This window comes from Carettochelys insculpta, chromosome 20 (assembly GCF_033958435.1).
Source record: "Carettochelys insculpta isolate YL-2023 chromosome 20, ASM3395843v1, whole genome shotgun sequence".
NCBI lineage: Eukaryota > Metazoa > Chordata > Testudines > Carettochelyidae > Carettochelys > Carettochelys insculpta.
The window spans coordinates 14,899,002-14,971,090 of NC_134156.1; the positions used below are offsets into that span (position 1 = coordinate 14,899,002).

Below are 72,089 nucleotides of genomic sequence, written 5' to 3' on the forward strand. Positions count from 1 at the left end.
AGTAGGATTCCTGGGTGAAGAGGAGAAAGTGGGCCAATCAGCCACACCTCTAAGGTGCTTATACACAAATGCAAGAAGCCTGGGAAAGAAAGAGGAAGAATTAGAGGCCCTGGCACAATCAAAGGTGGTTGGAATAACAGAGACCTGGTGGGATGATTCGTGTAAATGGAGCACACTCATAGAAGGTTATAAACTGTTTAGGAAGAACAGACAGTGGAGAAAAGGAGGAGGAGTTGCGCTCTATGTGAGTGAGCAGTATGATTGCTCAGAGCTCCAGTATAAGGAGGGGAAAAAGCCAGCTGAGTGTTTCTGGGTTAAGCTTAGAGGCGGAAGCAACAGAGATGTTGTTGCAGTTGGTGTCTGCTATAGACCGCCAGATCAGGGAGAGGAGGTAGGTGAGGATTTCATAAGACAAATAAGAGAAGCTTCCAGATCATATGCCCTGGTTCTCATGGGAGACTTTAATCAGCCAGACATTTGTTGGGAGACCAATACAGCAGCACGCAGATGATCCAAGAAATTTTTGGAGAATGTTGGGGATAACTTATTGGTACAAGTGCTGATGTCCCCGACCAGGGGCTGTGCACAACTTCACCTCCTGTTCACAAACAGGGAAGAACTAGTAGGAGAAATAAAAGTGGGTGGCAACCTGGGCTGCAGTGACCATGAGATTGTAGATTTCAGGATCCTGACAATAGGAAGAAAGGTGAACAGTAAAATACAGACCCTTGATTTCAAAAGAGCAGACTTCAACTTCCTGAGAGAACTGATGGGCAGGATCCCCCCTGGGTCTGGATTTAATGCACCCAAGGGTACTGAGGGAATTGGCAGACATCATTGCTGAGCCTTTGGCATTTATCTTTGAAGACTCTTGGAGACCAGGAGAGATCCCAGATGATTGGAAAAAGGCAAATGTCGTGCCCATCTTTGAAAAAAGGAAAGAAGGACAATCCAGGGAACTATAGACTGGTCTGCCTTACTTCAGTACAGGAAAAATAATGGAGGGAATCCTCAACGAAGCCATTTTCTAGCTCTTGGAAGAGGGGAAAGCGATCAAGAGTAGTCAACATGGATTCACCAAGGGCAAGTTGTGCCTGACCAATCTGATTAGCTTCTATGATGAGGTGACAGGTTTTGTGGACATGGTAAAGTCAGTGGATGTGATATATCTTGACTTTAGCAAAGCTTTTGATACAGTCTCCCACAACATTCTTACCCATAAGGTAAGAAAGTATGGATTGATATATGGACTGTAAGATGGATAGAAAGCTGGCTCGACAGTTAGTCCCGATAGGTAGAGGTCAATGGCTCAATATCTGGATGGCAGTTGATTTCGAGCTGAGTGCCCCAAGGCTTGGTTCTGGGGCTGGTGTTATTCAACATCTTTATAAATGACCTGGATGAGGGACTGGATTGCACCCTCAGGAAGTTTGAGGATAACACCAAGCTAGGGGGAGAGGTAGATAGGATCCAGAGTGACCGGGATAAAATGGATGATTGGGCCAAAAGAAATCTGATGCAGTTCCACAAGGAGAAGTGAGTCCTGCACTTGGGATGGAAGAATCGCACGCATTGTTATAAGCTGGGGACTGACTTGGTAAACAGCAGTACAGCGGAAAGGGACCTAGGGGTTATGGTGGTTGAAAGGCTGGATATGAGTAAACAGTGTGCCCTTGTAGCCAAGAAGGCCAATGGCATATTGGGGTGCATTAGGAGGAACATTTTGACCAGCTCTAGAGAGGTTGTTGTTCCCCTCTATTTGACACTGGTGAGGCCTCCCCCAGTACAGAAATAATGTGCTGGAGCAGGTTCAGCAGAGGTCAAAAAAATTGATTAAGAGGCTGGAGCACATGACCCATGAGGAGAGGCTGAGGATTTGGGTTTATTTGGTTTGCAGAAGAGAAGAGTGAGGGGTGATTTAATAGCAGCCTTCAACTTCCTGAAGGGGAGTTCTAAAGAGGATGGAGAGAAACTGTTTTCAGTGGTGACAGGAGCAATGGTCTGAAATTACAGAAGGAGAGGAGTAGGTTGGATATTAGGAAAAACTACCTCACCAGGAGAGTGGTGAAGCTCTGGAATGCGTTATTGAGGCTACGTCTACACGTGCACGCTACATCGAAATAGCTTATTTCGACGTAGCGACATTGAAATAGTCTATTTCGATGAATAACATCTACACATCCTCCAGGGCTGGCAACGTCGACGTTCAACTTCGACGTTGGGCAGCACCACATCGAAATAGGCTCTGCGAGGGAACGTCTACAGGCCAAAGTAGCACACATCGAAATAAGGGTGCCAGGAACAGCTGCAGACAGGGTCACAGGGCAGACTCAACAGCAAGCTGCTCCCTTAAAGGGCCCTTCCCAGACACAATTGCACTAAACAACACAAGATCCACAGAGCTGACAACTGGTTGCAGACCCTGTGCATGCAGCATGGATCCCCAGCTGCCGCAGCAGCAGCCAGAAGCCCTGGGCTAAGGGCTGCTGCACACAGTGACCATAGAGCCCCGCAGGGGCTTGAGAGAGAGTGTCTCTCAACCCCTCAGCTGATGGCTGCCATGGCGGACCCCACTATTTCGATGTTGCGGGACGCAGATCGTCTACATGTGCCCTACTTCGACGTTGAACGTCGAAGTAGGGCGCTATTCCCATCCCCTCATGGGGTTAGCGGCTTCGACGTCTCGCAGCCTAACGTCGATTTCAACTTCGAAATAGCGCTCGCCACGTGTAGCCATGATGGGCGCTATTTTGAAGTTAGTGCCGGTACTTCGAAGTAGCATGCACATGTAGACACGGCTTGAGAGAGGTGGTGGCTTCTTCATCCCTAGAGGTTTTTAAGTCCAGCTTGACAAAGTCCTGGCTGGAATGACTTAGTTGGGGTTGATCCTGCTTGAAGCACGGGGCTGGACTCGATGACCTCCTGAGGTCCCTTCCAGCCCTATGATTCTATGATGCACTACAAGATAAATTCAAATTTAAGGCAGTTAGCTCAATATTACCACGTGACTCTCTTCACTGTAAAGACCATTAGCTCAACTTACAGTGCACTAATTTCAAGATTACAAAATCACAGTTACCTCAAGCTCAGGTTCAGAATCATAGAACAATAGAGCTGGAAGAGACCTAAAGAAGCCATCGAGTCCAGCCCCCTGCTCTAAGCAGGACCAAACCCAGCAGATCAGCCCAGCCAGGGCTTTGTCGAGGCGAGACTTAAACACCTCCAGGGATGGAGACTCCACTACTTCCCTGGGTAGATCATTCCAATGCTTCACCACCCTCCTAGTGAAAAAGTTTTTCCCAATGTTCAACCTGGACCTTTCCAACCGCAACTTGAGACCATTGTTCCGTGTTCTGCCGTCCGTGACCACTGTGAACAGCCTCTCTCCAGCCTCTTTGCAGCCTCCCTTCAGTAATTTGAAGGCTGTTATCAAGTCCCCCCTCAGTCTTTCTTGGCTACAATGGCACACTGTTGACTCATGTCCAGCTTCTCGTACACTACAACTCCCAGGTCCTTTTCTGCAGAACTACTACCGAGCCAGTTGGACCCCAGCCTGTAACAATGCTTGGGATTCTTCTGGCCCAAGTGCGGGATTCTGCACTTGTCCTTATTGAACCTCATCAGATTTCTTGCAGCCCAGTCTTCCAATTTTCCAAGTCAGTCTGGACCTTGTCCCTACCCTCCAGCGTATCTACCTCTCCCGCTAGCCTAGTGTCATCTGTGAACCTGCTGAGGGTGCAATCCAACCCCTCATCCAGGTCATTGATAAATATGTTGAACAGAACAGGACCCAGAACTGAACCTTGGGGCACTCCACTAGAAACCGACCGCCATCCTGACATCGAGGCTTTGATCACTACCCACTGGGCCCAACCTTCTAGCCAGCTTTCTATCCATTGTACTGTCCATTTATCCAATCCACATTCCTTTAACTTGCTGACAAGAATATTGTGGGAGACCATATCAAAAGCTTTGCTAAAGTCAAGATAAATCACATCCATTGATTTTCCCCTATCCACAGAGCCAGTTATCTCATCGTAGAAACTAATCAGATTGGTCAGGCATGACTTGCCCTTCATGAATCCATTCTGACTATTCCTGATCAGTCTCCCCTCGTCCAAGTGCCTCAAAATGACTTCCTTGAGGAGGCACGCTATGATTTTTCCAGGGACCTATGTAAGACCTAAGGTCTATAGTTCCCTGGATCATCCTTCTTCCCTTTTTTAAAGATGGGCACTACATTTGCCTTTTTCCAATCATCCGCGATCTCTCCTGATCTCCACGACTTTTCAAAGATAACGGCCAAGAGCTTGTCAACGACATATGCCAACTCCCTCAGAACCCTAGGATGAATTAGGTCCGGGCCCAGAAGTTCGATAGAAGGCCAATGTGGAAGTGCCATGTCTTAAAATCGAATTTATTAGTCTCCAGAGGTGTCCCATATGTAAGCCACAATGCCCCTCACTGCTCTGCTCTGGTCGCTGCTCTCCAGGAACAGGACGAGCGTAAATTTCAAAGCGGGAGCAGCAAGCCTTTGTCTGTGGGCTCATGTTTGTATGACAGCCTGAAAAAGATCTGTCTGTCTTTGCTATTAGCGCTGTGAGCGCATCTACCCAGTCAAATAGCCCCTGCAGGGAGTTTGTGGGTATGTCTCTACATTTGTTGGTTTTTTTCTGCACTGCCCGGCACCAGATGCTGCCTCACTGCACCACTTAGCAATATGGCTGTGGTTGGGGTCGTGCTTGCATAACACACCGAGAAACTTCTTCTCAGCAGTTTGTATTTGTGTGCAAACCCCCTTCCCTCCCCGACAGGTGCCACACTAGGTCTTCCCTGCACTCTGCCACATCGCGTGGGTAGCTCCCAACCCAATAAAAGGATGCACCTGCTGTTCAGTGCTTACCATGCCTCCCGGCAGCACCTTGATTGTGTGTGTTTAGGGATCCAAGGGCAGGAAAGCTACTGGTGGGCTTGTCGGCACCCTGGGGAAATCTCCCCCGGCAGCTAAGATACTGGGGTTTTCCTGCTGCTGTGGGGAGGTTCCCCCGACAGCTAAGATACTCATGGAGGACCACCTCAGCTGGATCCCCACTGAACCACCCTATGCCCCTAGTGTGGCTTGCTGTTGCCAAGGGGAAGTCTTCCCTGGCTCGGGGAGGACCACTTCAGCTGGCCCACCACTGAACCCCCTCATGCCCATAGTGGGGTTTGCTGCCGGAAGCGGGAAGTCTCCCCCAGCAGCTAAGATATGTGGGGGAAATACTTCAGTTACTTTCAGCAGGTGCAAACCACTTCACCCCCGCACCTCCCCCAACACCTGCTGACAACAATATTTTCGGGAGCTTGCTGTCCATTGCAGACACCTGCTGGTTTTATATTTTGGTTATCAAATCTTTTGGTAATATCTATCTGTCTTCATGCCTAGAGCCCCTCAAAAACACAGGGTGGTGGGTGCAGGTGTGTGTCTAGTTCAGATTCCTATTTGTGTTATAAGTTCAGTGTATGATACGTCATTGACATCAACTGTGTTGGCATTATCTGTGTGGTGAAGGGGAAAGTCAAAAATTCTTTCCCTACACTTTTCTATTCTATTTCGTCTCACTTTAGAATTCAGTCCGGCCCCCTGTGTTATTTTCAGGGATCACGTGCAATGATGGGAGGTGGGACACTCAGTGGATGGCCAGTTGAGAGCACAGTTGTTACCACTCGTGTTGGCAATATCTGTACAGTATTGCCACCAGTGTCGGCAATATCTGTACAGTGAGTCAGGAAACCAAAAATTCTTTTTTCCTACACTATTCTATCATCTTTCATCTAACTTTGAGGGTCCCTGCATTATTTCCAGGGATCAGCACATTTTCAGGGATTGGGATGGGAATGTGGAAAATGAAATGTGGGAAGATGATGTCAAGACCAGTGAGTATACCCAAAATGCTATGGGGATGAAGGAACTGTAGGATAGCTTTCCACAATGCACTACTGCAACAGTTGATGTTAGCCACTTTGAGCATGGCAGCAATGAGTCGACTTTGTGAGGAGCACATGGGAAGTGAGGATGGTCAAATTCGAACTTATAAATTCCAGAATTACAAAATCGATATTAATGAATTTGAATTTGTTATAGTGTAGACGCAGCCACAAGAGAATCCAAGACTCAAATTGACCCAGTTAAAGTTGACTAGGTTTCTTAAGTCAACTGAAGAGCCAAACCCTGACCCCAAATGGATCATAGCGAAAAATTGATCTAATTTTTAAATATCTTTGTTTTGACACACCTCACTATTAGCGCCAGGAATTTAATGTTGATGTTTGTGACTTTAAGCAGAACTACCTCTAAAATTCCCAGAGCAAGAAATTTCAGCTTTCATTATGCCCATGTATAAAATATTAAAAAAAAAAAGTTGTGTATGATCATGAGAATAAGGACCACACTCCACTTCCTCGCTTTTGTGGGTTCGACTAGTGTTATTTTAGCAGTGTTGAATAAGCACAAAAAATAAACCTCTTTCTCCATCCAAGCTTCCTGTCTGATAGGAGGCTGGGCTGTCAGTTGGCATTGGTAACCCAGCTCACGTCAGAGAAGCTGCACAAAGGTCAGTGTTGTAACATTCTGGCAGATCAAGAGCTTTATGCTCTGCTTCCCAAACCTGCATGTCATTGTTCTTAAAACTGAACAGGATGCATAAGAACGCAAGGACTTTTTTCCCAGGAACAAAAGCTTTAGTAATTGAGAGCACTAGTGTTGGTGGCTATTTGTTTTTATAAAAAAAACTAAGAGGGAGATTTGCAAATCTCTCCCACGTGACTGAAGAGCATAAATCCTATTAACCTGTGCTTGTAATTCATTGAGGCGCATGTGAAAATATTCCCATAGGTGTGTATCGCTCCAGAACAAAGACAACTGGTTAATCTTCTGTCACTTCAGTGGGGCCAGGATTTTACCCCTGAACTTTTGCAAGATGTATCTGGTTTCCTCTGCTTTCTTCTTAGTCACAGTAACAAGTATCCGTATTTCAAGAAATATGCAGCAATAATCTCTTGTATTTGAAATAACTGATGACAGAGATATATAGCTCAGAGAGAACACTGGCTTCTAAGCTAATGGTACATTCAGGTCACTAATGGGAACATCAGTTTTGTGTCTGCCTACTTGAGAAAAGTATCTCAATACAAACTCAGAGAACTCTTTTAAAGAAACCACTACAGCTTCTACCTCTCTAATTGGGTACTGTCTTGTCTGGTAACATTTGCAATCCAGAATGATTGTAGTTGACTGGATAACCAATTATCATGGGTGTGGCCAAGTTTCTTTTGGTCCCATAAAGTTTGTTTACAGACACCAGTCCCAGCTCTTAGTGTTCTGGACTGTTAATTAGCTCTAATTTATCCCTAAATGTCTTCTAAGAACCCAGTAAGGAGCTGAAGTGTTGGTAATGCGGCTAAACAATATTGACCTCTTGCGGTCTGACAAATTGTCTCATTCGGCTAAAGCTTCAGTCTTGTGAGATGTGCCATAAAGTGCAATAGAATTGAGTCCTCAACACCTTACAGCTCTGGGGCGTATATGATCACTTAACTTTCCTCCTATTCAAAAGGAGCGGTTGATTACAACTGTGGGAAAGACAAATACATTGGGGAGTGTTTGGGAGTGGGGGAAGGGTGGCCCCATAGGCTTGAATGTACACTCATCCCTTGCTATACAAGCACAATTGGTTCCTAACTTTTTGCTCATAGACTTGTAAGAGGGACACTAAATTCCTATTAAAATATGTGTAACAGTCTCTGATTGGTTCCAAGTGCTCAGAGTGGCAGCAGATGGCGCTGCTTTTGAAAGGTAAGTGAACTTGGGGTTGTGGGTGGCTAAAGGCTGGGGGCAGTTTGGGGACATGAGTGAGAGGTAGGGTTAAAAGATGGTGGTGGGTGGGGTGGGGGGATGGGGTTCAGGCTGCTGCAGGTTGAGTCTGTGAGGCCAGCGGGGGGATAGGCGAGTTAAGTCTGTGACAGTTTTGGTCTGAGGGGCCAGCGGGGTTAGGTTGCAGCGGTTCGGGTGTGCAGGGGCTGGCAGGGGATTTAAGCTGTGTCAGTTTGGGTGCTCAGGGGCCAGTGGGGGGGTTTAAGTTGTGGCATTTTGGGTGTGCAGGGGCCAGAGGGGGAGTATAAGTTGTGGTGGTTTGGGTCTGTGGGGCCAGCGAAGGGAGGTCAGGCTGTGGTGGGTTGGAGCCGCGGGAATGGTGTAGGTCTCATATTAGCGGAGGAAGGTCACTCATCCAGTGAACAAAAGGTCAGTAAATGTGTCCCTCGTTTAAGTGAGTACTTGTAAATAAATTGATTACTTTGGTCAAAACTTCTAAAACAAATGTGTGTTATAATTCCTGTTCCAAGTTTCTGCATTCTAATTATTGACTACATAAACTAATTTGATTAATGAATCAAAATTCAGTAGAAAGAACACACCACAAATTTTCCAAATTCACAAAATATTTACTTTTTGTAGTTTAGTACATTCAAATTCATACAGACTATAATACAGTAATCTGAAATATATTTAGGGGAATTCAAATTTTTAAAAACCATTTTTGTTAAACACGCCAAACAACTGGCCATAAAATAACTTAAAATATAATGGAAGAAATGCAAGCTAAAATTTCGTTTTTGAGTAAAAACAAACCCTTACATTGATTTTAGTGGTTTTAACAGTGCTACATTTGCACAAAACAGATAAATCCACAGAAGCGAAAAACATTAAAACAGACACACTAAAAATACCAGGCATCCACATGTAAAAGACAGTCATACTAAGGATTGTCTGCCCAGATGTTCCATTTACATGCTTTTTAGATAATTAACTACTGTACTGTAGTGGTGCCATTTTTCAATCACTGGCTAATACTGTGTGGCAACTCATTTCCATGTCTTGATTTTTTTTTTTTTAAAAAGTGTCCCTCCTTGAGAATCTTATGGAAATGTACAGATTCTACAATATGCAAACAAGCCACTGGAAAGTTCAGATGAAGCAGGAAATAGTAACTTGAAAAACATCCCTATTTTTACTAGTCTATTGTTTGAAAACAGGCAATTCCCAGAACAAAATCTGAAAAAGGCAGCATGTTTTGTTTTCTTTAGTTTTTAAAACATGGACATGAAAAACTGAGTAAATTAGAAAAAAGGATCAAGTCAATCTTAATATAAGATATTGATAACATTGTGGGACAGATACAATAACTGGACAAACAGCATTACAGTGAAGCTTTTACATCTAGATAGTTAATGCACATTTTCTACAATCATGCCTTGCTACCACATTTTGTTTTCCTGAACAGAAAGTAGCAATTTCCTCAGCCCAGTTTTGTCCTTCGTAAGGTCCCAAATTGCTGCCCGATATGGTATCAAGTTCTGCATGCTTTCTTCACTAGAAGGCCATGTGTGAAGAACCAGTAACCATAAAATACTCTAAGTTATCAGCAACCCCAGTGTCAGCTGGGATTTTGAAGAGGCCTAAGAGAGTTATACCTTCAAAGCCAGTGGCTGCTGGTACCCAGCTCTGCTGAGGTCCTTTTGAACAATCTAGCTTTCATTTTTCAGCACCAAAACATGTTAACTCCTCTGGACAATTTCTGAAACTTCCTCATTGATATTTGGATACTGAGATACTTAATAGCAGGCCACTTGTATTGATACCGCCAAGTTTTAAAAAGTTTGCAGTCATCAAGTCAACTATCTTTATACATGTCATACAGGGAGGTGTCTTAAATGTTTGACTGGTACAAACTACCTGTTTCTTTCACTGATAAACCAAACTAAGGGCTTGTCTACATGGTGTGGTAATGTGGACTATGGGGGTATGCTGCATGTTAACTGGTTGATACTGATCCTACTGGTACACACTAAAGGCTCCCTAGTGCACTTTAATGGAGTGCTATTGGAACCATTACTGTGTTCAAGGGCATTAAGGAGACCTATGCTCAGCAGCTGGGTCTACCTGGACCAAATAAAGTGCAGCATTTTGGTGCACTTTACAAATCATATCCTGTAATCTGTGTTACTCCACCATGTTGACAAGCCTTAGGCAACTAAGGCCGTGTCTACACAGAACGCTGCTGCCAGCAGGGTCATGCATATGAGGGCACTCAACAATACAAATGGCCACTTATTTGCATAGTTACGTTCCTCATTTGCATAGTCACATGAGATCACTGTCCTGGCAGAGGTTTCTGTCATCACAAAACAAGTCGCGTAGATGGTGTTCTGTCAACCAAAACCCCCTTTGTCAGCAGGCCCTTATTCCTGAAAAAAATAAGGAAGAAGGGGCTGTCGATAAGGGGGGGTTTTGTCAACAGAAGCCCGCCTGCAAAGACTGTTTTATGATGAAAGAAGCCTCTGCCAGGACACCAATCTCATGCAACTATGCAAATAAGATGCACCATTATGCAGATGGACAGCCATTTGCATTGTTGTTTGCCCCATTTGCATGGCCTGCCAGCAGCAGTGCACCATGTAGACATGGCCTAAACGTATTATAGTGAGCTGCATGTCCGGCAGAACCACATTTTGAAATTTGCAATTTTTAAAAACTTGTAGTTACAACCACACTTCTAATAAAATTTTTGGAAGAGGTATGAAGTTTGCTTGTCAGTACAGTATGTGGAATGTAACAGTTTCTTGCAAGAATTTGCAATATGGATAACTGCATAGATGACAATTACATGTTTTCATTTCAATAAATGTACATTTAAAAGTTACAAAACCGCAATTTAAAATTTCTATAAAAGTCATATCATGCCAAGGGAAAGGGTGGTAAAACTAGATCTACCTATCCATGATTTATGTTTATTAAATGACTAGTGGAAAAGTGGTAGAAACCAATTTTAAAGCAAAAGAAGTTATGTCTTTGCTATTGCACTGACTTTCACACTTTGAATCACTAATTTAGAAAAGTTCATATAGCAAAAATTGTAAAATTAAGCTAGAATACAAAAATTCTGATTAGTAAACATCAGGAACCCAGGTCTACTAATGCGGAATGGACTATCGGTACTTTACAATAGTGCCTTGGTTATTGACAGTACTTGCTGTATGAATGGCAATTCCAGGACCCATTAGGTAACATCTGTTCACAGTAAATGTACTCAGATAATTAGCTACGTCAGTGCAGTTTTTCCTGTGCAATTTTTCAATTCTTCAGAATTCCTTACATCAAACAATACTGTCAGGGAGGCCAAGTGAAGTTTTTTTTTAAATTATAAGTGACGGATAATGTCTGTGGGGCTTCTATAAAGGTACTTCCAAATGGCATAGTAATGAACTGCCGCTGCTGTAGCAACAAACATGTGCCAGATGGCATGGGCAAACGGAATGATTCCATCACTCTTGAAGAACACCACTCCCATGCAATAAATTAAGCCTCCCCAGGCAAGTTCTTGAAGCCCATCGGTGTTGTTCTGTTAATTAACAAGGAGAAGAAAAATGTTAGCTTCCAAAATGGAAACTGGAACAGAGAGATAAGCCAGCTCTACACTGGGGGATAAGTTTGTAGTAAGATACACAACCACAGTTATGTTAATTGAGTAGCTGGTGTTGACATACCTCGAGTTGAACTATGGTGCTCTCTCCACAGCAGGAGGTTGTGGGGAAAAACATTCCCATCAACTTCTATTACTCCTTGCAACTGTGGGGAATACTGGAGTCCATGGGAACACCCTTAACACTTGATTAAGCACATCCCTACTAGACATGTTAAATAGAACCCCAGAAGATCAACCTCTGGAGCTTCGCTCTGCAGGTAAGTATAGATGTGCCAAGGTCTTATTATTGGGGTGGGAATGGGGATATAAGAATGACCACACTGAGTCAGACCAAAGCTCTCTCCAGCCCAGTGTGCCAGGTGTCCTAGAGGAAATGAAGAAAACAAGTAATCATCAAGCAATCCCTCTCCTGTTGCCCTTTTCCAGCTTCCAACAAAAGGGATGAGATGGACACCTTATTTAATGACATTTAAAAGTCAGACAGTATTATACAGAGTGACGACTTTGGACTACAGAGTGTGCTGACTCTAAGAGTCGGGGAGTTTCTAAACTGTTTCATGTAACAGGTAATATTAACACAAAAAACGTAGCAGCCAATCTTCGGCTGCATCTCCACGTGCCACTTCTTTGGGAAGCGGCACGTTAATGAGCTAACTGGAAGATGCTAATGAGGCATGGATGCAAATTTTCCACGTATCTTTAGCATAGAGGCATGTGGTTTGGAGAAGCTCTTCCAGACTCCGAAGTACACGTGGAGACACATGGCCCGCAGGGATATTCCAGAAGGAAACACTCCTGCCAGAAGATCCCCGCAGGCCACGTGTCTCCATGTGTATTTCAGATTCTGGAAGAGGTTCTTCTGGACAACGAACCACGTGCTGCTACGCTAATGAGACATGGAAAATTTGCATGCACACCTCATTTGCATCTTCTGATTAGCTCATTAGTGGGCCACTTCCAGAAGAAGTGACACATGGAGATGCAGCTCTAGATGCTTACTGCTTAGCTTGGAGTTTCAGACTCAGCTTGCTGGAACACTGGCCAGGTGTTGTGATCATCATAAGATGTTATGCCACATGTATAAAGTTAGAAAGTCACCTTTTCTGCTGTTCTAATTTTATTTCAGATTTATCTCTTCACAATTCTATCAGTTTGAGCAACAAGCTGTAACATACTAAAATATTTTGCAGTGCAATGGCTACTCTTGATTTTGTGCATGGTGATGTGTTTCACAGATTACTGTTATCAGAGCACTATCAGGTGACATGATCAGAATTGAGCAGGTCTGACATTCTACCCAGTTGAGAGTGCAGTATGCACCTGGGAGATCACAATCGCATAAGAATGGCTGAAAAGGGCAAATGTTCTCGATTGTATGTAGCTTATCTTCATGAGTTAAGAAGTACGTTCAACTCTAAACTAGTTAAGTGACACTATGGGCTTGTCTATCCTTGCCCCCAACTTCGAAGGGGAGAATTAGCCTAATGAAGTGCCACGTATTCACCTTGACACTTCATTAGTAATTACCCGTCACCCTGACTAACATGTTCCCTTCGAAGTTGGGGGCAAGTGTAGACCCAGCCTAAAAGTCTTAGTCATCATTCCAATGTACAAAATCAGACACTACCAGAAAATGCATCTACAACTGCTCATAGTCACATATGTGGAACAAGACCCAGTGCCCCTGGTTTCTGGACAAATCACAAAGTTCATCTTTTCTCTCAAATATTTGGAAGAGAGGACAGAATCTGAAGGCAGACTTTATGGTTTGATTTCAGGTTTGCTGCAGAACAGTGACTGTGGTTATGCATGCGGCAAAAAGTTGATATGCAATTCTGTATATGCCTTGACTGTTGTGTCTAATGCTGTTGTCATGACGTTTTAGCTGAGAATGGGCTCTGTTGATAATTTTCAAGCTATACTGAGGAGATTAGGAGGATGTAATGACTTAAAATACACATTTCCCAATGGCACATAACTAAAGATGATCACTAAATAATAAATTAGTGCACAGAAGTGAATTAGTTCACTAGAGTTGGTTCTGAGTAGTCATACGTATGACTCATCTTTTAGCACATTATATCCATTAACCTGAGAGATGTCTGTGATGGATGGAGACAGGCTATTCTTCAGCCTTCTTCTCGGACAAGTCATTTTTAAAAAGGGAAGGTGTAATCTATTTCCAGCTTCTGTGTTAGAACAGGGGAAAACTTGACAAACTTATAAGACAGTTAAGCTGTGTCTGCATGCAAGCACCCCTTCGAAAGGGCAAAAATCAAGAGGGCAGTTGAAAGTGTGGCTTTCGAAAGGGAGTGACCACATGTGAAAAGCGGATCAATGGGCTGATTGACATTTTGAAGAGCCACTCCGTTCTTTCGAAAGGGACCATCCACATAGCTCCAGGCACCCTTTCAAAAGAATGGGGCTGGAAATGCTGCAGATGGGGTCCCATGGCCAACAAGCCTTTACAGGCCTGCAGCCAGCCACTCCCTTAAAAGGCTCCACCCTCCAGCCTCTATCCTGCACAAACTGAGTGCTGCCCAGCTGCCCCCAGCAAAGCAGAATCCACTCGTGCCCCAGGATGGAGTCCCAGCAGCTGCTCCTTGCTGAGGACACCCTCATCATGCAGACCCTACTGGCAGTGCCGTACAGTCACTGCAGCTACTCCCGATCTACTCGGGTGGCTGAGCAACCCCCCTGGGGCCATGGCCCCCTCCCCAGGACCCCGCTGGTCCCCCACCCGAGGTGCCCCAGTGCCTCTAGAGCCACTCCAAAAGCACCAACTGGTGGGAGCACCTGGTGATTGGGGAGTGGGATGATGACCGATGGCTCAAACTTCTGCATGACCAGGCAGACCTTCCACAAGATCTGCTACTGGCTGGCCCCTGCACTCTGGCACCAGGACACTTGCATGTGGCCTGCTATCTCCCTTGAAAAGCAGGTCGCAATAGCTATCTGGAAGTTGGCCATCCCAGACTCCTAATGCTCTGTGGGACACCATTTTGGGGTAAGCAAGGCCACCATCGGGGCCTACTTATGGAGTAGACCAGGCCTGGGTCACGTGCCCACTACGGCAAGGTGTTGGGGGGGCTGGGGCAAGGTAAACCCTTGGCTGCAGGGGACCAGCAGAGGGCATGCAGGGGGTAGGGGCTGGAGCTGGCTCACTCCACCCTCCCTACAGCCTATCATCCCCTCCCCCTGTGTAGGTCAATCAAGCTGTGAATGCGATGCTGCTGCACAGGTTCATCCGCCTGGGGAAATCTGGTGGCTGCTGATGCAGGATTCGCTGCACTGGGCTTCCTGAACTGCTTTGGGGCCTTGGATGGCGCACACATCCTCATCTGCACCATGGCACACAGTGCCAGCCAGTGTGTCAACAGAAAGGGCTACCATTCGGTGGTCCTCCAGGCCCTGGTGGACTCCAGAGGCCAGTTCACTGACATCTACATGGGCTGGGCTGGCTGCACACATGATGCCCTCATTTCCAGAAGCTCTGGGCTCTGCCAGCACAAGGGGATGGCACCTTCATCCCACAGCAGGAGATTCCAGTGGGGGGCAGGGGATGTCACCATGCCTCTCTGCATGGTGGCAGACATGGCCTACCCCTTATGGTTGTGGCTCATGCGGCCATATATGGGCCACTTTGACTCCAAATGGGAGGAGTTCAACATCCACCTCAACCAGGCCCACGTCGTCATGGAGTGGGCCTTTGGGAGCCTTAAGGCGTGGTGGCAGTGGCTCCACTCCAGGTTGGAGGTCAGGATCCTCAACATGCCCCAGGTGGTGGGTGCTTGCTGTGCCCTCCACAACATTGTGGATGGCAAGAGGAATGCTTACTTTTGGGGTGGGGCAGCAGGGCCTGCACCGGGTATGAGCAGCCAGCCTCTGCCCCCATCTGCCAGGCCCACCAGAATGGCATCCAAATCAGGGAGGCCCTCTGGCAGAGCTTTGTGGCTGGGCTCCAGTGATTCCTACCCATGCTCATCCCCCAAGCACATCCACCCCCACCAGCACTCCATGAAAATCATGGCACAAGGGGGCATTAGCAAAATAAAAATTTACTCACTGTTGAACTGTGAACTGGAATCTTTGTATGGGGGGGTGGAACAGAGGTATACCAAGAAGGCGCGGGAGGGCTCTTAACCTGGAGGAGGGGTGGGAGGGATCAGTCCAGGGTTGAGGTGGTAGGCGATGAGCCTCGTTGGCCCTGGGATCCCCTGCCCCTGCAGGTGTGGGATCCTTGGCAGGGCGGGGAGGGAGCAGGGAGCACCGGGGGGTCAGGCTGTGAGAGGGGCTCAGAGGCAGAAGCAGCAGAGGGCTTGGCAGGGAGAGTGGCAGAGGGAGCGAGGAGGCAGGCTACATTGGCCCCATGCTGCCTCAGTGTGCTGCTGATGCCTTCCAGGTTTGTCAGTAGGCTGCTGTCCCAAGCTGCTCGCCGGCACTGCAGGTTGGTCTGGTAAGCCAAAGGTGCTGCTCAGCCACCTCGCCTTGGTGGCAGCTGGCCAGGTCCTCCTCTGCCCACCAAGGGGCCCTATGCCCACTGCTCTGATGGCATACCATATGGGGGGAGGGGCTGAGCACTCTCCATCTCTGCCAGGGGGCTCTCCGGGATGATGGAGGGTGCGGGGCTCTCCAGGCCCTTGGATAATGCAGCTGTGTGAAGAGGACAGTGTGTCAGTACCATATTATGGCCCTGGGGGCTGTGACCATGGGGTAGCATCCCTCTCCCTCAGGCCACCCTCTCCTCTCCTGGGAGCAGCATCCCTCCACCTTGAGCCACCCAGAGGGACCCTCCCGGGGTGGCATTCCATCCAAGGGCACAGCGGCCAGGGAGCATCTCAGCTGGGTACGGGTTCCCAGCCCTGGTGCAGCAGTCCCTGGGTGCTGTCCAGCCCTGACTGCCCATTGGACTGTGCATGGCTCACAGTGCTGTCCACTGGGGGGCGGGTGCTGATCGTCTCCAGCGGCCGGCATGGGGTGCTATGTGCCATGCCAAGCCAGTAACTGTCCTGTGCATGGCCAACTGGCAGGTGTGTCACCCCCACCTTGTGGACTGAGGTGGGTGCCCTGATGTGTACACACCCAAGGGTTCCTCAGCGACGTCCAGGGATGCCTGGCTTTCACCGGCTGGACTAGTGAGAGTGGATGTAGATGGTGAGGTCCCCCTCTTCACTCAACCACTTGTTGATCACGTTGGCTTCCTGGGTACACGGTTTGGATTGCTTCTCCATCTGTGGCTGCTGCTTGTCTGCTGAGGTATTGAGGACAGCTGGGGGTGGGGAGTCGTCCTGGGGCCCTAGGATGCCCTGTAGCTCCCTAAAGCAGAGGCAGGTTGCTGGAGTTGTCCTGGAGTAGCTGGCCTGGTCCTAGGCCCACGCATAGTCCTGCTGAAGTTCTTTAATTTTGCTGCGGACCCGGTCCACAGAGCCCCTAGTGAGAAGGCCCTGGGCCCAGCAGGCAAATGCAGTGGCATTTTGCCGCTTCACACCCATCTCCTGGGGGACCTCCTCCTCCTTCCATAAACCGAGGAGGTCCCTGATCTCCAACTCTGTCTAGGAGGGAGCCTGTTTTTTTTTTCCTCCCTTGCTCCTGGGCCTCTGGGAGCCCTACAACAGCTCTGAGGAGGGGCCCTGGGACTCCTGTGGGGGCTGGATGCTGGCCGTTGGTCTCCACTGCTGCTCTGGGGCTGTGTGGAGGGCATGCTGTGGGAGCTCATGCTGGGGCTGCTCTTAGCATGCTCTCAGCTTTCTGCCACTGGGTTCCTACATCCGTGTTACTTTAAGGGTGGCTGGGATGCAGGAATCACAGAGCACTACTGCTGCAGGATAGCATGTCTCCATGCTCCAGCTGGCTGGTGCCATGGAGGACTACTCTTTCGAAAGAGTCAGCCATGGAGTGTTTACATGTGTACTCTTTCGAAATAGTTTTTTTGAAAGGGAACACTTCTTGATATGGGATTGGGGCTCGGATTTCAAAGTCTGCACCGCATTCCTTCAATTTTCTTTCGAAAGAACATGTTACACGTGTAGACGCTCCTCACGTTCTTTTGAAAGAGGGCTGGATATTTTGAAGTTTCTTGCACATGTAGACACAACTGTAGTGAATAAGCCAAACAGGAGGTAAAGTATACTACAGGGTGTCTAATGGAATGCTTTTAAATTGAGGAAGGTATAGCTCCGTGGTTTGAGCATTGGCCTGCTAAAATTCAGGGTTGTGAGTGCAATCCTTGAGGAGGCGACTGGGGCAAACAGATGCCAGGGAGGGTGCTTGGCCCTGCCAAAAGGGCAGGGGAGTGGACTAGATGACCTCCTGAGGTCCCTTCCAGTTTTAGGACATGTGTTTATGTAAGCTTGCTTCTGAATTTTTGAGGAACAAACAAGTAAGCATTAAACAGAGTCATAAATACTGAAATTCAAACACGTTCCTTTGAAACACATATGTGTGTGGATATATGGAATTGAAATGCACTACACACTGAAACTCTCGTCCGGCAGGACCAGGGACATTGCTGGACTACAGAGCACCTGGATCAGAGAGCTCCAGCTGTGCAGGACCAGAGTGGAGCCCTGCTGGTGGCAGGGAGCCCCGCTGGTAGCCCTGGGACAGTGAGCCAGGTCAGAAGCCCCACTATGGGGAGCCCAGCCCCCGTCAGGATCCCCACCAGGAGTCCAAGGACAAGGAGCCAGCAGGGAGCTCAGCTGAGGCACAGAACAACACTGGCAGCCCAGCAGCCACAGGGACACTGATGGGGGCAGGAAATCCCTGCAGTCCCACAGTGGGGAGCTGGCTGGGGCACGGAAGCATGGGGACCGGGGCCATGGCAGGTGAGCCTTGCAGTATAGTGAGCCTCCCCATCCAGGCAGCCAGGGGACAGGGAGCCTGCAGCAGCCAGGAGGGAAGCCAGACCAGCAGGCTGGTGGTCCCCTCGCAGGGCAGCCAGGAAGCCTCATCTCCTCTTGCCTGGCAAATCCCTTGTTCGGGACCATTCAGGTCCCAAGGGTGCTGGACGAGGGATGTACAACCTGTATTTGATTCTTTCTGGCTCTAGTGAAATAGAAGGACTGTACCTAGAGTATTATTTTAGGCTTTTTTTTTTCGACAAAAGCAACTGAGTCTACTTCAGTGGTGGGCAACTCGTGGCCCATGAGACGTTTTGGTTATCACCACTTACATTCGTGGTTGCCAGATTCCACTGGTTTTCATCCATAGAGGTTTTTTTTCCTACTGATATTACCAAAATGACGTGCACATGAAGCAAGAACATGTGAAATGAGGTGCATGTTGACTGCACACAGCACTGACTGTGACAGCCGTGTGCTCCCTCTGCAGTGAATCAAAGCGCTGCTACGGTTGAAGCAGTCCACCCCACAAAGTCTAGGTATGCAAGTACTATTAGCAAAAGGACCGTATCCCAGGAGACCATCTTGGTTATAACAACCTTGCAGCCCACTGAGATGAAGGAGGGTCACTCATGTGATCTACTCACTGGCCTAGGTCGCCCCTTACTGGTCTACATAATGGATGGAATTTCATCAGCTTGTAGCTTAAGAACAATTAAATCCAAACAGATGGTCAAATGCTTCCGCAAGTAGCATTTATAACTGTATATGGGACTGAAATTAACGTTTAAACCCACAAAATGGAATTTTACTGGAATGCCCTTTTAAACTACCCATAAAAGAAAAGGCAATGTACTTATCACATTAACAGCATATGCCTTACCATGGATGTCACTACCAGAGCAGGAGAGAATCCCATTGCTAAATAGAACAGCAGTTCAACAATCTTATACCTAAAGGAAAATTTAAAGAAAGGTACAATGTGAATTTTAATGCATATTTAATATTTCCTGAAAAAGACAAAACAGAAAATGTATGACTTTTTAAACTAACAGTTGACCATCACCCACCTAAAAACATTGTATACAGATAGATACCATTGAGATTTTATTTACATTAACAGAGGGATGATATTTTTCTAATTAGGGAAAAGAAGATGACAATACGCTAGAAACACTGCCTCCAGACTTTCGATATATGGCTAAGTAGACCAGTTTTTTGCCATACTTTTGAGATGTATGTGTAACTACCACTTTGAGCTTCTCACAAAGTGGGTCAAATGCACATAGTTTCAACCATTCTTTTTTACAAGCTGCAGAAAGAATTATGAAGATCAGTCACTTGCCTCTGGGGGACTGGGTACTTAATTAGTCTCACTCAGGCTCAAGAAAACGGTAGTAAAACTCAACAGATTGATCTCTTCTAATATCTCAACAAGGGCCTTGTAGAAGTTTCCTGAGTTAGTAAGCTGCTCTACGTGCAACTTAATATTGCAATAGTAAGAGACAGGTAGCCATGTTAGTCTGTTGTGTTTTGTTAATATTGAAATCTCATATTACATGGAGTGTTGTATCAATTAACTAGCATAATATACCATGGACGGAAATAAGGTATCTTGATTGTCTAGATATTTCCCTCAACAACCATCAGCAGATTTAACGGACAGCAAAGACAAACTACTAAATGAAGTCAATAAAGATAAGTCCTCATCCTTTCCATGACTACTTTTACCAGCAAGATTTAAGTATTCATTGGGCTGTATTTTAATTTTGCACATAAGACATTTAAGAGCATTTTTAAAATGTTCTAAATGTGAGATATATAAGTTACTGTAAATTTATGTGTGAAAGTCTATAGAAATATCTGTTTATGAGATATAAGGTTGCATCCTTCATTTTATGTATTTCTGCTATTTTGAAATTCTAAGGCCAATATGCAAGACAAGCAGGCACTTTATTATAGGAGTACTGAAAAATCAGCAAGTTCAAATGCAGTTTAAAGTTCAATGCAAATTAGAATTCTTACTTTTCATGGTAGAGAAATACATAAATGGTTCCTCCAGCTGCCATTAGCCAGATAAACCAACGCATATGAGATGCCAGAGGTCCAAGCTCACGAAGATTTAACCTGAAAGTATGAAGATTACAATAGACAACAGAAGTGATGACTGAATGCAACTTACTGACATGCAAAGATTCTTATTTATTTTTAAACCATATGGGCTACACTTTGTCTAGAAAATGGGAAGGAGAAAAAATGTTGGGACATCTTAGAGAGGTAAAAAGCTTTAGCTAATTTATAGATAAGAAAACTTAGTGGTGAAACTACACTAAGCAGTATCTAGGTGTGCTGGGACAGACATGAGGAAGTGAGAGCATTTTTTTCCTTACAAATCACTTTATCCTGCCCCTTTTTAGGGACAATGTTAAAAGTTATTTTCAACTACAGTTTGAACTTCTGTAGTTTGGCTCCCTTGGGCTCTGTCTGGTGCTGAACCAGAGAATTTGCCAAACCATGGGAGGTCAGTATTGTCTAACAGCATTACTAACACTTCCACGGCTTACTGGACTTTTAGAAGAAAATGGGTAAACTATAGCTAAATAACAGCACAGAATCCTGAGAGCCGGGACTGGTGGCTGTAATGTAATGTAACTTTATGGGACTGTGGAAAACTTGGCTACACCCTTGAGAAACAGACATCCAGCTAAGTAAAATCATGCCAGACTACAGATGTTGCTAGACCAGAGAGTGTCGTAGTAGAGGGGTTCAGCATGTGCAAATCTAAGTTGAAGTACTGCTTTTGGCTTATGATAGCAGAATAGAGAAAGACAACAGCAGTACTTAGGGAATTTAGTGATAGCTAATTTATAGATACTCCTTTCAAATGAGCAATCTTTCTTCTTCAGTCCAAATTTAAAAAAATGAAGGTAAAAATTAGGGACCCTGTTATATTTCTTTCATAACCTAATGGCCCACTGAATTTTGTATAAGTAGCAATACAGGTTAAGGCCTAATTTTGATTCACGTAATTCAGAATTCAATCCAAAATATATAGGAAGTGACAAAAACAGTTTGTTCCTCTTTTAATACAAAGGAAAGAGGAAGCAGCATGGTTAAATCCCAGAGATTATGCCATATTCCATTTCCCAGTTCAATAATGTTGCCAATCAACTACTTTCCAAAGCCTTTAAGACTGTTATTTGGAAATCATATTGATAAAATGCACAGGAGGTTTTAATCCCTTGGAAATCTGATTTCTTACCATGGTGCATATGATGCTGCAATAAAGACATAGATCACCATTCTGTCACACATGTGAAAACAATGCTCCATTGTCCTAAGAAAGAGAAAACAAGCTGCTAATAACAAACTTTGGAAAAACAGAACAATTCCTACCTGTCAAGAAAAGTCATTCGATCTTTCTGTGGTTAGCAGAAAAGTTTCTCAATTTTAATTGTTTCCTCTTGCAATAGTAAAGATTCTTGGTTTTTGAGACACTAGCACAGGGACCAAGTGTTCAGGTCTGGCTCTGTGTTCCCTCATTTCAGGGCTGGAGCAGCCACCACGCTCATCTGTAGTGGGCCAGTTGGTTCAGGCTACCCAGAGCACAGTAATGCTCCTGTTTTTCCACAGCCATGCCTCTGTGCTAGGGCAAGATAGCATAAAATTACTATATAGCTCTACACTGGTGACAGGAGCTATGCAGGAGGAATCCTTAAAGTGCCTGTTCATGAGAGGTTTGTGATCCCAAAGGAGTCATAGCTGAACCAATGATCTAGCCCTAGTTCTGTTATTAGAGACTAACTTTGAAATAGAATCTTCATCTGGTCAGCTGTAAGCCACCTGGGTCTATCTCAATGTATGGTAGAATGCAAAACATCCAGCTAGCGATCACACTTCTAGACTGAGATTAAATCCATTTCACTCTTCATTTAGGAGTTTTCTTCTGCAGAATGATGTTGAGTTTCCTTCCGACATTCATTAACTGCAACAGTCAATGCCAGCATAAACTGTGTAGCTTTGTTGTGTTGCTCTGTCCTGTACATACACAACTGAAGTGATTCAGAGTCTTGTGATGGAAGGCATTATATGCTATTATTTTAATAAAGACATAATCAGGAACATGGTTCTGCTTCATTATGTTCTGACTATAGAATGTGATCAGAAACAATGGTAGACATAACATTAGCAGAAGATCATTTTATTTTTGGTTTAATATCCTATTAAGTATTGGAGTTTTGTCTTCACAGAAGTCAACACAGCAGGCACACAAAAATGTGACAGAGAGCTACTCTTTCAGCAGTATTCTATATTCTTAAATAATCACCTAGTTTTCTTTATAGTAATTCTTTCCAAAAACCAGAATATACTTTAGTTAACCTTGCAAGCAAATAGTCTGCAGTGATGGAATCAAGGTTTATTTGATAATTTATTACACAGCATGCCAAGTATCCCTCACAATGCTCCACAAAAGAGGAAAAAAAGTGCTCCTTAATCTGCTTACTCAGGGTAATTAAATCCGACCGCTTCAGAAGCGGCAGGAGAAACATTATGGACAGTGAGTGCTCTGGTGGTACCTTAAGTGACTCTTTTTCCAGGAAACGATGTGAAACACTGTTGAAACAATGAAGAGTGCGCAGAGGCCCATGCCATACATCCATGCTGTTATCTTTTCCCATCTATCATCAGAGAGCCGGTGGAGGAGGGCACTACCCACAATGGCTGGAACAATGAGGAACTAGGGAAACAACAATAAAAACATTGGTGTTATCACCAGGCAGTGTGCAGAAGCCACCACTCATTTGTGCACTATGGATCTCTCTGATCACAATATGCAAGCAACAGTTCATAGACCCAATTAGAAACAGCTATTGCAACAGACATATATTAAGCGTGTACCAGTCCATCTTCCTACAACCTGCTTTTCAATGGGTAAAATAAGATCTGAATATTGGCATGCTGCACAATCTAATGTCAGCTTCCAACATGAGTGATGTCTAAATACTATTACTGGTGCTGAACCAGACAATTTGCTGGACCATGGGTGATCAATACTGTGTAGCAGCATTACAAACATTTCCACTATTTACTAGGCTCTTAGAAGTCCTGTAGTGGTAAATTAGAGCTAAGTAACAGCACAGAACGCTGAGAGCCAGAACTTGTGGCTGTAAACAAACTTTATGAAACTGCAGAAAAACTGGCCACACACGATACATGGACATGCAGATAACTAAAATCATGCTGAACCACGGATGTTGCCGGACCAGAGAGTCTTGCAGAATCTTGCAGTTTTGGTCACCATTAAAGAGTAAACTTTTGTACAATTAAGAAACAATGCATTTAAGGTACCATATGTTTTCAATAAAGCGATATCTAACTTTTACGGTAACAGAGAGATAGCCACGCTAGTCTATATACTATCAAAACAAAAAAGCAGTCCAGTAGCACTTTAAAGACTAACAAAGTAATTTATTAGGTGGTGAGCTTTCGAGGGATAAACCCACTTCTTCAGACCATAGCCATACCAGAACAGACTCAATATTTAAGGCACAGAGAACCAAAAATAGTTATCAGGGTTGATACTTCAGAAAAATTGTAATTAAGGTGGGCAAATCAAAAGAGAAGAGGGATGGTAGGATGGGGGGAAGTCAAGAGTCAGAAAAAACAAAGCATGTAAAAGAGTCCATATAATGACCCAGGTAACTGGTGTCCAGGTTCAAACCACGTGTTCATGTGTTGAATTTGAATATAAAAGAGAGCTTGGCACTCTCTCTTTGTAAGCGATTCTTAAAATTCCTTTCCAGTAAAACACAGACTTTCAGGGCATTAACAAAATGGCCCACTCCATTAAAGTGTTGGCTGACAGGCTTGTGAGCTAAGAGCTTTTTGATGTCTCTTTTGTGTTCATTCATTCTTTGTTGAAGCGTATTTACTGTTTGTCCTACATACAAAGTATGTGGGCATTGTTGGCATATGATGGCATATATGATGTTAGTAGAGGAACATGAAAATGTGCCCATGATTCTGTGAATAACCTGGTATCTCCAGAATAGATAAGTGGACAAAGCTGGCAACGGGTCTTGTTGCAAAGAAAAGTTCCAGGACTGGTATTATTGTAATATAGTCTGTGGTTGCTGGTGAGAAACCTCATAAGCTTGGGGGGTTCTCTGTAGGCGAGAACAGACCTGTCACCTAGGGCCTTCTGGAGTGTAGCATCCTGATTAAGAATGGGTTGTAGGTCTTTAGTGATGCGTTCCAGCGGTTTGAGTTGTGGGCTATTGTGTGGTGTTCTGTTGTTGGTTTTTATGGGCCTATCTTGAAAAAGCTGGTTTCTGGGTATTCGTCTGGTCCTGCTGATTTGTTTTTTTACTTCTCCTGGTGGGTAATTCAGGTTTATGAATATTTGGTAGAGATCTTGCAGTTTTTGGTCTCTGTCAGTAGGATCAGAGCAAATGTGATTGTACCTAAGGGCTTGACTGTAAACAATGGATCTTGTTATGTGTGTAGGATGAAAGCTAGAAGCATGTAGGTAAGTATAGTGGTCAATGGGTTTCTGGTATAGTGTGGTACTGATCAGGCCATCCTTGATTTGTACTGTAGTGTCCAGGAAATGTATGTCTCTTGTCAAGTGTTTGAAGCATAAATTGATGGTGGGTGCAGATTGTTAAAGTCTCTGTGGAATTCTTCTAGAGTCTCTATACCATGGGTCCAAAGCATAAAGATATCATTGATGTGTCGTAAGTAAAGGAGGAGTAATAGGGGACAAGAATTGAGGAATCGTTGTTCCAGGTCAGCCATAAATATCTGAGCATACTGTGGGGCCATGAGGGTGCACATAGCAATTCCACTAATCTGGAGGTATAAATTGTCCCCAAATCGGAAATAATTGTGGGTGAGAACAAAGTTACAGAGGTCAGACACCAGATTGGCTGCCGTGACATCAGGGATGATATTCCTAGTCGCTTGTAATCCATCTTCATGTGGAATATTAGTCTACATCCATGGTGGCAAGGATGGTGTTGTCAGGAAGTTTTCTGATGTTTTGTAATTTCCTCAGGAAGTCAGTGGTATCTTGGAGATAGATGGGAGTGTTGGTGGCATAGGGTTTGAGGAGGGAGTCTACGTAACTGGATATTCCAGTGGTAAGGGTGCCAGTACCTGACATGATAGGGTGTCTGGGGTTTCCAGGTTTGTGGATTTTGGGAAGTAAATAGAATAATCCAGGTCGGGGCTCAGATGGTTTGTCTGAGTGAATAGGTCCCAAGTAGCAGCAGGGAGTTCCTTAAGTAGTAGTTGTAATTTCTTTTGGAATTCCAAAGTGGGATTGGAGGACAGAGGTCTGTAAAATGTGGCGTTGGAGAGTTGTCTGGCTGCCTCCTGTTCATAGTCCGACTTATTCATGATGACAACAGCACCCCCTTTGTCAGCTGGTTTGATTATAAAAACTGACTTCTGATCCATCTTTTAAAAGGTAAGGTATAGTTTTAGGCTTAGAGCAGCAATAAGAAATACAAGTTTTCCACAGAAACAAGGATTTCAAGGCCAGAAGGGACTGTAAATCCTGGAATATATCTTTTCAAAAAATTATGCTACAAGAATAGAAATATCTATTTCAAACAATATCAGCTCTCTAAAGGGGAAAGCCCTGACAGCAACTTTAGGGTTGATATTACTAAGAAAGCAAGGGACCGGGTCTGCTTTGACAGAATTGTAGGAATGCTGTGTCATTGCAATGTAATGTAACAGTGCTAAACTGCCAGACAATGGGTATATTAGAGCTAAATAACAAGAAAGAACACTGAAAGTCAGGACTGGTAGCTATAAACAGACTTTAGGGACCACGGGAAACTTGGTCAGACCCATGATAAATGGTCAGCAGTCTAACTAAAATCATGCCAGATTGCAGATATTGCTAGACAACAGAGTGCTGGATTAGAAAGGTACAACCTGTGCTCAAATAACTATTTGGAGTCTTTGGAGATTAAACAGCAATAGTCTAATGTACAATACTTGGTTGTTTGACAATAAATAAAAGAAATTGTTACAACCAATAGTCACTGAACAGAAAAATCTTGAGACCAGTCCTACAAACACAATCTGCTTATGACAGCACTCCCTGAAGGGAAGTAAATCAGACTACTTACGTTTCAGTTTGTAGCCAGAGACTAGAGGGTCAAACCTTTAACTTGCAATACGTACTGTGGTGACCCAGTATACACTTAGCGCTTGGCTGAAGAGTTTTTATTTGTAATATGGCACTCAATACTTGAGTCACTAGATTTCCAATGAACCACTCAGCAAAAGGAACATGTAAAATTATAACTGGATATTAGAAGAACATTTTCCACATTGTTTTCCAGGCAGAATTAAAATGTTGAGGTTTGGATTCAAAACGAAGTCTAAGTAGGGGGGAGGAAAGGGAATGAGCTTAAATAAAGTAAGCTTCATTATATTGCACTCACTCACTTATCTCTCCTCACTCAGCTAAGGATGTTTATGGTCAATCTGTGTTGAAACATTCATATCTAGAAGTGGCCAAGGGCTTTCAACATGTAGCTTGCAGGTCTAAGGGAAAGAGATGTCACAGTTACTTTTAGACCGTGGCACACTGTCAAATGACAACATTGCATATTTGTGATGTATCAATAAGCAGATACATAACATGCTTTTTACTTCAAAAGATATGAACGTTAAAAAGTGCTGCAACACTTGCTAGATGTTTTGAACTCTAGCTAGTAAAATACGTAGGAAGGTAACTTGCTGTTTTCAAACTAGAATAATGCACATCAACAAGGCCAACAATATGTTGCTCTGTGTATTGCCCCCAGTCCCTAAGCCAGGGGAATGTTAGAACTCAGGAGCTTCCTTGGAGGCTTCCTACTGCCTGCCCCATAATGGCTGGCGGAAGTGCTGGGAGTAGCAGTGAACGCGGAACCACATGTGACCTTGGGGGGGGGGGGAAATCAGGCAAACACCCCACCCCCTCATGCCCAGACCCTGCAGTGCCCTCCCTGACCCAGCATTGCCAGATTAAAGAGCTTCAGGTATATTTATAGAAGTATGAAAACATATATAACTTAAGGGTGTTTATAAAGCTCCTTCCAGGCAACCAGAATTTTCTGATCTATTGTAAGAATGCTGAAGATGAACAGGGTATTAAAAATATGGTGAAGAAGCGAAGTAGCATTCACACTTTGGAAACAAGCAGAATGGCAATTAAATAATAAAGTATTTAGCTGTTTCTAACTCTTCAAAAAGATCAGGAGTCTGAAGGTGGAAAACTTATGAAGGGTTTGACTTTAAATTCTGTCCTTGATCTGTAGGACAGGAAAGTGAATCCCTCCCAATCAAAAAAGAAAGCAAATGAGCACAGCAAATCTTTACATGCATTCAATCTACTCTGTATCTTTAAATGATACATTTGTTAGTCACTGGAGCAAGGACTGCAATCAGAGAGAGACACAGAGAGTGAGATTGTGAAAAAATTATGTATGGGAGACGGACTTTGTGACACAGACTGAATGTGTGGTGCAGTGTATATATGACTCAAACTGAATATGTGTGACAGTGACACAGAGTATATGTGCTGGGAGCTGCTGGGGAAGTTTCTGACAGAAGCTGCCCTCTGTCTCTTTAAGGGAAATCTCTCCCATTCTGCTGCCTCCTCCCTCCCCTGCTCTGTACTCCTGAGTAAGTCACTTAGCATTCATGCTTCAGACTGGAGAAGCTTCGATGTGCATCTCCCTCTTCCCCATTCCTGCTCTGCAGAGATGGGGCACAGGGACAGGGGAATACCCTGACTTCAGCACTCTCCTCTCCCCTCTACACCCTCCCACTCTGCACAGCTAGCAGGTGAATCCAAGGAGCAGCTCAGCTGCAGAAGGAACAAGGCCAGGGAGGGGCAGCTGAGCACGTTACTGGCTGTAAGTATGCACACTCTGGTAATCAGCTCGGCAGGCCAGAGAGAAATGCTTGACAGGCCAGATCCAGCTCCTGGACATGATTCTGGCCATCTCTGATTTAAAGTCTCTAAAGTTTTTAAACTATTAAATCTTTCTTACCCTTCCAGAATGAATATAATCCTTCTAAAAGGATTACAGCAATCGTCGGCCTCAGAGATTCTTGATGCTTTACTCACCCTTCAACTAGGCAGAATAAAAACAGAGGGATCAAAACCTTTAACCTGTGGGAACTTTTAAAAATATAACTCCTTGGATCCTTCTGCACTCCTGGAACATGTGTTCATGATCACCAGTTGTAGGTACTACTACTGTCTAGTGACAGTTTGCCATCAGATTGATTTTAGACATAACAAACATCAATACATTTAGGAGCTCAAAGCTGAAAGAAGTTTAGGGTTCCAATACCACAAAGGGTTTCACTGAAAAAAAATGGGTAAAAAATGAATTTACTTACTGCGTGTGTATAACAGTTAGCAGCATGTTCATAGCAAGTGGGTTTGTAGCGGCTGTTTGCTGGAGCTGGATGATTCATGAATCTGTTCAGATAATCATGGAATATTTTTAGAAAACTTCACATATTACACTCACACAGTAGCATCTAAATTAGAAATAAAAATCATTAAATCTGTTAACATATTAAAATATAAGCAAAGCCATATTTAAGATATCTGTATGGGGAAAAAAAAGGAAAAAAACAATCTGCAAGGAATAATAATAATCTGCAAGGAAGCTGACACAATTAAGAAATTCAATATATACTTCTTTCTGTGTCCCAGTCTATAGCAGACCAATCCCCTACACATGGGAGACACTTAATTCAGTAGTAATTGCATGCAAGACCATGCCTTAGTTTTTCCCATGGCTTCATCATCATCATCATCATCAATAACGGTGGGCTCAGCACCCGTTGGTGTCTGATGCCTCCCTCACTACTCCTTTCCATCTTTCCCTGTCCGGTACAGAGTGGCTTAATTTCTGTAGACTAGCTCCACACAAATCTACTATATCATCTACCCATTCTCTGTCCGGTCTGCCTCTCCTATCTGAACCGCCCATTAAGCTGAATACCTTGATTTTTTGTTCGTCGTTCATTCTGCAAATATGCCCAAATAGTTGTAGATTCGTTTTATAACCTTCTGCAGCAGGTTGTCTGTCAGCTGTATCTTTCTATATAATTCCTCATTGGTGACCTTCTGCATTCATCCTATTCTCAGAATCTTTCTATAACAAGTCCTTTTGAATGCCAATATTCTTCTTTTTGAATCTTTTTTTACCACCCGTCTCACATCTGTACAACATGCTGCTGAATGCATGTTTTCAAGATGCTCAGCTTCATTCCTAAGCTAATCGCTTTGCTTTTCCAGACCTTATCCATTGCCTTCAAACTTGCTCTTGCTTTTGCTATTCTAGTCGCTATTTCCTTCTTACAGTCTAGATCATACGTTATGTTGCTCCCCAGATATGTGAACTTCTCTACATTTTCTAGTTCAATACCATGTACACTGATCTTCGTTCCTATTTCCTTATCTCCAGATATCATTGTTTTTGTTTTATCGATGTTCATAATCAGTCCATATCCCATGGCTTGTTTAAATTAAAAAATGCTGTTCCTTTTCAGTTTTCTTTAAATATTCACATGACTTGGCAACTCTGAGTAATGGCCATATCTCAAGGGAATACAAGTTCAAATGGGAGCAATCCTGAAACCAACATTTCTTTTGTTTAAAACTGTAAAGATTTTTTCTAGTTCTATATATATTAATCCTTTGTATTAAGACAGCTGAGATATTGGTGTTTTTGTTCCATTAAGGGGCCTCAGTATGTGCACACTGAGTTTACCTTTTAACCTAGTGTTTTAGCCAAGGTCAAGATTTTGGGTCTCCCATCCAAGTCTAAGGCAACACTGCCATTACAGCAGAAAGTAGACAAGCTGCACAACTCCAGCTCCATTAATAACACAGCTGGAGTCAGCATACATTAAGTCAAGTTACTGTGGGCTCTTACAAAGCAGGGGGCCAAAAGGAGAAACTCTCCTGTTGACTTCCCTTACTCTTCTCCACCTAGGTAGAGGAACAAGGTACACAGGAGAGTGATCTGCGGTTGATTCGACAGATCTTGTTAAATTGACTGCTGGTGGATCGATCTCAGAGCATCGTTCTGGGCTGTAGTGAAGATGTAGCCTATAACTTTTTTCTTCTTTGAATGATTTGTTTTCCTGCTCTTAACACAGTCTCTTCTCCAATCTTTATGGGCCCATAGTATACAGAAGATCCTGGAGCAAAATTGGATTTATTCTAAATTCAAAATAAAATTAGGAGGAAGAGAAGGAGCAGGGTTGAACTCTCAACTTATACAAACAACCAACAATCCCCAAGGGGGGTTTGCATAGTCTTTTCACTGGCAGTAAACATAAGGATGAATGCATAACTCCCCACTTCCCAATGGGCGCTTATAGGTTCAGAGCTTACAACTGCATCATAAGCCCTGTTTATATTGCAAGAACTTTGTTTTTCTTGCTAGGTTTCTTAAGTAAAGAATCCTATTTTTAATACCATCCATTTACTACCCCATGATGTCAGACCAGTCCAATCTTCGCAGCTGAAGTTGTAGCATTTGAAAGTTAGTTCTTTTGACCAAATATAGTGTCCTCATTGTGAAAAAGAAAATAGTGACAAATATTTTTATCTATATATAACCAAAAATTTGGGCAAGTTAACATTGCTGCTAAGGACACAAATGTTTTTTACGCATGTGAACTAGACTGATAAATAAGGAATCCTGCAATGATTGATAAATTAAGAGGATATCAGAATAAAACTCTCCTTCTAAACTACTCCATTAACTAATGCAATCTCTGCATAGTTGCATTTTCTGTGTTCCCCAAAGAGATGGAACAAACACTGAACATTTACACCTAATTGCAGTGAATATTTACCATTTCCACAACTGCACTAAATCCAAAGACTAATTTAGCAGAACTTAGCAAATTTATGCCTTTTCTTAGGGCTCGTTGACACTAGAGGAGAAAGTTGACCTAAGTTATGCAATGCCAGCAACGAGAATAGCATAGCTGGGTTCAGTATACATTAGGTCGACTTTCTCCACCTTCCCCACAGTGGGAGGTTGACAGAAGAAATTCTCCCCCATCAGCCTCTCTCACTGTGTTGTGAGGAGTACTGGGGTTGACAGGGATGCATACCTCAGCATTAGGTTTAGCGTGTCCCACTGGATGAGCTAAATTGAACCCTGGAAGATTGATCTCTGCAGCATTGATGCTGTCGTAAATGCAGACATACCCTTATTCTCCAAGCAGTAGGACTGCAGCAAGAAGTAAACAGATTTCCAGGGCTTTGGAGAATAGAATTAATGTCCAGTTGCCGATCTCTATTCAACAGTGTTAGAGTTTATCTGAATATCATCTAGGGAGCCCAACAGGAAAGTCAATTTTGTTTCCAAGCTGGGAAAATACTTTATTTTAAATTGTAACAGAGAGGTAGCCGTGTTAGTCTATATTCTAACAAAACAAATCAGCACTCATGTAGCACTTTAAAGACTAACAAAATAATTTATTGGATGATGAGCTTTTGTGGGACAGACCCAATTTACCTGAAGACATGGGTCTGTCCCACAAAAGCTCATCACCTAATAAATCATTTTGTTAGCCTTTAAAGTGCTGAATGACTGCTGATTTGCTTTATTTTTAATTGTTAGATTATTCTAATGTCCAGGGTTAGATTGCTCTCGCACAGTTAAGTGCATTCACAACCACAGGAGACTTCTTTCCACTGATTACATCTCAGATGATTTTTCTAAATTTCTCCATGGACCACAGTGCTGCCTCTGAGGCCTTATTACATGTAGAAACAAAGGGGATAATTATATCTTGAGAGCTGACGTTAAAGCTTTTTGTATTTCAGGATTTGGAATGTTAACTGTTTCAAAACAACCAGACTTCTCATGATTCACAAGAGAAACTTTAAGATGGTTAACGGGATGCTCCATTACAGTACAAGTTTAATTAAATTACAAGTTTATATCTAAATGAAAATAAAGATCACCACCTTCATAGGAGATAGAGGATCAGGCAATGCATTCATTCAAGGACTGGATGAACTTAAATAACTTAAACTAAGACCTCATCTCCAAGAGAGTTTGCTGGTATACCATATACAGTGGAGATTAGATGGGTACTGCTTATAATGATCTACTTGGAATAATTCACTATAATTAATTATTATTATTTGTATTACTGTAGTGTGAGTGGGGAGACAGCATATAGCAACAACCGAGTTCTTGAGCCAGGATAGCTTACACAGGTTGAACCTCTCTAACCTGGAACGCTTTTGTCTGGCAACATCCATAATCCGTCATAATTTTCATTAGCCAGACAACCACTTATCATGGGTGTGGCCAAATTTCCCGCAGTCCCATAAAGTTTGTTTACAGCCACCAGTCCTGGCTCTCAGAGCATGGAAGTCTAATTTACCGCTAAATGTCTCCTAAGAGCCCAGTAAGCAGTGGAAGTGTTGGTAATGCAGCAAGACAATATTGACCTCCTGTGTTCTGGCCAATCTTCTTGTCCAGCACCTGTCAGGTCCTAAGGGTGCCAGATGAGAGAGGTTCAACCTGTACTAGTTTCCAGAATGAAATCAGGTATACCAGCAAAGAACATTTTTTCTGTTATAAACTGTCTGTATATTAATGCTGTTTGCTGGTATAAATGGGTTGTAAAGAATTACACTCCTAACTGTATTAATGTATTGTTAAAAAAAAAAATTACACCTCCAATCAGTATTATTGCACTAGCTAAAATCCCTATTGTAAAATTGGCCTCTAAGTGTGGAGAGTTTCATATTGAGTCTATTTCTTTAAATGAGATTCTAGAAGTCTGTTTGAAGGTTTCTACTTGGTTAATAAATTGACAGTGCAGCGGGGGAACTTAAGCTCTCTTTAGCAAGTCTGTCCATACTGGAAGAGCAGTATTACTGAGCTGTAATGTGAACTGAGCCCTGCCGTCTTTCTACCATCAATCTTTGCTACAAAAAATTGTGTTCTCAGGGAAGGCATCCATCCATTTAGTGACAATGTTCCCAGTTTTTTTACAAATGCTTTGTTCAAACATCAAGAAAACCAAGTGTGTCTGGGGAGTAATAAACAAGACGGCTTCCCCTTTGGATCTGGCAAAGGCTGAAAAATGCACTTCTATTGCACTTTAATAGGAAGATTTCAAAGCACTGTATCACCCATGAAGGAAAAAAAAGATAAAATATGGAGCTCTACCTATCTCACAGAACTGGAAGGGACCTTCAGAAGTCATTGAGTCCAGCCCCTGCACTCGCAGCAGGACCTATCACCATCCTTGACAGATTTGCTTTTTAATTTCTTTGCTCCAAAACCCTAAATGGCTCCCTCAAGGATTAAAGTCACAACCATGGGTTGAGCAGACCACTACTCAAACCACAGAACTATCCCTCCCTTCTTGCTTTGTGTGTCACAGGCTACATCTACACTAGCCCCAAACTTCGAAATGGCCACGCAAATCGCCATTTCAAAGTTTACTAATGAAGCGTCGAAATGCATATTCAGCGCTTCATTAGCATGCGGGCGGCCGCGGCACTTCAAAAATGACACGCCTCGCCGCCGCGCGGTTCGTCCCGATGGGGCTCCTTTTCGAAAGGACCCCGCCTACTTTGAAGTCCCCTTATTCCCATCAGCTGACTTCAAAGTAGGTGGGGTCCCTTCGAAAAGGAGCCCCGTTGGGACGAGCCACGTGGCGGCGAGGCGTGTCATTTTCGAAGTGCCGCGGCCGCCCGCATGCTAATGAAGTGCTGAATATGCATTTCAGCACTTCATTAGTAAACTTTGAAATGGCCATTTGCATGGCCATTTCGAAGTTTGGGGCTAGTGTAGACACGGCCACAGAACCTCATACACGGTTGGGGAAAAAGGGTCGTATGTGAGCGACACTGCAAGAATTAGTAGGTCACACTGACACACACTGTAGAGCTCCAAAAAGATCAACATTTATATGGCTGTGGCCACATTACCCCCTCCCTTTTGGAAGTGGCATGTTAATGAGGCACTGACATCACTATTCAGTGCCTCATTAGCATAGTGGCAGCCATGCGTGCTTTGAAAGTCCCGCTTTCGGAATGCACGCTGTCAGTGTAGCCGGGGGCCTTTCGAAAGGACCCTGACTTCAGAAACCCCTTCTTCCTATTTGGTTTTGTGAAGAAGGGGCTTTCGAAGTCAGGGTCCTTTCAAAAGGCCCCCTGTCTATATGGGGGGGCGTGTTCTGAAAGTGGCACTTTCGAGAAGTGCTAATTTGAAGAAAACTATGAAATAATTTTGCTACAACACAAAAGTAAAGGCTCCTAAAGGCTTAGGAGCACTAGGCAAGATACAGCAACTGGTATAATCTCCTACATATTTTAGGGTATTTGTGTGTCTCCCTACTTGTCTGTCCATCCGTGACTCCATTTCATTCAAGAACACTTCCTGAGCGATGAGAGCTAGGACTACCAAATCTGATATGCAGCTTCCTTAACTTAAAGCCAGGTCAGGGTTCAGTTGTGCCAGGACCCTGGGATGTGTGTAGAGTATGAGTGTTTTGCATTAAATGGAAAGGGAGGAGCAGTTACACTCATGAATGATCACAGCCAGGCAGCAAGTGCCCCAGCCTTGGGGAGCTGCCACAGGCCAGCAAGACAGCCCCCATCATCCGACCCTGACCCAGGGAGCAACTGCCAGCCACTGCAGGGACCCAGTGGCTTTGGGCCACAACTGGACTACTGTAGTGTAAATCCTGCTCTCCTGCCCCAGGCAGAAACCAGTGGGTGGCCTATGAAGCCCCCAGGGAAAGGCCAGTGGGCAGACAGGGTGGCTCCTATTGCCCTGGCTCGGCCCCTGGGACAAGCCACCACGTGAGCGGTGCACTCGCCCACCCCGGGCTGGACTGGGGCAACCTGCATAAGTCTTCTAGTTTCATTTACGAGGAGGAATTGATTGGAGAGGAGAGTCTAGTTGTTTAGCCAGTATGTAGATTTAATGTTTTTATACTGCACGCAGGTCAGCCCCTTCCCGTAACGATGAGAATCTCCCCTAACTTCCTTCAAAGTGCAGTAAAACATAGACACTTCCTGGATAATCTTCTGTCTGGTATCCACAAGCATTTATAACTGTGCCAAGTACCGGTGTGCACCACACTGACAGACTGCACTTCTTAAACTACTACAGGTCAAACCCCGCTAAACTGACACTCTCTTGTCCAACAACATCCATTGTCCAGCATGATTTTAGTTACAAAGAGCTGTTTTTGTATTGGGCCCTGGGAAGCACTCAGAATTATCCAATCTTGAAATGTGAGTTTGTTGCCTTATTGCAAGTTTTATTAGGTGTTGATTTATTTTGTTTGAGTGCAGGAAGAAAATAAGGCTAAAGAGAGTGAAGGTCACTTCAAAAGATTAAATACGCATGAAAAATGAAACGTGGTTTTGACTTCCACTGTGAAAGACAAGTGCAGACAATTATTCCTGTATGTAAAAGGATTAAAACGATGTTACTGTATTACTCTGCAGATATCGTCACTGGACCATGGACCATCACTAACCATGTTAATTACAAGATCAGGGGCTCATTCTCATGTACCCGCACCAATATTATATATGCCATTATGTGCCAGCAATGCCCCTCTACAATGTACATTGGGCAAACACTTTGCCAAAGACTGAATGGACTCAGAGCATTCATCAGGAATGTCAATACACATAAGCTGGTCAGTGAGCATTTCAAATGCGTGGGCCATTCTATTAAAGACCTGAGAATATGTGTCCTACAACAGACTTAAAAAACAGATGACAGAGGGAGATTCATATTCAAATTACATACTGGGCTTCATATTCAAATTTGACACATTAACACTTGGTATGAACAATTACCTTATCCTTTGATGTTTGTAATGATCTCAGGTGAGACACTTAACATCCCCCACCCCTCACTCCATAGATCTGAAGAAGTGGATCTGTCCCACAAAAGCTCATCACCTAATAAGTCATTTTGTTAGATTTTAAAGTGCTACATGACTGCTGTTTTGCTTTGTTAGAATACAGACTAATGCGGCTACCTCTCTATTAGTTTTACTTGTCTGTTTCTCCAAGAGACAACCCAGGAAATGTTTTTCAGTGCAAGAATCTTGAACAGCAAAGAAGTACTGTTGTTCCACTATTTTTTTCATTATTGGAACCAATATAGATATGATATAAAACAATTTCCTGATAGGACTTGAGGGCCCTGCTTGGAAACACATATAAAAAGGGTATTTTCAGTGTTACAGTTGTGTCATTAACTAGACCCCAAGAGGCCTAGTTACTGCAGAGCACAGAATTAGCATACACTGAGGGACCTCTGTGTTACAAACACTGGTCAATGAAACTTATGCCAGTGTGAAGTCACTGCAGTTAATATATAGCTTGTGCATGTATCTATTGGATTCTGGGCACCAGCACTGCACATATTCACCAGGAATGATTGTATTCATATACAATGTAGTACACCATGGATAGACAGTCCAGTGTGCAACTGACAATTGTGCAACCACTTGTGAAAAATGCAAGCAATGCATGGTGAGGCAGAAATGAGTCATGTGGGGGGATGGGTCTGGAAGCCACGTTTCAAATTTGACTCATGCAGATTCCTTCAGCCCATGTTGCCATTTTTAATCCCACAAAGGTTGTGCCTTTTGTAAAAATCCCACAAACCAATGCAGGACGGTCCACTGTCTCTGATAGAAGCAGGTAGCCTGCACAGCTCTGCACTACTGCAATAAGCACTGTGAACACAGAATGCACAATCCTCTGGTATTTGCCAAGACACAAAAAGCAGCACAAGAACATGTCATGATGTGCAGATTGCTGTGGGATTCAGCAAAAACCAATTCAAGATTGCTGGTGGGGTATTCACGAAGCAGATACAGTTGGCTGATTTAAGCTTCCAGACCTGAGAACAAGGCCTCACTGGTAGGACTGAGTAATAATGTAGGTTTGGGATAACAAGTAGTGGGTGCAGAACTTTCAGTTGCAGAAGGCAGCACTCCTGGATCTATGTGCCAAGCTTACCCTGGCCTTCTGGCACACAGACATCAGAATGAGAGCTGCCTGGACAGCTGAGAAGTGAATGGCAATCAGACCAGGGAACGCCTGCAGTGTTGGAGTGCTGCTGGTATGCAGAAAATCATTTGGACTGGAAGGGCTGATGCTGTCCAAGTGTTCAGAGCCATTAATCATGCCCTGCTATGCCATCCTGAGACCCTGAGTAATATGAAAGTCACTGTGGATGGATCTGCAAAAAGGGGATTCCCAGACTGCAGGGGGTGGATAGCTCACCTATCCCTGTTGTGGCACGAGCCCACCTTGCCACAGAATGCACCAACAAAAAAAAAAAAAAGCTATTTTTCTATGCTTTTTGCAAGCACTGGTGGAGCATTAGAGATGCTTCATGTGAATCAGCACTGGCTGCTCAGAGAAGGTGAGTGGAGCTTGTATCTTTACACTCACATGACTATTCAAAACGCTACAAGCAGGAACATTCTTTGCCAACTCCTGAACTGCCTCTAGTGATGTTGAAACACAAATCCTAGGAGGAACCAGCCTACCTCTTGCTCATGAAACTATACACCAGCCACCTTGACAGCACCAAGAAAAGGTTCAGCTATCAGCTCAATAGGGGCAGTGTGACTCGAATGTGCTTTTGATAGACTGAAGGAATGCTAGCATTGTTCACTCACATGACTAGATCATTGTGAGAAAAATATCCCAATAACCTGTTGGCTACGTCTACACGTGCAGCCAACATCGAAATAGTCTATTTCGATGAATAACGTCTACACGTCCTCCAGGGCCGGCAATGTCAATGTTCAACTTCGACGTTGCTCAGCCCAACATCGAAATAGGCACAGCGAGGGAACGTCTACACGTCAAAGTAGCACACATCGAAATAGGGATGCCAGGCACAGCTGCAGACAGGGTCACAGGGCGGACTCAACAGCCAGCCGCTCCCTTAAAGGGCCCCTCCCAGACACAGTTGCACTAAACAACACAAGATACACAGAGCTGACAACTGGTTGCAGACCCTGTGCCTGCAGCATAGATCCCCAGCTGCCGCAGAAGCAGCCAGAAGCCCTGGGCTAAGGGCTGCTGCCCACGGTGACCATAGAGCCCCTCAGGGGCTGGAGAGAGAGCATCTCTCAACCCCCCAGCTGATGGCTGCCATGGAGGACCCAGCAATTTCGACGTTGCGGGACGCGGATCGTCTACACGGTCCCTACTTCGACGTTGAACGTTGAAGTAGGGCGCTATTCCTATCTCCTCATGAGGTTAGCGACTTCGACGTCTCGCCGCCTAACGTCGAAGTTAACTTCAAAATAGCACCCGACGCGTGTAGACGCGACGGGCGCTATTTCGAAGTTGGTGCCGCTACTTCGAAGTAGTGTGCACGTGTAGACGCAGCTGTTGTGTCTTGCATAGTACATGGGAAAAGTGGCTGGCAGTATGGAAGTGGAGCAGCCCCTCTGCTGCGTTTGAACAGCCAGATATCAGAGCTATTAGGCTGGGTCTACACTTGCCCCCAACATCAAAGGGGGCATGGTAATCAGGGCAATGGGAGATTATTAATGAAGTGCTGCAGTGAATACACAGCACTTCATTAGGCTAATTTCCTCCATGGCAAATTCGAAGTGTCCAACTTTTGAGGAGTAAAGGGACTTCGAAATCGCACAGGCACTTTGAAGTTTGATGCTTTGAAGTTGCGGCGGAGGAAAATTAGCCTAATGAAGTGCTGCATATTCACTGCAACACTTCATTAGTAATCTCCCATTGCCCTGGTCACCATGCCCCCTTCGAAGTTGGGGGCAAGTGCAGACGAACCCTTGGAAGAACTCTATGTGCAGCTAAGCTGCTGAGGGAAGGTTTGACAAAACACCTGAACACATCATCAGCAGTAATGCTGTGGTGGACTGTGCTTCTGTGGGCCCTGACATTTTCTGGGCTGTTAGGAATGGTCTGGTGCTTGCCCAACATTTATAAAAATACTTTATCAATGCACTTATTAGTTTGGAGGTGCTAGTTGTATGTTTACAATTATCACACTGTGATCATCACTGATCCCATGAGTTCTGCTGCCCTGCCCAAGGTACAAAAAGTGTAGTCTTTTAGTTGCACAAGGAATTATGTTGTGAAATAATAAAAGATCCATTATATTCTTAAAAATAGATTTTATTGGGTACCAAAGCCAGTTCATAGAGATGATGTACAAATAAAAAGCCTAAATGTAATAAGAACTTCAGAAATACAGTAAAAGTGATTTTATTCTCCACTTCACCAATCAGGAAGTTCTATAAAGCAGCACATCTGATCCTCCTGAAAAAAAAAAAAGTCTGATTTATAGTCTGGTTGGTTTCAGGACTCACATACTCCCTTTCTTCCAGAAGCAGTCACATGGCTACTTACTCCAGTTCTCTCTCAGTTAAATGGAATATTTGACTAACTAGCCCCACTCCCCACTTCTTCTACAAAACAGATAACAAAGCTTTTACAAAACTAATGGGGAAAGAACATTCACGTCCACTTCAGCTACACATACAGCAATCATGCTTCCCGCAGATCAGTACTTAAACCATGGTTGTCTTTGCTGTCTCCCAGCGTGCAGTGGCCAGGACAGGGATCCAGCCCCCAAGGCCTTGTGGAACACCAAGGAGCAGCAGGTGACAGTGGTGCAGAAGAATTCCATTTTTACCATCTCTCATCGATTACCAAGGGAGAAAGTCCAGGTTTGTTAATCCCGCAGGTCCACCTGAATTTGTAGCATTTGTGTTTCATGCATTATGCCCTGGTGCATCTCCCTCTCCTTTTCTTGATGGACCTGTCTCTTTCTCCTCTTTATCTGGCCTAAGCATACCACAGGTGCAAAGGGAGGACCCCGAAGGCTATAGCAGCCACAGCTACAGATAAAACACACCCAGAGGTATCCTTGTAAGTATAATCAAAACAGAAGGGTTAGATTTAGAACTCCGTTCCCTCCTGGCCTAAAGTTTTGAACAAGCTATACTTATTGACATTACAGCTTTAGAATGCTTGTGCATCACTCTGCAAGCCCAGTCAAGGTTAGCATGGCCAGCCAGAGGCAGAGGGAAGAGAAATGATGAAAGCCTTGCTCTATTGTTTCATTCAACCAAAGTATACAGCAATGGCCCTGAATATGGACACCATTTTCCACAGCCAGTGGTGATTTTAGCTGAGCTCTCTCCCCTGAGGGTGACAAAAAGCAGAGAGAACAAAGCTGCTGCTGGTGACCTGAAACCATGCTAGCTGTCAACTGCAATGCCACCTGTCACAGCTATCACCAACTGGAGCGGAAAGGTGTCCTACCGAAGAGGAAGAAACAAGGCAGCCTTCCCTAGAAATCTTCGGGTGAGGACTGTGGAGTGTCTCCCTGAAGTTTAATTGAGCACTCTCAGGTGGATCTAAGGGATATCCCAGTGGATGTAAACAAACTGCTCCACATGCTGTATACTCTCTGCCTATCTCTAGTGGGGAATGAAAAACAGATAACGCTTTTCATTGCGCCACTGCCTCTTGTAGTATGAGTAAATTAATACATCAAAAATAGACAGGTTCTGCTAGCCTGGGGTTGGGTGCATCCAAACACTGGAATGGGAAACATGTTCACACACTTACCCAAGGTTCCTTCACCTTCCCCAAGTCACCCGTGCTTGACTGCCAGGACTGACTGCAATGCAGAGGAGTCTCAAACAGATCCTGACCAGCAGCATGGCTTGGTTCCTCAGTCGCATGTTCTCTATCTCCCTCCTGGTACTGCTCACCCACCTCCTGCTGTTCCTGGCAGAGGCCTGTGTATCAAGTGCCTTGGAGGTGCTGGTGGGGCATCCCCGAAGTATTGCCTGCAGGTGATGTTAAAAGTGGTGGGTCTCTGGCACAGCACTGGATTGACTGCTGGCCTTCCAGTATTCCTTCACCATCACATGGCTCTGTGGAGGATCCCTCTTGTACTTCATCTCCCACGTCCCCTATGTACTCTGCTCACAGACATCGATCTTTCAATAACTGCTCCATAACTGTGCCTGCAGAGCCTCTTTCCATCCTGAAATCCCAGACCTCTGGTCTACTCCAGGCAGTAGTGCATATATAGAATGTGCAGTCAGCATGGTCAGGTGCACCCAAGGGAAAGCTACTTCTCTATGCTCAGCTTAGGGAACAATCAGGAAAAGGCATTTCGGAAAGTTGCACGGTTTTGGAAAGGGGTGTGGTTTCACATCTCTGCTGACCCTTGGGGAGCAGAGTTCAGGGTTGTGACCAAAGCAGCGTCAGGGCTCCTGGGGCAGCTGCTGGCAGATTGGGTTGACACAGATCACACAAAAACCACGAGAAGTCCTGTGGCACCTTATAGACTAACAGATATTTTGGAGCGTAAGCTTTTGTGGGCAAAATATCTGTTAGTCTATAAGGTGCCACAGGACTTCTTGTTTTTGAAGATACAGACTAACTCAGCTACCTCTCTGATATAGATCACACAGTGAGTATATGGATATAGTTCAGTGCTGTTTCAGAGGATGGCATAACAAGGTGTTAACATAGGCCAGAGACACAAATTTAAATGTAGACACCCACAACTAAGCAGCTTGTGTCAACCTAACTGTAAGACAGACAAAGCCTGAGTCATTCAGGGCCATCAGGTAAACATGGTGATTTGAAAAGGAGTTGCTGGAGAGAATTTGGACCATGTTCAGATCATCAACGCTAACTGCTCTTTTGGGGATCTTGCAGCTTATCACTAAAAAAAAGACACATGGGGTCCTGGTTTTCTTGACTTTGTGGTACACTAGACCTTAGTGTTTATGAAAGTAATGGAGTAATAATGCTAATTAGAAACCAACTCTGAAGACTAGTCTAGGGAAGCTTCTCCCACACAGCTCTACTGATGGAAATCAATGCTGACATGAGACTCCTTCGGAGTTTACCAATCAATTGTGTCAGTCAAGGACATTTGAAAGCACTGAAGTATGCCTGAAGGGAACCAAACTTTAAAATGAAGTACTCACCAAACCAAAAGGCCCTTGGATCAAAGGCAAACTAAGTACTTTACGTCTTCACTACAGAATCCATGTGAAGGAAAGCGTCTTCATTTTACAGATGGGCGATGATTACATTAGTGAGTTTTGCCAACAAAACCCAGATTGTATCAAAAAAAAGTACACAAAACAAAACCTGGCAGAACGTCCACACATCAAATGCATTTGTCAACAGTTTGTTGACAAAACTCAGCCCTTTCACCTGAAGCATTGTGCCTCTCAGCCATGAGGCATAATGCTGCTGTCAACAGAGTCTGTCAAAAAAAAAATCCACGCAGATGACCTGGGGGGACCGTCTCTCGACAGACAGGGCATCCAGAACAATGGGCAGCCCTGTCCGCTGTGCTTTTAGGTGACTGTTTTGTTGAGAGAGCAGCTGAGCAGTCAGGCTGCTCTGATAACAGAGCAGTGCACTCTCCCGATTGGCTTTTGTGTGTGGCAGCGCTCTGTCGACAGTTTTGCCGGGAAATCTCTTCCGACAGCGACTTCTGTCAACAGATCTCTGTAGTATAACCACAGCCATGGGGAAAACAATGAAGACAAGCAAATGGCTTGCACTATTCATACTAACTTCTTCATATTACAGTTTTCATACGAACACATGTACCACTTCCTGTTTAAACTACTTGAACTTTGAGACTAATCTATTTGGCAGTCTTAAATGACCCTCCACCCCACAAAAACAGACTAACCTATTAGATTAGTAAAAGGACAAAACTTATGTTAAGTTTGTTCCCACATGACTGTGTTCTATATTTCAAAGGTAAATTATATAGAATTAAATAGTCCTAGATTAAGGTCAAGATTTTTTTGAATTGTACTAGGTACCATGCTGAGTTTAAAAAGATAGTATGAGCATTGTTTGTAGCTAAAGTGCTACTTCACAACTTGATTTTATTTCTTCTGTAAACAGACCAATAGCCCACCTAACTGTACACTCAATATTATGTCAAACAGTGGGTTCCATCCAGAATTGTACAAAAAACACCCACAAGAATCCTGACAATTTTGCAATATAGCATTGACTTCATTTAGTGATCAACTTAAGCTCTGAAATATAAAACAATAGCTTGCACAGTTCTCACCTTAGCTAATTAACTGTGTATGGTGTTATTCACACAATGGTCCATTTTTTAATTGTTCAGAAGTGAATAGTCTATGAAACTAAATACTGCAAAATAAGTTACTTTAAGCCTCAGGAATTTCCATTCATCCATTTTAAATGTGTTGCCCTTTTGTTTTAGTTGGTGCCCCTCTGTTTTTGTACAAGTAAAACAAAAAAAAAATCCATGATTGACAGAGTATGAGAAAAATACAATGCCAGGAATAAACTAGCATCAGCAGAGGAACAGATTTCACAGAATTCCACATTTAGATGCCAATGTAATATGCATAAGGAACCAAAGAGAGACAATGGCTAGACAATCCAAGGGGGAGGTAGGAAGAGAGTGATTTCTATTGTTCCATTCATTCTTTTATTTTTCCCCAAACTGTCGTAACATTTTGTCAATAAAAATGAATTCTGCATCAAACTTGTTGTTTGCAGTCTAAAAGACAGCTATTTCTATTTCCCTTCTTCCTTTCCCAGATTAAAGAGAACAAATGCAATCCTTTCACAAAATAAAAACTACCACATGGTTTTAAAGCATACTTAATTGTTGTACATAACTGTTTGAGATGTTATTGACTACTACACAGGATTACAATAGAGGCAATAGAACGCAGAATGCTTCAAAACATGCATCAATACAGAACTAGGTTGCACCCATTTGTCAGGTTCATCACTGAATAAACACTCCGTTCAGAAGTAGCATGAACTCTGAAGCCAACATAACATGGCCATAGAGTCTTCTTGAAATAAGTGAATGCTGAAAGTTAACCCAAGCCCACAATATGCTTTCAGTCTCCATTATAAAAATAGAGATTTGGTGTTTAATATTTTCCCAGGGCCTAATCTAAAATTCGTTACTACTTGCCCCTCAAAATTGTGAAATTAAGGTGGCAGAGCTCAAAATGAGAAGAAAATTACAGAGAAAGTCTGGGAAAGAACAAAAGAAACTCATGAAATGCTGAAGCACACATATGAGGGGCACCAATACAAAAAGCAGGCATGAACAACGTAGAAAACAGGTCCAATCAAGAACCAATTAATCTCTTCCCTCACCTCAGTCAGTGGCTGTGTTCCTTGTAAGATGTGTGCTTGTGTGGTAGGTTTATTTCTTTGATCTTTGAATCTTTACCTTTCGGTTTTGTGGCTCAAAAGTCAGAAAAAGAATTATGAGATTGAGATGAGCAGGTATACCCTCTCTTGCAGAATTACAGTCACACCTGCTAGGGTGGGAAGGGAATACACCAGACGTTCTACTCACTTGGGAGGCTCTCAGTCATTCAAAACTTAAACTTCAGTGTACCTGACATTAAAATAAGGAAGCACCTGGGAAAACCTAAATGCTTATGTAAGTACGTACCCAGGTCTTATTGTTACACGAGCTGACCCATTTGGAAGGGAGGAGACAAGAACAAGGAATGAGGCCAGCATTCTAATTCTGTCTGCCAATGGACATCTCATTTTTGTATGCACAGTAGTGGTACCAGTTCCAATCCCAGGATATTACAAACACAGTTCGGGTGAGTTAATCTCTTGCACTGGACCTATTTCTGTTGTGGAGAGACATATGTTTTGGAGCCTCACAGAGCTCTTCCTCAGGTATGAGCAACCTAAAAAGAAGAGCAGTCAGTGGCCCTGTTCCTCATAAGAGGTGTGCTTGTGTGGCAGGTTTCACAGGCATGTTTTACAAATAAAGCCAGGGGAGGGGGAAGAGAAAGCTCAGGAGAGCTTTAAATACCGCCCAGCCCATTATCAGAGCACCCACACCTTGGTTTTTGGGCCTACTGGTGGTGCTCGTTTGCATGTGCCTCTGTACATACAGAAAAAAATGATTCTGCACAAGGATGGGAAAAAGAAAACCCCTCAATCCTCCCACATGCAGAGAAAAGTTTAAGGGGAACACAGGTCAGTGGGGCTCAAAAGCTTGTCTTGCCCATCAACCAAAGTCGAGTCAATAAGAGCAATGACCTCACTCTCCCTACCTCTCTAACAGGCATGGAAAGAAGCTCGCATGGCCTGAAAAGATCCCCTAATATTTAAGGCTCAACCACATCAGAGCACAAAAGACCATGCCGGCGCTCGTGCCCTGCCAACACTACTCCTCCTCCCAACTCAGCTGTCTCCTACAGCAGCCAAAACAAGCAGCCAGACAGAATCATCCCCAGGCATCCTACCCTCTGCAGACCCCACAGCCCGCCAGCCAGCCCCCACAACGGATCATCTGGAGGCTGGAAATCGCCCGGCCAGCGGTTGCACAAGCAGGGAGCGCTGGCTCAGGCCGACCAGAGATGAACCTGTGACAAACCGCAGGATGCCTGACCCTTCACCCACTTAAAGGGAAACCCAAAAGCTGCTGCTGCTGCCGGCCTGCGAGCGGCTTCCTCTTAGGCAACACGCGAGCGCCTCCCCGCGCGCCTGCCAGCCGGCAGAGCTCCGGGCCGGCTCCTGCGGGCCACACGCCGCTCATCACCGAAAGAAGCAGGCCCCGGCAGGCAGGGCTTCGCCCGCGCTGGGGAGCGGGTGTTTCTCGCCGGGAAGGCAGCCCCTGATCCCCAGCCTTCGCCGGGCTCCCTTTCACGATCCGGTGTTTGGGGGCGCGGGCGAGGCAGGTGGTAGGTAGCCCCTGGTCCCCCCGCCCCGATCCCCCGCAATGATCCCGTGGGAGGGGGCGCGGGGAAGGCAGGGGGCAGCCTCCCCTACCCGGGAAGTATGGGCTGGAGGGGCGCTCGGCGTGGGGACCCCCGGCTCCCCGGGGATGGGCGCTCGGCCCTTGGCTCACCTCCTCAGCCTCTCCTGGAGCAGCCGCATGGGTGCGGGCGGGCGGCGAGGGCCGGGGGGCTGCGGGCGGCGAGGGCCGGGGTCCGGGCCCTCATTGGCTTACGAGCCCCGCGGCGTGTGCGGGAGAGAGGGAGCCGGGGAAGGGTGAGCGTGCGGCCGGGGCTGCACTTTATCCGGACCCTCGGCCTGGGCTTCCCTCCGCCCCAAGCCCGCCCACAGCGCCGGCGCCTGGCAGCGGCGTCCCGCCCCTCTGGGCGCCGGGCCAGGGAGGGAGAGAAGCCGGAGACGCGGCGCCCCGGGCCTGCCTCCAGAGCCGGCGACCGCACGAGGCAGGGGGTCCGCAGCGCCCGAGCCCTGAGCGCTCCCCTCAGAGGCTGAACCTTCCTGGGGCCTCCGGCGCGCTCAAACGGGAGCGCCGCCCTGGGGTTCCCCTGCCCGCGGGGGGAATCTCGCCCCACGTTGTCCCAGCTGATTCGGAACGCTGCGCGCAGCTGGTCAGATCGCCTTTTAGAATGGAGGAAGAAAAGAGTGGGGGTGGGGGGAGCCCTGGTGCTGGCGGACAGCTGGTATTGTCTTCCTGCAGGGGCACCTCAGTGGTGGTAGAAAGAAAACCCTGTTGGAACTGAGCACAGATCTTTCCTAAGGCGAGAGGAGAAGACTGGGGGTGCGGGAACTAGGAGTGTGGGGGTGGCTTGAAGTAGTTTCCATCACAGGCAGGTTTTATAAGTTTTTTCAGTGTCTTTCAGAACCCCCCCAACCCCCATCCCTGTTACACAGATTGTTCTAATGCCCCTGGGAAGAAAGGGCAAAGTCAAAGGAAGGAAAGATCTAAGGCAGGTGTCAGCAGCCCCTGGCAGGGGTGCAAAGACTGGCAAGCAAGCTGATTTTCATGGAAATGCAAGAGGGGAGCTCAGCCCAGCCTCTCCTCCCCCATGCATCCCGGAGCTTGCTCAAAGACATGTGGCCTATAGATTAACAAAAGACCAGCTAATGCTACAAACCACCACCTACATGGTAAAGGTCTGCATCTTAATTTATTTATTAATGAAGCTGTTGTAAGTAGGACTACTAGTGACTTTAAAAAGTATCACCGTCACTTGGACAGTACATAGGGGTCAAAAGGTCACCTTTCGGCACTTTGCCTCAGAAAGGTTGCTGACTGATGCGTCACAGTTTTGTTCATTGTTTTTCAGCACCCCCAACTCCTGCTATGACAGTTATTGTCTGCCACTCGGGAGAAATGGCAAAGTAAAAGGAGGGAAAGATTGAAGATATCCAATGTTCACTGCTGCATTATGAGCCTAAGGTCAGGTCTACACTTCAGGGGAAAAATTGATTTAAGATATGCAACTGCAGCTGTGTGAACTGAGTAGCTGGTCTTAACGTAGCATAAATCGATTTTTTTCCTGCCATCCCCACAGTGGGAGGTTGATGGGAGAAACTCTTCCATCAACTTCCCTTACTCCTTGTGACAGTAAGGTGTACCAGTGTCATTGATGGAGTCCTGATGATTCAGTTTTTCACCGCCCTACTAGGCGTGCTAAATCAAACCCTGGAAGAGCACCATGGCGTTAATCTTCCTGCAGGTGCAGATGTACTGTGAGACAAATTATTCTAAAAGTATATGAAGGAATGGCAGGGGAGGATGAAAGATGAGAGCTAGGACAGGTAGGTTATGTCTACACTAACCCCAGAACTTCAAAAGGAGCATGATAATGAACTTAATCAAAATATGCTAATGAGGTGCTGCCATGAATATGCAGTGCCTCATTAGCATAATGACAGCTGCAGCACTTTGAAAGTGCCACTTTCAATCTCATGTGGCTTGTCTACACGGGGTCCTTTTCAAAAGGACCCCAAACACTTCGAAATTATAGGAATAGGAATAAGGGGGTTTCGAAGTGTTCGGGGTCCTTTTGAAAAGGACCCATGTAGACAAGCCACGTGTGATCAAAAGTGTTGGTTGTAGATTTTTAATGATGTATTGCAGGGGTTTGAGTTGGGGGATTTGCTCTTATCCTACTGACAGACTGAAAACCACCAGACCTCTACCAAGCATTTATAAAACTGAATTACCCACTGGGGGAAGTAAAAAAACAAATTGACAGGGCCAGACAAATACCCAGAAACCAGCTACTTCAATATAGGCCCAAAATATGTCCATGACTCAAAGCCCTGCAATGCATCATTAAAAATCTACAACCTATTCTGGATCAGGATGCTACACTCCAGAAGGCTCTAGGTGAAAGGCCTCTCCTTTCCTATAGACAACCTCCTAACCTGAGAAAGATTCTCACCAGCAATCCCAGGCTACGCCACAGTAATACTAATCGTGGAACTTTTCCTTGCAACAAACGCCACTGCCATCTTTATCCACATACTTATTCTGGGGATACCATCACTGGACCTAACCGTGTTAGTTACAAGATCAAAGGCACATTTTGGTGCACTTCCAGCACCATTATACACCAACAATGCCCTCATATTATGTACATTGGACAGACTGGACAAAACCTTCATCAAATTAAAAATGGACACAGAACAGACATCAAGAAACTCAATACATATGAGCTGGTCAGTGAACACTTCAATGGAGTGGGCCATTCTGTTAAAGACCTGAGAATTTGTCCTGAAACACAAAGAATTTAACAACAGATTAGAGTGAGAAATTTGTGAGTTAGAGTACATATTCAAATTCAACACATTAACATGTGGTATGAACAGAGACATTAATTACCTCATGCGTTACAAGGACTGCTTCCCTTCCTTTGATGCTCATAATTATCTCCAACAGGACAATTAATGTCCCCCCACCTCTCACTTCCTTCCTTCAATCCTACTTGATTTGTCAGTTTTTATTGCAATTTTTTTTTTGGTCCTCTGTACTTCTAAATGTCAGTCTGTATTGGAAATTAAATTCATCTGATGAAGTGGGTCTGTCCCACGTTAGCTCATTACCAAATAAATCATTTTGTTAGCTTTAAAGTGCTACATTTCTGCTGCTTTGTTTTGTTGGAGTACAGACTAACACAGCTACTTCTCTGTTAATATTCTGACTAGGCATGCTAAGTCAAACCTGGGAAGATCAACTGCCAGTGTATCAATCTTCCTGTAACTGTAGACAGACCCTAAGGCAGGGGTGTGCAACATGGGGGGTAGGCTCCCTGGGAGGTGTGAAATTTCATAAGGGGGTTCAGCACAATCACCTGCTGAGTCTTAGGCTCATTCACCTCATTTAAAATTTTGAAATATGTTACTGTTTTTACGTATGTACATTCACATTTCTATACCAAATAATAACAGGAAGAGAGCACTAAACCCAGAGAGCCCACCAGAATACATGGTCATATTCTGAACATCTGAACAATCTAAGAGCAGCAGCTTTGCCTTCCCTCACAATACCCTACCATCTGTGGCTGTTTTCCTTTGTTGCTCTCCTAGCAAATCTGTATAGTGAAAGTATTAAGAAAGCACTGGAAACTATCATGAAACTGCTGCATCACCAGACTCGGGCTGTTAGCAGAGCACAAACCCAAGGAGAATAAAGCAGAAAGCATGTGTGAGTGAACTGTGTACAATATATCCAGTCAGACCCTCTAATCCCTCCTGGTACGTGAGTCATATTTTTCTGCCCACTTCCTCTTTATTCCTCTTCTTTTTCTCCCAGCTGCCGTTTCTTCTTGTCATCTCCTCTTATAACCTCTGCTTCATGTTTTTCACTGCTGCCTTTTTATATTTGTACTAGCCTTCTCAGCCATGTCTACATGAGCAGCCTCTGTCGACAGAGATCACTGTTGATGGAGAAACCTCAGTAGTACCTCTGCCAACAAATAGCATTTACACACAAAGGCAGATCAAAAGAGCAGGCTGCTCTGTTGACAGAGAGCATATGCCCTCTTTTGACAGAATGGCTGATCTGAAACCCTGCAAACAGGGCTGCCCGGGGAAACGGAAGTTGTTTTTGTCGATAGAAGGGGTTATGTGGGCGCTGTTGACAAAACAATGTCGACAAAGGCATTATACCTGCTCAGGAAGAGGTATAACGCTGAACAGCTGAGTTTTGTCGACAAACTCTCAACAGAATGCTTTCATTGTGTAGACGCTCGGTGAGTTTTATTGACAAAACCTGCCCATGTAAATGCAACCCTCCACTCCTCATGTGATGCACCTAGTTTTTCTCTTGAAGTTTCACACAACTGATTTCTCCCACAAAATTCTGTAGTAACGACAAATTCTTATTCTGTGCTAGCCTTATTATTTACAGTAGCAAATGACCTTTTCTTTTTGAAATGAAAGTTATTAAGCATTCACATGTAAGAGCCTGATCTTGAACAATACCATCCTTAGTACCTGCCATTCCCACTGAAGTCACCTCTTGAATTGCATTCCATGTTTTAATGACTCAAACACTATATCGTGTTTTGTAAATATCAGAAAGACTATACTGAGATCTGAGCCTCAGGGCTTAGTAAATACAATTTTAAAAATTGGTACCTAGCACAAAATTGCAAATATCAAAGTCTTCCAAACCTGACCATTTTTATTATGTTTGTAAATTTTTAATAAAAAAGCTTAGCTGCTATTTGACTACTTTATTTAAAAGTGCTCCTAACACTCGAATTGTATTGTCTAGCTTCAGCTGGGACTGCATGTTTAGATGTGTCATGTTTGCTACAGAATTGCCCTTGGTTTCCCTAAGGAATGAACCCCCAGCTGCAACAATATATTTGTGCATTTAGAAACAAAATGGCCATCTGTTGAGGATGAATGACCCAGGAGATTGCTGATAAGATACTGAAGCTTTCACCTCCTGTTTGGTGTATTGACTGCAGCTCTGCTCAACAATAGGGAAAACTGTTAGAAGGGGCATGGGAAAAAATTGATACAGGCCTGTATGTAGGAATTTCTATTTTGAGGAGAGGCCGGAGCTGGGTGGGGGGAGCTTTTTTCCTAAATGTGGACCGCATTTTTTTTTAAATATCAGGAGTTCAAAATAGCTGTGCAATGAGTGTGCCTAAGAGAAATTAATAAAATTTGAGTGGAAATACTGATTGGTAAATTTTGTTATATTTTGTTTTGTTATTGGTAATGATTTTGTTATAACACAATAAACATTTATACAGCAATAAAGTTTTATGGAAATTACTTTCTGGGATCTTGTGCTATCATAAGCGAAAAAGAATATTCCCTGTTCCCGTCCCTTTCCTAGTGATAGTAGCCAAGGGTATGCTGGGAAATGTAGTCCCTTCTCTGCTCCAGGGCCAGCTCTCCAAGCATGGAGTTGGCTAAGGAACTACAACTCCCAGAGTGCTTTGTGTTTCCCCATCATGTCCTGCAGGATCTCCCTGCACAACACAGCAGGGAGGAAGGGAGAGAAACCAGACATAGAGGAGGGTGCATTAAGACCCATCACACCCTTTGTGTGTACAGGCCTGTGATAGTTTCAGTATAGATTGTAATAGATGTCCACACAACAAATCTGCAGCTCATTGCAATGCTTAGTGTAAGTCTCAGAATAGAGAATTAAGAGTGAATGGGTTGACACAGGGTATATGTATATTACCTGCCAGATTGATGGGCAGTGACTGGTTCAGTGGGGATTGATTTATCCATCCAGATAAATTGATCACTGAGTACTCTCCCATCAACTTTGGTTCTTCACCAGAATAAGCATAGGTGGAGTTGGCAGGACACCATCTGCCATCAAAAACACCGCAGCAAATAGAACTAAGTATGTTATTCATGTAGCTGAAGTCATGTCACTTAGATCAATGTCCCATGGTGGTGTAAGGTTAGGGCTAGCAGTTGAGCCTTTCTTTCATTTCAATTTCAGGCTGGACTCACAAGTTGGGGGAAATGCAAAGAGAATAACAAATATTTAGAATAAAAAACCCCACAATTTGTTCTGGAGTCTCTTTTGGTAGTCAGCACACACTTACACAATGACAGCTAATGTTTTCCTTACTGACTGATTTACATTCATCAGTACTTATCTGAGACTTCAGTGGTCACAGGTGGCTCATTTCCAGCTATGACTCTGGGAGTCAGCCATTTTAACATGGCAGAGAATAGCTAAGGTTTTTTTAAGAGGCAAGAAAAGACACATTTGAGAAATGAGCTTTGGTGACTGCTCTGGTAAGAAGGGATAGTTTGGCCTTTGCTTAGGCAAATAAAAAAGCAACACTGAAACTGTGCAGCTAAACAAGAGGAGATGAAGTAAGAGATTTCTGAGAATGGAAGGGAGTATGGATAATTGACCTTGGCTCTGTGTTTCTGTGAGCTTCTTGTTGGAAGCAAGAAATTGCTGATCGGAAACTGCAAGTTCTTTGCTGTTGCTAGGGAAATTGATACCCCACTGGGGGTTATGTGCTTTGTTCTGAACTAGCTATAAAGGAGATTTGTGAGAGGGTGCGCTTTGGAGAAATTTTCAAGTGGATTTCAATGAATTCATTGACATTCAACCCCCCCACAGTTTGGGAGAAAGGCTGGCCATTGGAACCTGCTGCTGACCACTTACTATATGTCAGACTTTGGCTAGTATCTTGGGTGCTGTAGAGCAGGGGTGTATAAAGTAGGGGGCAGGCTCCTTTGGGGAGGATGATATTTCATGAGACAGGCATAACACGATCAGTTGCTGGGCCTCAGGCTCTCCATCTCATTAAAAATGTTGCAATAGGTTACTGGTTTTATGTATGTGTATTCACATTTCTATACCAATTCATAAAGTTATTTTTTTCTTACACATGCCAAAAGAGGGTTTTATTCATATTAACATAACCAAAATTTCTGTCAGTTTGGATTACATTAGACAGGTTGGAGAGGCAGCTGTTAATTGCAGTGATGAAAAGTGGAGCCTGATGTAAAAAGTTTGCTCACCCCTGCTCTAGAGGAGAATACTGCTGTTTTAGAGTTGTGCTCTATACTTAATAAAAATAAGGCCATGTGTGCGTACTTTTGTATGTACCAATTATTTATGAGATGGAAATTCTGTGTTCCCACTGATTTATTTCCTGTTACCGCATGGAAAAAAGAAACTAGTTACCATGGTTTTGGGTTCAGAAAATGACTTAAATCAGAGGGACAACTCCTCTGTACGGGGATGCATTTAACCAGAGGTGGTAAGTACCATTCATATTGCATGATGTTTTACATTGTATTCTGCTGCAAGGAAGTCTCCACTAGTGGATAAAGAGCCATCACTTCTGCAGGTTGGGTGTGTGGGCTGCCGTGGTTTGGGGCCACAGGGACGGCAGAAGGTCAGGCTGCTGCAGTTTGGGTGTGCAGGCCTGGCTGGGGGTGTGTGGGGCCAATGGGGGGAGTCTGACTACGGTGAGTTGCAGCCGTGGGGAGGGGGGGTCAGGGTCATATTAGCAGGGGCGAGTTCATTCGTCTAGTATATGTGTCCCTCATTTAAGTGAGCACTTGTAAGCAAAGTACTCCTTTAACAAGGGATGAGTGTACATGTTATAATTAGCTTAACAAACTATAAATCCGAGTCTACTGCCTTCTCTTCTCTTTCTGATTGCTTCGCTCTTATCATAGTAGGAAAGAGACATTCGCTATGAACACCTCCCTCACAAGGAGACAAATCAAATACTTAGCTTGCTGGTTGTCAGGTGCTGATTAGCTGTACAGCCAGTATCATCTTTGGAGTTGGATGGTTCCCAGATAAATTGGGTCAACTCAGTAATCTGCCCTAATGTACAACTCCTATACAGATAAAGGGGTAGGTTTAATACCCTTACTCACACTGAATAGTGTTTGAGTCCATTTACTCCTGGTGTCATGTGGTATTCAGTGTGAACAAAGATATATCAGTCTGACGCAAGATAACATTTGGTTGTCTCTTAGCTGATGTAACGAATGGGAAAGCTGATGTCACACTGATATCTGAAGTTAATTCCTTAATTCTTCAGTCCATTAAGCGTAGGCTTTTCACAAGTTTCCGTACCTTTTCTTGGCAATGTGACATTCACTCAGAACAACTCATTCTTCTTGGCACTGATATTTAATTAATATTTTACCTTCTGTGTTGTCAAAAAAAGAGATGAAATTTTCATATTTGTGCCAGCATCCATTACATAATATACATGCTAGTCCCTCTTCAGTAACAAAGCAGAACTGTTGTGGATTGGTAAAGCAGACACTTGCATATAAAGACCTCTCTCATTGCCTCCGAAACCTCAGACTTGTTTCCTCTGAAAACAGCAATGACATGATGCCATATTCCGCCATCTTAATTGGGACTACTTGATGGACTAAAATCAATGAGTCTGATGTAAGGCTATGTCTATTGTCAAGAAGACAATAGAAGGACTACCACTGAATGTACTGGGCTTTGAATGAGACCTATAGGGTGCATCTACACTTGCATTCCTCTTTCGTAAGAGGTATGCAAATGCAGTAAATGAAAAATGCAAATGAGGTACAAATTTGTATATTTGGCACCTCCTTTGCATATTCTAATTTTGAAAGAGCTTCTTTTGAAAGAAGAAAGCCAGTGTAGACACTGCTCTTTCGAAAGTAAACCCATCTTCAGAAGAATCCTTCTTCCCTTTATTTAATGGCAAGAAAGATTCTTTCGACGATGGGGTTTACTTTCAAAAGAGCAGCATCCACACCGGCTTTCTTCTTTCAAAAGAAGCTCGTTCGAAATTAGAACATGCAAATGAGGTGTCAAATATGCAAATTCATACCTCATCTGCATTTTCGATTTACCTCATTTGCATACCTCTTGAAAGAGTGTAGATGCACCCTTAGTAAGTAAAGGTCATGGAATCTGACCTTTCATATTTAGAGATTTGAACACACAGGCCGTGGCTACACTAGCCCCACTCTTTCAAAAGGGGGATGCCAATGAGCCACTTTGGCAGATGCTAATGAGGCACTGCCATGTGTATGCAGCGCCTCATTAGCATAATGGCAGCTGCACGCATTTTGAAAGTTCTGCTTTTGAAACGCATGCTGCCAGTGTAGACAGGGGCCTTTCAAAAGGACCCTTGGACTTCAAAAGCCCTTTCTTCCCATTTGGTTTTGGGAAGAAGGGGCTTTTGAAATCTGGGGAGTCCTTTCAAAAGGCCCCTGTCTACACCAGCAGCATGTGTTTCGATAGCGGCACTTTCGAAACGCGCACAGCGCCATTATGCTAATGAGGTGCTGCATATGCATGACAGTGCCTCATTAGCATATGCCGAAGTGGCTCATTAGCATCCTCCTTTCCAAAGTTGTAGGGGCTAGTGTGGCCACTGCCACAGCATTTCCTGACTGTTCCAGTTGCTAGACTCTGTGGAAACAAGAGAAAGTCCCTCCCCCAAATTGCTTACTTACATATTTGTAAGGAATGTGCCAGCAGGAGCTCAATACTGTTGAAGGATTTGGGGAATGTGTCCTTTAGAGCTCATTTGATTGAAAGTGCAAAGGTCTGCATATGTAATGCCTTGTAAACAGCTTGATGGGTAGCAGGTAAAGCAATGAGGTTTCGTCTATTGTAAACAACTGTTGTTGTAAAGTCACAATTTATGCTATCACCCAGTGTAAGAATTGTGGAGTCTCACCAATGCTTGAAGTTGTGGGGGTGGGGGTATGGGGTAGTAATCATTGCTCTGTAAGATACAGATCACAGAGGGCTCCCCCACATCTGAGCCTTGTGAGGCAGAAGAGGGGGAGGGATACTGGAAGCCTTTTGGCTGTACAGCTGTAAGACTGGTTTAACTAGACCCTTTCTCCCACTGCCTGACTGTTCAAAGATAGATCTAAAGCTGGGGTCTATAGTTAATTCTGTGATAATTCGCTTTAGTAGATGCTGTGGCTAGGCCCAGAGTGGAAGCCACAGAGAGCTGGAATCAACAGCTGTAGGCAAAACCCACAATACACTGGACGAGTGGCTAGTGGAGCACAGCGGATGGGTGGCTGGCAGGAGCGACTGGTGGGTGGCCAGTGGGCAGCTGGTAGGGGTAGCTGGCAAGAGCAAGTAAGACACTGAACCAGCACAAAGGTGGCATTGCCTTGGGCTCAATAAGAGAATGCTTCAGGGTGATGTATCAGGGCCTACATGGACTGGACAGAGTTGTAAGTGTGGCATGTGAACAGGGGTACAGAGAAAGTTTGGGTATGTGAATGGGACCCTTACTTATTGAACGGGTGAGCCCGAGAAGCAAAGGACACTGCACAATCCATTTGAGCTGGGACGCTTACTTGAGAGTTGGTTATGAACTCTGGGTGTGGTATGAAAACAAAAAAAGCAGTCTAGTAGCACTTTAAAGACTAACAAAATAATTTATTAGGTGATGAGCTTTTGTGGGACAGACCCGCTTCTTCAGATCTGGGTGTGGTATTTTCCCAAGCTTATGCCATGTGACTTCTCTGCCTCTTTCATTAGAAGTTTCTTTTCTACACTCAGACTCTGTGCTTGTGAGGAAGTATTGCCTCTCTGAGGCACCCAGGGGTGTGTGAATTTCTCAGGCTACTGGATGGGGGCTTGAGCTGGTTCTATGTGAGATGGATGAAAAGGAACCCCTAGATATTGAACCTGGCTCTGATTGCTGCCGACTACTTCCAGCAGAAGGCTTACATTTTTGGGGGCTCATCTGGGTTCCTGGGTCAGCACCCCTCGCAAGCGCATGTTGAGTGATTTGCTAAGTGGGAAATAATTGTGTTTTGTATTTGAAAAAGTTACTGTTTGTATCATGGCTAATCCCTCAGGTTTGTTGGGCACTGGCTCAGAAGTCTCTAGCTCAGGGGTGGCAGCCTTAGCTGATGACTAGGTAAAAGCCCTGGGTTAGACATTGGAAAATGTGCTACCCCATGCTATGGCAAGCTCCTATCATAAGCTAAGGTTGTTTCCTGGGAAAGAGGAGTTTGAACCCTGCCTAGAACACACCATTGACATGCTAGGGCAGCACCAGGGAGAGAAGGTCTCGGCCTATATACGCAGGTCGGAGAGCTTACTACAGAGAGCTGCCATTAGGGGAGCAGTGACTGTGGTGCAGATGGACCAGGCCAGACAGGCTCAAATTGTAAGAGGAACTCAGGATTACAGCCCGATTCTACTTCATCTCCAGCTAAGAGAATGAGAGGAACACCCACCAAGCTACCCCCAGCTGATTAAAGAGGTCAGACAGCAGGAAACAAGGGAGGCTGCCAGTGAGTGCAGCACAGCACCCTGACAAACACCTGGTTACTGATGGTGAACACCAGAGAAGACCTTGCTCAACAAATTCAGGTCCTGACAGGACAGATGGCTGAGCTGCAAAGCGTCATTAACCAAGCTAGGATTTGCAGGGATGAGGAGCCTCAGGCTGTGGCGATGGAGGAGTCAGCATCTGGAGTCACCATCCCACCCAGGCGAAAGAGGAGAGGACAGTTCTTCTGCTACCAGTGTGGTCAAGATGAGCACAGTGCTGCCAATTGCTGAAATGAGGAAAATTCCAGCTTACTTTATGGAACGCTGAGGATCAATTGGGAAAAAGTTGGGAATGGCCACAGAGTTTGGGAAAGGAGTCACCTAAACCCTCAGGAACTGAAGGCTCCCTTAGAAGAGACAGACCCACCGCAATTCCACAAGGACTGACAGGGCCACAAGCAGAGGTCACTGTGGAGATAGAAGGGATGGAATGTAGAGCTGTGTTTGATACAGGATCTCAAGTGACTATTATATTCCAGTCATTCTGTTAACAAATGCTTAGGCACCTGCCTATCCAACCACTGACTAGCCTTGGTCTGTGTAGACTCAGCATGAATGAATAGCCCTACACAGTATATATCCTAGTGTACCTGGAATTCCCAGCAGAAGTGGCAGGGTAAGAGAGGAGGCAGACACAGCCGCCTTAATATGCCCTGACCCTAAGGGGATCTCTGATGTGTCTGTACTAATAGGGACCAACTCCAGTCTCTTCAAGGTACTGGCGAGCTACTGCAGATGACAGGCCGGGGACCAATACTTGAGCACCCTGATGATTCATACACTTAGTGCTGAAGCCTGTAAGAAAATTGAGAATGCTAAACAGGAGTCACCTGAACTACCAATGGGTGCTCTGAGGTATGCAGGCACAACTCTCTTAGTAGTGCCTGCAAGGACAGAGGAAGAAGTGCTTGCTGGGAGTACCTGGCTAAAAAGCAGTAGAGGAGCTTTAGCCATGGTAGAGCAGCCAGTTGAAGGAGGACTCTCTGAAGGAATGCTGGTCCCCAGTGGAGTCATAGTCTTACCCACTGAAGCCCAGGAAAAGGTGACTATAAACCTGTGAACCCCAAGTGGGGCATTGGTCATCCACAAGGCTCCTCCACCTGGTTCTATCTTGGGCAATGGCTTCAATTTGGCCCCATGGATATCCCAGTTCTTGTGCTTCCGTGACTGTAGATCTCCTCCATGTTATTTGGGGTCTTCCTCGGCTGCGTTTCCCCTGAGGATTCCATTTTAGGACATGTTGAATAATGCTGGATGGGGATTTCCTCAAAGTCATCCCCATTTTCTCCTTTTTATTTGTATCCCCACTGGCTCTTGGCCTGTTCGTGTCCACAGATGTTCATTCGTGACTTTGTCTTGCCATCTTATTTGTAATAGGTACCTCAGGCATCTATTCAAAAACGTCTGCAGTTTGTGTGTTGAGGACTTTGTGGTGCACCATGATTCACAGGCACACAGCAGGATGGACTTTACATTTGAACTGAAGATTCTCAGCTTTGTTCCGACACACATGTTGTGTGATCTCCATACTGGCCGCAGAGTTTGAAATGCTGCTGTGGCTTTGCCAGTCCTGGATTTGATGTCTAGGTCGGTACCACCATCTTTATTCACACCACTACCTAGATGAGTAAATTGTTTGATGTCTTCGAGGGTCTCTCTCCCGAAAGTGATGTTGTCTTGTTTAGTGTGGTTGACCCTCATAGTTCTAGTTTTACATCTACTGATTTTCAGGCCTGCCTTTGAGGCAGAGCTATCCAGTGCTGCAGCTTTGCTGTCCATATGCTCATGCTGATGTGGCAGGAGAGCAATGTCATCAGCAAAATCGATATCCTCTAATTGACGAGAGAAGGTCCACTGAATACCTCTCTGGTGTCTGCTTGTTGTTTTTAGCATAATCCAATCCATAACTATAAGGAAAAGGAATGGTGAGAGTAGACGTCCCTGTCTCACACCTGTTCGGACAGTGAAAGATTCTGTCAGAGTGCCATTAAGTACAACCTGGCAAGTGGAGCGTTCGTAACTGACTCGAATGAGATTAGTGATCTTCTGGGGAATGCCATGATACTGCAACAGTCTCCACAGTGTATTTCTGTCTACACTATCAAAGGCCTGTTCAAGGTCTATGAAAGTCACATACAGTGGGGAGTTCCATTCTAATGACTGTTCTATGATGATCCTCAAGGTCGTTATCTGGTCTACACATGATCTCTCGCTCCGAAAACCAGCTTGTTCATCCCTCAACAGCCTGTCAATCTCTGCTTTCATTCTTTCCAACAGGATCCTGTTAAAGACTTTCCCAGGATTAGACAGCAGAGTGATACCTCTCCAGTTTCTGCATTCATTCAAACTTCCTTTCTTGGGTATTTTAATTATATGTCCATGTTTCCAGTCTCATGGTATTTCCTCGGTGTCCCATATTCTGCCAAAGAGTTCGTACAGCATGTCTGTGGAGGTTTCAAGGTCCACCTTCACTGCTTCTGAAGGAATGCAGTCTGGCTCTGGACTATACTGACTGCTAATGAAACAAGTCATGACATTGTTGTGAAGCCAGGGCAAAAGATAGCAGATCTCTTTGAGCCTGAATCAGTGGTAAGGCCTCAGTGTGACACTCAGGCCCCAACAATAGATCCAGCGAGATTTGACTTTGGAGACTCACCATTGTCCAAGGAGTGGAAGCATTGCCTAAGGGAGAAGCTTTGTGAGAGATCCAAGGTATTCTCACAGCATGAGTAGGATGTGGGATGTGCAAAAGAGGTTGAGCATAGCATCAGACTGCATGACTCTCAGCCTTTCTGAAGGAAGATCACCCTATCTCAGATGGAAGATGCGCGACAGCATCTTCAAGGACTAGCTGAGAATGGCAAACTTACAGAATCCCACAGCTCATATGCCTCACCCATTGTGGTGGTCTGTAAAAAGAATGGGAAAGTTGGATGTGTACTGACTACTGCACCCTAAACAGCCATGCCGTGGCCAACCAGTACACTATGCCTTGGATTCAAGATACCTTAGAATGCCTGCTGTGAAGCCAGTGGTTCTCAGTCGTAGACCTTCGAAGTGGATATTATCAGATTCCTCTGGGAGCAGACGGTAAGGGGAAGACCGCCTTCATCTGCCCATTAGGGTTTTACAAGTTTGAATGCATGCCTCAAGCGATTTCGGGGGCACCAGCCACATTCCAGAGTCTTATGGAGAAAGTTGTGGGAGACATGAACTTCTTGCAAGTCTTGGTTTATTTGGATGACTTGCTTGTATTCAGAAGAACCTTGGAGGAACATGAAGAAAGACTTGTTAAGTTCCTCAACCAGTCGGAGGCCTATAGACTGAAGCTTTCTATTGACAAGTGCCAGTTCTGCAGAACGTCAGTGAAGTATGTGGGTCATACTTCATACAGACAAAATAGAAGCACTTGTCACATGGTCACGTCCCAACAATTACAGGGAGCTTAAAACCGTTCTAGGATTTAGTGGTTACTGCTGTATGTTTGTGAAGAATTATGCTACCGTTGTCAAGCTTCTGAATGATCTCATCGGGGGATACAGGCCCAACAGCAGCAAGAATAAGACCTGGGGTAAGGGGAGGCCCGAAGGCCTCCTGAGCAGAGGTGCTGTGGTCCTTTAGAGCCTTTTGGATCACAATGGGATGAGAGGTGTGAGAGAGCTTTTTGAGAGATCATTAACTGCATAACTCATGCTCCAGGCCTAGTGTTTGCTGACCCAAAAAACCTTTTATCTTACATACTGATGCCAGTTTGGAAGGTTTAGGAGTGGTTTTATACCAAGAAGTGTTTGGCAAACATAGACCTGTGGCCTTTGCCAGCCGAGGGTTGTCTGATGGTGAGACACATTACCATATCCAGAAGCTGGAGTTCTTGGCCTTGAGGTGAGCCATCACTGAGCAGTTTTGTGACTATTTGTATGGTGCTAAGTTCCAAGTATGGACAAGCAACAATCTGTTGATGTATGTGTTGACAAGTGCTAAGATGGACTCTATTGGGCAGAGATGGGTGACTGTCTTGTCTAGCTATGAGTTCAGCATACAATACCAATCTGGAAGAAGCAACATCAATGCAGATGCATTGTCATGGCACCCACAGCCATCAGAAGTTGCTGAGATTCCTTTAGATGGGGTGAGAGCCATTTGCAATGGAAGTTATCATGAGTCAGAGGCCCCTGAGAGTTGTATTGCTGAAACTCTGGGTTCACCACCTGAGAGCATGCCATCGGCCTCTGTGAACTATATTGTGTTGGACCAATCTCCATGGCCCATGCTCAGTGCTGAGGGTTGGCAAAAACCCCAATTCCAAATGCTGACATATGGGATACCCTACCTGCAAAAAGAGAGGGGCAAAATCCTATGACCGTTGTTCTCTCCACTCCTAGAAGTAAACTACTATTCAGGGAGTGGAACAAACTGAGACTGATACAAGGTGTTGTGCACTGGGTCATAGTAGATCCATTGGAAAATCGATGAACACAACTGGTACTACCAAGAGAGTACAGAGCCCTGCCCAGGTGGGCCTGGCATGATGATTGTGGGCATTTGGTTATGGAAAGAACCCTGGAGCTTGTCCACAATATGTTCTATTTGTCCTGGATGGCAGGGGATGTACGCAGGAAATGTGAGACATGCCCACTAGAGCAGCCTACCTGCAGAACGTCATGACCAGCAAACCTTTGGAGCTGGTATGCATTGATTTCTTGTCTTTAGAACTCGATAGGAAGAATATTGGAAACATCTTTAATGGCAACTGACCACTATACCCAGTATGATCAGGCCTATCCCACGTGTGATCAGAGAGCCACCATCGTAGCACGAGTATTGTGGGAAAAGTACTTTTTCAGTGTTCGGCCTCCCTACTTGGGTACATTCTGACTGGGGCGAGACTTTTAGAGTTGCCTCCTGAAGGATGTGCTGAAGGTGGCAGGAATCATAAAGTCTAGGACAACCCCTTCCCACCCACAAAGTGACTCTCAGCCAGAATGATTTAATCAAACTCTATTGGATATGCTGGGGACCTTGCACCCTGAGCAGAAGGCATCCTGGAGTCAGTATGTTGCATTTTTGGTGCATGCCTACAATGCCACCAAGAACGATGCTATCAGAGCCACCCTGTATTTGCTGATGTTTGGACAAGAGCCGAGATTACCCATAGACTTGTGCTTTGGGGTGTCAGAGAATGGGGAAAGCTGTGAGACACATCTGCAGTATGTTTTCCAACTAAGGGAAAAGCTGCAGGATGCCTACCATTTGGCTATGGCAGCTGCCCGTAAGAACACAGATCGTAACAAATACCACTATGATGCAAAAGTGCACCTGCAGGAGCTCCAGCCCAGGGACAGAGTTCTGCTGTGAAATTTAGGTGTTGCTGGCAAACACAAGATTGCTGATAGATGGAAGGCAATACCCTACCTGGTGGTGGAAAGACTTAGGGACCTGCCTGTTTACAAGATTAAACCCAAGAGTGGCACCCAGTGGTGTGTGAATTTCCCAGGCTACTGGGTGAGGGCTCAAGCTGGTTCTATGTGAGATGGATGAAAAGGAATCCCTAGATATTGAACCCAGCCCTGGCTGCTGCTGACCACTTCTGGCAGAAGGGTTACATATAGAATGAAGTCAGAGAGATTTGAAGGTGCAGATCACCTTCCAGTCTTGGCTAAAGAGACATGTCTTTTTTGTGGAAAAGTGATCTTCATAGTTTCAGGAACATGGCTTTTCTTTTTCTTTTTCCAGTTGGGCCTTCTCAAGTGTTTTCACTGGATTTGTACGAATGACCTGTATTGCGACAACACTGATGAGTTCCAATCATGTACCAGGATCCTATTGGAAGGGTGTTGTACAAATTCAAAGCAAACAGGAAGCCTCTGCTTACAATCTTAGTTCAGGTTGAACCTCTTTAGTCTGGCATTTTCTGGTCCAGCATGATTTTAGTTAGCAGGATGTCCACTTCTCTTGGGTGTGGCCAAGTTTACCATGGTTCCATAAAGTTTGTTTAAAGCCACCAATCTTGGCTCTCAGTGTTCTGTGCTGTTATTTAGGTCTAATTTACCCATAAGTGTTTTCTAAGAAGCCAGCAAGCAGTGGAAGTGTTGGTTATGCTGCTAGACAATATTGACCTCCCATGGTTCAGCAAATTCTTTGGTTCAGCACCAGTCAGATATCCCAGGTGCCGGATTAGAGATGTTCAACCTGTGTTGTTTAACTCTTAAATAAAATATTATCAACACTAAACGTGGGGAGAAAGGGGATGGGAGGCAAAAGAACAGTCAGGTAATAATCTAATGTCAACACTGGTGATGTAGCTCTCTCCACTCAGCCTACAGGAGCAATTTATGGGACACTACTGAGACATGGGCACTGGGACAAGATAATAGTCATACTTGATGCTTTCATAGAGCTTGTCATCTGAATTAATTGAGCCGCGCAACATCCCTTCCATGAGGTCACAAAGTGTTGTTATAATATAATAAAGAGCACACTGAATCACCGAACGGTACCTTGGCTTGGTCACACAGTCGGCAGCAAAGAGATATCAGGAGACGAATTGCCTATTTCACTGTTTTAACTAGCTGACAAAAGACTGAGTGACTCATGACCAAACATATGTTACTACTATTATTAATGACTTTTGTCAGAACTTCTTATCTTTGCCATTTGGTTAAGTCTTACAACAGCCTTGCAAAGGCAGTATTAACTAACCGTTATCTTTTATAGATGGAGAAACTGCAGGGAAAGAGCAGGTAAGTGGTATGTTTTCAGACAGGCTGAGGCCTGGCCTCCCTTTGTGTGTGTGTTGGTCACACTGGGGAATGAAGCAGAAATCCGAGTACCCGTGTCTCACTCACTGTCTGATTTGCATCCAAAACTGGATAAAGGGGCCAGATCCTCAACTGGTTTATGTAAGTGTAGTTCTGTTGACTTTAGTTGGACCGCAGTGACTTGCATCAACTGAGGTCTGCACTTATAGTGTAAATTCCTGGAATAAAAGTTGAGTAGGAAAAAAAATTCCTTCCACCATACTTCCCCCCTGAATAATGAGCATTAATGGGTCTCTGTTGAATGAAGGATCCACCCATGTGGTTCTAATTTGGAGGACTGGGGCCTTAGATTATGAAGTGTCTATGAAGATATTATGGGCCCAATCTTGAGAAAATTGGAAGAATTTATCTAGTCACATGGTGAAGCCTCAATCACATGAAGTCTAAATCAAGATTGAATATCTTTCTCAAAGAAAAGCTATTGCTTAAGAAAAAGTTATGGGCTAGATGCAGAAATTCCTGGGTATGGTTCAGTGGCCCGTGATAGTGTGAGGAAATAGAATATGTCAAATATTTGTGAATGTCCTGCAGCAAACCTGTATCACATTGCAAATCGTTGTGTGTGCTCTGTTCTTAAAACAGGGGTGACAAAAAGTAAAGGTTTGACGTCATTTATTAAGGACTGTCTCTTATTCATATGCATTGTGGCTCTTGAATTATTGAGTTTTTTTTTTACTGAATTTGAAATAAATGGCTCTTCTTGCTATTTTGGTTGTCGATCCCTGCTCTACACTTTGGGTAGTGATTCGCGCTAGTGCAAAGTCTGTAGGACATTTACACTAGGGCAAAATGAGTAGGAAGGAGGAATAAACTATCAAGTTACATTGCACTAGTGTAGATGATTACCCAAAGTGTGACTCATTAATGAAGCAGATGGCTGATATCTCTTTGAAACCAGGAAATGTCCCCTTCTTGTGGTGAGATGGAGAGATACATTAAAGTTTCCAAAACTGTGATAAGTAGGATTGTTTGGAATTTTTCTGTCAAAACTATTTTTCAATGGGTTCCATAATGCACCACAACCCTGGGACTTCCATTTTAGTTACGCCACTTTTACTTAATGTTTCATTTCAGTTTTCTTTCTTAAAATGTGTGTTGCCCTTCACAGTAAGAATGCTGCAAGCTTCTTTTTCCTTTTCAAAATCAAGACTATTAGCAACAATAAAACATGGTATCATAGTCCACAATGCACTGCACATATTAAAGGGGGAGTTATCCAATATTTTGAAATCACGTATCATTTGCTATTTAAATATGAGTTGGGCTCATTGTTGGGCTTTTAGACATTCACCACTTGTTAAAAATAATCAGGATTTTTTTTTTAACTTTGCAATTATAGTGTTGGGAGCCACAAAGAAGTCCTTAAAGAACTGCATGTGCCTCAGAGCCACAGGTGGCAGACCCCGATGTAGGGCAATATTATACCAGACCTCACAACTTCATTCCTATGGTTGAAACATAGAAAAGCAATGTAAAAAGTCCCAGGAACATGGCTGTACAGTTTGTGCTGCTCTTAGTCATCAATACATTGTTATTTAAAGGTGACTGATCCTCTTAAAGCTCCAGATTATGCGATCTGTAAGAGTGCCTTTCCTTTGACATTTCATGCTATGGTGCAGATGCCTCTACAATTACATATGCTCCTGAACCTTCTGTCTCTGGCTAAACAGACACTAATGAGAAAGTTATTAAAATAATTAGGTAACTCTACTTGGGATCTCATAAGTCTTTCTATAGTTAAGCCTCACAATATTAATATTAAATTACGGTCAATATATGGGTCTGATCTGAATATGCAACAGAGAATTCAGGCTAAAATCCTGGCTCAGGGTCTTCTTTTAACTCATGCATGACTAAAAGCCATCCAGGATATCACTCACAACTATGTTGTTATTCGTTGTATTACGGTAGCTCATAAAGTCCCCAACCAAGATCAGGACATCATTTTGCTTGGGCCCCACATCGTTATAATCATGCACATCAATTACATTAAAAGAACATTATTACTATGGCAAAAAGTCAAGAGCTCAAAAGTTAGGCAATGCCAGGGTTACAGTTGCCAAGCAACTTTAATCCAGCCTCTCTGTGCATGTGCATAATTGTACAGTGTTTAATACCGAACCACATGCTTTTTTTTCTACATAGCCCCTGTCACACTGAGTGCACAGGATGGAAGGTACTCCCCTTAATGGGCAGCTTACTCAATAGTTTGTTTTCTCATCTGTGGTCAATGGGTGGCCCTAGGATTTATTTACCACACACTAGTCAAACATACTTCTAAAGATGGAGTTATTCATTTCCTCATGGGTTTTCTTTGGAGTTCATTGTTAGAGCACCTGAGTGGTTTACAGACATGAGGTAAGGGGGTGGTATTATTCACATTTTACAGATAGAGAAGTTGAAGCCCAGAGACTAAAGTCAAAAGTTTCCACTAATTTAAGGAGTCCAACCTGAGACCATTCAGACCTGATTTGTCAGAGTATTTAGCACTACATGGCACTTCATATGTTCTAAGCCCAGCTCTCATGGATGTCAGTTGCAAATGAGGGTATGTCTTTACTTACTGTGGGTTCAATGAGCTGCAGTTGATCTCCCAGAATTTGATTTTGCCACACCAGTGAAGACATGCCAAAAATCAATTTTTCTGTGCTCGATTGTTGACCCTGGTACTCTAGTAAGGGTCACTGGCGTGAGCCCAAAAAGCCCTGATCTAAACCAGGGCACAAAGTCTATCCTGATATGTCAATTCTAGCCACACTAATGGTGTGGCTAGGCTTGTGTATCTGAGATAGACGGTCCCTGATATAGACCAGGCCTGAAAGAGCTAAACGATTCATTAAACCACAGGGTATCACGTTGGATATCCAGAAAATGAGGAAGGCGTCTGTAAAAAGTTTGATTGATGTGACTTGCCCACCATCACATGGGAGATCTGTGATAGAATCCCATTCTCCAGGGTGACATTCCACTTGCCTGTACCATAAGATTACACTGTCTGAGTCTGCAGCACCCTCCTTGCTCACTACACAGCTTTCAAGTATTAAGATACAGGCCCTGCTCCCCAGAGGTCACCATTTAAACACGGTCAGGCAAGAGGATGTGACACAGGGTCCAGGTCATGTGGCCAGTCCATAGAAGAGCTAGGAACAGAACCGAGGTTTCACATTGCACAGGCAAGCAGACAATGCATTGGACTTAGCTGTCCTTCCTTTGGCACTGTGGCCATTTTTGAAGTGACAAACTCAGGTGCTGACTTTCTGATTTCCCCCAGGGTGCTTGACTTCCCCCTCCCCTACCAAGCCCTGCCCCCGACTCCTGCCACCTCCAGGCCTCTTCCTGCCACCTCTGTGCCTCCTCCCTGAGTGTGCTGCGCCTTTGTTCCCCCTCTTCCTGCCTCAGCTCACAAACCCTTCCCAGATCCTAACCTTCTCCCCGAGCAGTGAAGCATTAAATCCTAGGGCTGGAAGAGACCGCAAGAGGTCACTGAGTTCAGCCTCCTGTCCAAAGGTCAGAACCCTCTCCTACACAGCACTCCCCTGCCCTGCATCACAACCCCTTCCTTCACCCAAACTCCATCCCACGCCCCACACCCCCTCCTAAACTCCAGTCCTCTACTCTGACCTCACTTCTGCCTCCAACCTCCATCCCAGACCCCACACCTCCTACTTGCCAAATGCTTGGTGCAGCCTTCCATCAAAAATTATTGCCCACCCCTGCTCCAGGGCCACTCATAGATTTGCCTGGGGAGATTGGAGGCTATACAACCTCCATGGTGCCATTCATATTTGGAAACCCTTACCTAGGAGGACAGGTTGAAAATACTGAGCATGTTTAGTCTGGAGAGAAGACCAGCAAGGGGGATGTGCAAGTCTACAAACATGCTCAGGACTGTTCTAAAGATGATGGTGAGCAGTTCGTCACCAGGTCAACTAAAGATAGGACAAGTAGTAATCAGGTTAGTCTGCAGCAATGGATATTAAGGCTAGATATAAAAAAAAATAAACCTCATAAGTGCAAGGGTGGTTAAGGTCTGGGCTAGGCTTCCAAGGAAAGTTGTGGGATCCTCTTCTTTGAAAGTTTTCAAGAAAAGATTACCAGAGATAATCTAGGTCAGTGGTTCCCATTTGGGGGTCCAAGGACTCTTGGGGATCTGTGATGGTATCACAGGGGGCTCATAAAAAATAAAAAATACATAAAAGTGAGCATAGAAAATAAGTTTTAAATAAATTATTAAGTTACAATCAATTAATATTTTTAAATTAAATATCTTCCAATAAGGTTATTAATTGCTGGCTGAAAATCTTCCTTTTTCCTTTAATGATGTGTACATAGCTGCTAGAATTGGCTTGGATGGATGTCCGCAATGGCTTAGGGAGATGTTTGGGGGTCCGCACTAGTGAAAAGGTTGCGAACCACTGGCCTAGGTTTATTTGATCCTGCCTCAGTGCAGTGGGCTAGACTGGGTCCTGGTTCACCAGGTCCTTTCCAGCCTTGTATTTCAATGATTCTCACAGTCACTGGCTGGAGAACAACTGCACTTTGCTCAGCAGAAATAATCCTGCTAGAACTGGTTAGGGACAATATTTGAATAAGAAGAAAGGAAAAACTAGTACTTTGCACAGCTAGAGGGATAGTGTCCATTGTTCCAATGTCACTGATGCAGACCTATAGCAAAAGAAGGAATATCGGCATTGCTTTCTGAGTCACTGCTTTTAAAGCATTACATAATCCTTGTTCATGCAAAGTGCAAAACAGGAAGTCTGTAATGAAAACAAAATTGGATTGAACTGATGAGTTTTTGGAACAAGCGAAGGGAACCTTAAATGGAGATCTTAATCATGCTCATCCCTTTGCTGCTAAGGAGCAGAGTGCAAATATTTATACAACAGTGGGTAGGTATCCAGGTTCCACAAAATCTCTTCTCCAATCTACAATGAAAGTCCACTAAAGAGGTTTAGTGCCTGTTAAACTTTGCCGCATGTGATCAGATTTCCCTTAAATATGCCTAATTAAAAAGTATCTGTATTATTGAATCAAACCCATTCACTTTAACTTAGTGAGGCCCTGCTATAAACTAACACCATCCTGCTCACTTCAGTGGGCTATGATAATTTATACCAGCTGGGATCTGCCCCAAGCGTTCCACTGAAATGCTTTTGATTCTATTTTTTTAAATGGGACAGATTCTCTAAGGAAGCCAAGATTCACCCCGTGCATTTGGGGCTTAAAGTGCAGATGTGGTGGGAGGTTGGACGGTGGGGGGAGGGGCAGAGACAGGAGTTGGGAGGGCAACGGAGCTAGTTACAGAGATCTTTTTTTCTACCTAGCCCTACCTCAGCCTTAGCTCTGGCCTAGGCTAAAGCAGCTTGGATAGTGCCCTAAGACAGGGTTTTCCAATTTTATTTGGCCATAGAACCCTTTTAAATTTGGAACAATTTTGCATAACCCCATTCCGAGGCTCTACCCCCTCATCCTCCAAACCTGCCCCCCATCTCCAGGCTTTACCCACCTCGGCCCTCAGCCCCCAAATCCACCTTTAACCCCAAAGCTTTAGCCCCCATCCCACAAAGCCACCTCCCAATGCCCAGGCTTAACCCCTCTCAGCCCCAAACCAGCCCTCAGGACTAACTCATCCGAGGTGCTGGCTGGGAAGCCTGTGCCAGGTGGCACATGCACCCTGCAGAAGGAAGGCTGGAGTGGAGGTGTTCCACTGGCTGGGTGAGCCGAGCCAGGCCCTCCAGAGGGGTGTGGCTGCTTGGGTAGAGGGGTGACTGAAGGGCTCTCTGTGGCTGCCTGCCCCGCCACCGTTGAAATAATAGAACTAAATTCAGTTGGTTTAATGGCCGGAAGGTGTTGGTTCCATATAAGCTCTAGGCCTGCTGTGCTGCCTAGGAAAACAACTCAGCTGCACCTGTACATGTGTATGAATGTCAACAGGCCTAAGAACGGGGGACTTATAGCCCGACTTCAGCCAAGCACATTGGAACGCAGGCAGCCACCAGGCATGGTTTCCTGACAAGGTTCTGCGAATTTACTTTCAGTCCCAATTGATCTGAAACACCCCTGCACTTGCAGCCAAGGTCAGTTTTGAGCGGACGCTCCAAGATAAGCTAATGTCTATGGTGGTTCTGTGCTAAGGTCAGGGGGAAATCAGAGTCGCTCTCTTTTTCGAGGTATCAGCCAAGACGCAAACGGTAGGCAAAGTGGACCATATTTCCTGATCTGAATAGTGCAAAGTGGCCCTAAAGTTGTTTAACAAACCTAGTGGAGAATTCTGCAGTGGCTTTCCACTCTGGGAGTCATAGAACAGCTGCTCTGTGCAGATTTTAGCTGTGGTCTCTAAAATGCTGCTCTTTGTCTTGAATTTTTTATGTCCATGTAAGACATCTCCATATTGGTCACATAATAAAACTCATTCCCTGCATGGACCATGTATGGCAAGGGTGGGGCCTAAGAGTTAGGGTATGGGAGAGTGCTCAGGGGCAGAAGGTTGGGGTGTAGGAGAGAGAGGGATCTGGCTGCAGGGTGAGAGCTCTGGTTGGGGGTGCAGGCTCTGGGGTGCAGCTGGGGATGCATGGTTTAGAGTTCAGGCTGCTCCGTGGAGTGAGGACTACCCCCAGCCTTCTCTCATCCTAGCAGCTTTAGATCAGATGAGAAGTGCCTCCCTACTGCCCAGGCAGGTCCCCTAGGCGAGGTGAGAGGGACAGTGACATCAGTGCTGGGACAGTGACATTTCTCCCTTGCTCTCCAAGTCCCTGCCACAGCCCTGAATTCCTGCGGGGGGCTTAGTAGGCTGCTGCACAGCTGTGCAGCTTGGAGGGATTCCATGCTAATGGACATTGTTTCTCTTTGGCTACATTTGGAGTTTAATTGGGTTCAGAAGCCTCCATTGTCAGCAGTGGGTACATGGATTAGAGAAGCAGAGAAGAGAGGCTATTCAGGAGAAGCTGTGCTATTTTATATCCAGAGTTACTCCTGTTTTTGTTTTCACTTCATCTATTTGTGAAGATATACTCTGAAAATGTATATGCTCATCCCTTGCTATAAGAGCACAATTGGTTCCCAACCTTCTGCTCGTAGGTGAAAACTTGTAAGAGGGACACTAAAGTGCCATTAAATACATGTTAAAGTCTCTGATTGGTTCCTAGTGCTCCCAACTCTGAGAAGAAGTGGAAGCACGTGGTGCTGCTTTTGAAAGGTAAGTGAATTTTGGGTCTGGAGGTTGGGGAGGGTTAAATGCTGGAGGCAGTTTGGGGCCATGGGTGGGAGGAAGGATTAAAACCTGGTGGCAGGTTGGGTCCATGGGGCAGGTGGGGGGTTAAGGCTGTGGTGGTTTGTGTGTGCAGGACAAGAGGAGGAATTCAGGCTCCAGTGGTTTGGGGTCTGTGTGGTCACCGAGGGGGTTCAGGCTGAGGCGGTTTGGGTGTATGGGACTGGTGGGGGGGTCAGGTTGCGGCGGGTTGGAGCCATGGGGAGGGGGTTAGGCTTGTATTAGCAGTGAGGAGTTCACTCATCCAGTGAACAAAGGTAGGAATATGTGTCCTTTGTTTAAGCGAGTACTCGTAAGTGAATTACTCATTTAACAAGGGATCAGTGTATACGGAACACACGTCTTATACACATATCGCTTCCAAAACAGAATATTTTGCCTTTCGTAGAGATTCACAATAACACACCAGCTTTTGTTACCATCCACACAGCATGAACACAAGATGGAAAAATGTATGCCATTACAGCCTT

At 44.6% G+C, this 72,089-nt stretch overlaps 1 protein-coding gene across 2 annotated transcripts; it reads right to left on the reverse strand.

Annotated features, from left to right (window-relative positions):
• Positions 1–8,460: 8,460 nt before the first annotated feature.
• MMD (monocyte to macrophage differentiation associated) lies at positions 8,461–46,556 on the reverse strand. Of its 2 annotated transcripts, none has more exons than XM_075014581.1 (7): positions 46,351–46,556; positions 28,778–28,859; positions 22,939–23,099; positions 21,624–21,698; positions 20,387–20,488; positions 19,245–19,314; positions 8,461–11,438 (listed from the first exon to the last, which is right to left on the reverse strand). In XM_075014581.1, the coding sequence occupies exons 1-7, from the start codon at positions 46,377–46,379 to the stop codon at positions 11,238–11,240; spliced, it is 720 nt and encodes a 239-aa protein (XP_074870682.1). In that variant the 5' UTR covers positions 46,380–46,556; the 3' UTR covers positions 8,461–11,237. The 2 variants fall into 2 exon arrangements, with proteins under 2 accessions (XP_074870682.1, XP_074870683.1); XM_075014582.1 differs by having other exon boundaries at positions 11,300–11,886.
• Positions 46,557–72,089: the final 25,533 nt, after the last annotated feature.

What these genes read in the sequence shown, in the direction of transcription:
- MMD (XM_075014581.1), bottom strand. Translation starts at nt 46,379, where the DNA reads ATGCGGCTGCTCCAGGAGAGGCTGAGGAG. An exon ending in CTCCAGGAGAGGCTGAGGAG is followed by an intron (nt 28,860 to 46,350) that starts GTGAGCCAAGGG and finishes TTATCTGAACAG; the next exon opens with ATTCATGAATCATCCAGCTC. An exon ending in CTAACTGTTATACACACGCA is followed by an intron (nt 23,100 to 28,777) that starts GTAAGTAAATTC and finishes TTGTTTCCCTAG; the next exon opens with TTCCTCATTGTTCCAGCCAT.